The sequence below is a fragment of the Pan paniscus genome, chromosome 20 (genome assembly GCF_029289425.2).
Source record: "Pan paniscus chromosome 20, NHGRI_mPanPan1-v2.0_pri, whole genome shotgun sequence".
Classification (NCBI taxonomy): Eukaryota; Metazoa; Chordata; class Mammalia; order Primates; family Hominidae; genus Pan; species Pan paniscus.
The window spans coordinates 20,072,527-20,132,249 of NC_073269.2; the positions used below are offsets into that span (position 1 = coordinate 20,072,527).

Below are 59,723 nucleotides of genomic sequence, written 5' to 3' on the forward strand. Positions count from 1 at the left end.
AAACTGAGCCATTGTTGACCACATTTGAGCCACTAGATCAATTCTCCCCTGAAGTTGGTCCTTTTAATTTATATGAGCTAATAAACCCCTTTCTTGTTTAAGCCAGTAGACTTTTGTGTCATTTGCAACCAGGAGCACTCCAACTGACAGAATTAATGAACATTAAATCCTATCCTCCTTTCCTGAAGACACCAGTGTAAACAGAACCTTGTCTTGGAGCACAACTGGTTGCGAGAAACAGAAACCCACCGAAGCTGGCACAAGTAAAGAAGTATTTATTACATGGGTCCAAGGTTATCTCCAAAACCCAAAGGAGCATGAAGTAAAAGTGAAATTCATGCAGAACCACGATCAGATACTTAGAAAGCAATTAATAAATACCTGTTGATCTCAATGGAATGAACACTCAATTAACTGGAATTGATAACTGCACTGGGAGCCGAGATAACCCCCCCAGCCCTCAAGGAGCCATTTGAGCTCTCATTTCTGATTCTCCCTGAATATTAGCTTCATTCTTCTGCCCTGTTTGCTTGTCTCTTTGCCCACCACCTCGAATTGGCCACTGATATTTCTAAATCTGATTGTGACCTTAAGAGCTCCACCAACTGACAACTTTCTTAGCCTCTCCATTAAAGAAAGTTCTCGAGCAAAAGAATCTGATTGGCTCAGCTTAAGTCAGGTGACAACCACTAATCCAATCGGTAGTCATCTGCCAAAAGAGGAAGCATAAGTAGACTGGCAAGTCAAATGTATTTACCCCAAGATGGGAGCTCAAGTTAGCCCTGGGTGGGGGAGATAGAAGTCCCGCTGCCACCACTCCCCACCTTACCTAGACACAGACCAACAACACTGAGTGTTAACTATTCCTTTATTAGGTGGTGAGGGGAGTGGGGGGCTGTACAATGCAGGGCTTGGGAATTCAGCTACACAGGGATTTTGACCAGAAGCCATATTACAAAAATAGCCTAAAAATACCTCTATTCTGCCATGAGGCTGGGCCAGAGGATTACCAGGAAGAGGAAGTACCACTCAGGCATCTCCTCTTCTTGTAGTCCCGCATTTACAGGGACACAAAGGAATGCATACATCTGCCCTGGCTCCCATTTCCCACCAGCAGCCCCCTAGTTCCCAAAGGGAGATGGCCAAGGGTGGGGCTGGGGCAGAGGGAGTTGGCAGTGGGCCCTTCCCCAGCAAGGCTATGGAACATGTCCCATCTGGAATGCAGTGAAGTGAGGGAGGTGGGGTGGGGAGGAGGCTCCCAACACTCCCCCGACCCCTGGCCCCAGTGGGTGCGCCCAAGGGTGCCTACTTGGTACATACCTGGGTCGTGTACTCAGTACACGGGATCCCAGTCATGCCTGTGTACTAGGTACACAGAATCCAGCTTGGCCGAATGGGCCCACAGACTCAGCCCCACAGGGGCACTGGGGGGTTCACAGGGGGAGGGAGCATCTCCATATATATATTTTGTAAAAAATAATAATAATAAGTTTGTTTAAATGAATTTGTTTCTATACAAAATGTAAAAAAAAAAAGAAAAAGAAAAATAATAATAATTCATTCATGTCAGAGTGTAAGGAAATGAGAGGCCAGAAGGAGAGAGAAAGGAATGAGGGAAGAGAGAAGTGGGGAAGAAGGAGGTCCCAGACTCTTCACAAGACTGAGAGGGTGGGTGGTAGCCCCCACCCATTATAAATAAAGGAAGACTGAAGCCCTGGGCTGATGACCTATCTCGGTCACACTGCAAGGCAAGGATGAAGGAGGGTTGGTGGAAAGAGAAGAGGATGAAAAAGACTAAAAGGAAGGAAGAGACAGAGAAAGAAAGGAGGCAGGACAGGGGTCTCTTTAGGCCCCCAAGATCTAAGAACTGACGAGCATCTCAGGCCAACACTTGCCTCTTGGGGGTAACTTCTGGCTGGGGCCCCAGCTGGGTCTGGGCCTGAGCAAGGGAGCTGGGAACAGACAAGGGAAGTGGCTGGGCAGGCAGTGCCCCAGTGGTGGTGGCCATGGCCCCGGTGGCAGTGGCTGGGCTGGGCGTGGATTCGGACCAGTCTGAGAGGGAGGGAGGCGAGGGGCTGGCCCAGTGCTCAGGGGATTCGGGGGATGGGGTCAGGTAAGGGTGCTCACTGGGAACCCGCAGGAAGCGGGCCTTTGGGGGGCTGCTGTGTGCCCCAGCCGCCGGGTACTCCTCGCCATGTCCTGGGACTGCCAGGTAAGGCGGGGGCCGCTCCTGCGGGGAGACGGGGGTCCCTGGGTTGAGCAGCTGGGGTCCCGGCGCCAGTGGCAGCAGGAACGAGGGGCCTGGAGGGGCAGGTGGGGGCAGCCGGGCCCAATCGAGGGGGACAGCCACAGGGTTCAGCAGGCCCAGGCTGAGTACACATCCTCCAGGGGGCTGGCGCCCTAGACCCGCCCGGCCTGGGCCACCAAGCTGTGCCAGAGACACTGCAGTGGCAGTGGCAGCTGCATAGGGCCCCTCAAGGGGGAAGCCACCAGGGGAAGCAGGGGGCCCACCGAAAGGCCGCGGGGAGTCCAGCGAGTCCACGGGCGACAGCGTGACCGAGCTGTCAGCCAGGGGGCCCGGGCAGGCCAGCGTCAGCTTCTTGCCCCGCCCCCGGGGCCCCTGCGGCCCCAGCCCCGCCTTCCCGGGGGGCCTCCTGCTCTTCTTGGACCCCGACTGTGCCGCTTTGAGGCCAGGGAGGAAGGCCCCTGGAGGACAGAGCAGAGGCCCCAGGCCGTGGGGACCGGGGGAGCTGCGGGGCCCACTGGGTTGATCCAGCAAGCGCACGATGTCCTGGTGCAGTCTCTCCTGGGCTACGTCCCGCGGCAGCCTGTCCAGGTGGTCGGTGATCTCACGGTTGGCAAAGTGGTCCAACAGCAGCTTGGCAGCCTCATAGCTGCCCTCGCGGGCGGCCAGGAACAGGGGGGTCTCCTCCTGGGGGGCCAGAACCCACAGAGGTCGGCGAAACCCCAGCTAACAGTAGCAAAGTCTTCCAGCCTCTTGGGGGAGCCCGAGAGCTATGAGTTTGTACACTGGAGCTTGACAGACCTGGGTTAAATCCCGGCTGCGCTGGGGGAGCCTGGACAAGTTCTTTCCTCTAAACCACATTCGTCCATCACCTACTAAGTGCCAGAGGTCAAGGCCAGGACTAGGGTGAGTTAAGCGAGGTACTCACCTTAGGCATAACTTTTTTTTTCTTGTCTTTTTTTTTTTTTTTTGACAGAGTCTCGCTGTGTCGCCCAGGCTGGAGGGCAGTGGCGCCATTTCAGTTCACTGCAACCTCAGCCTTCCGGGTTCAAGCGATTCTCCTGCCTCAGCCTCCCGAGCAGCTGGGATTACAGGTGTGCACCACTACGCCCAGCTAATTTTTGTATTTTTAATAAAGACAGGGTTTTACTACGTTGGCCAGGCTGGTCTCAAACTCCTGACCTCAAGTAATCCACCCATCTCGACCTCCCAAAGTGCTGGGATTACAGACATGAACCACCACACCCAGCCATTAGGCACAAAATTTAAGGGGCCCCCAAAAACTTTAGTCACCAAAGTAAATTATATTTTAATCCAATGTTTGGGGTTTTGTTTTTTGAGACAGAGTCTCACTCTGTTGCCCAGGCTGGATTGCAATGGCGCTGTGCCACTGCTGACCCCCAGTGGACCAAGGGCTGGGGCTCACCTTGCTATCCTGCATGTCCTTATTGGCTCCATTTTTGAGCAGGGCCAAAGTGGCTTCCACGTTGTTCACAGCCGCAGCCCAGTGTAAGGCTGATTTCCCTGGAGGGTGAAGGGGAGAGAGGTCAGGACCAGGCACCTGTCCTGGGGTCCCCATGTCAGGGAGGCAGAAATTGTCTAGAATGTGGCCTAGGGGTAGAGGAGGCAGGCCTGCCGTGAATATCCAAGTACTTGTGTCTGGATCCATGTGCGTGCAAATCTGCAAAATGACTCTGTGCAATGGGGAAGCACTCTGTGTCTCTGTGTGTGTGTGTGTGTGTGTGTGTGTGCGCGTGCATGTGCATGACTGTCTATACACGGGGTGCTGTGTGGACCTCCTTCAGTTGAACCTAGGGTTGTGACATCCAATACAGTGGTCAGTCACATGTGGTTTTTATTTATCCATTTATTTATTTTTGAGGTAGTGTCTTGTTCTGTCACCCAGGCTGGAGTCCATCGGCACAATCTCAATTCACTGCAACCTCTACCTCCTGGGCTCAGGCGATTTTCCTGCCTCAGCCTCCCTAGTAGCTGGGACTACAGGCATGTACCACCACGCCCAGCTGATTTTTTGTATTTTTGATAGAGATAGAGTTCCACTATGTTGCCCAAACTGGTCTCAAACTCCTGAGCTCAAGTGATCCACCAGCCTTGGCCTCCCAAAGTGTTGGGATTACAGGCATGAGCCACCGTGCCCAACCTACATGTGGTTCTTTAGATTTAAATTTAATAAAATAGGAAATAGGTGCCAGGACCATTCAACGGGGAAAGAATGGTCTTCTCAACTAATGGTGCTGGAACAACTGAATATTCACATTCAAAGAATGAAGTTGGACCCCTACCTCACACTTTATACAAACATTAACTCAAAATGGATCAGAAACCTAAATATAAGAGCTCCAACTATAGAACTAAACATCTAGAAGAAAACATAAGAGTAAATCTTCATGACCTTGAATTAGGCCAAGATTCTTAGATGTGACACCAAAACCACAAATAACAATAACAACTACAAAACAGATAAATTGGACATGATCAAAATTGAAACTTTTGGCCAGGCACAGTGGCTCACGCCTATAATCTCAACACTTTGGGAGGCCAAGGTGGGAGTATTGCTTAAGGCCAGGAGTTTGAGATCAGCCTGGGCAACAAAGTGAGACCCCATTTCCACAAAAAATTTAAGAATTACCCAGGTGTGCTGGCACACACCTGTAATACCAGCTATTCAGGAGGGTGGGATGGGAGGATCACTTGAGCCTGGGAGTTTGAGGCTGCAGCGAGCCGTAATCATGCCACTGCACTCCAGCCTGAGTGACAGAGTGATACCCTATGTCTAAAAATAAAAGAAAAAAAAAGTGGCCCATCGATACAATGGATTATTATTCAGCTGAACTATGCTACAACATGGGTGAACCTTGAGAACATAATGCTAACTGAAAAAAAGGCAGACAAAAAAGACCACATATCATATGATTACATTTATATGAAATGTCCAGAACAGGCAAATCCATGGAGACAAAAAGCAAATCAGTGGTTGCACAGGGCTGGACAGATGAGGGGCTTGGCAGATGATGACCAAGTGGTGAGAATTTCTTTTTCAGGTGATGAAATGTTCTAAAATTGATTGTGGTAATAGTTGTATGACTCTGATTATACTAAGAGCCATTGAATTGTATACTTTAAATGGGTGAATTGTATGGCATGTTAATTATATCTCAATAAAGCAGTTTTTTGTTTTTTGTTTTTTGCTTTTAAAAAAAAGGATGGACTCAGTGGCTCATGCCTATAACCCCAGCACTTTGGGAGGCCAAGGCACGTGGATCACCTGAGGTCAGGAGTTCGAGGCCAGCCTGGCCAACATTGCAAAACCCCGTCTCTACTAAAAATACAAAAAAATAGCCGGGCATGGTGGCGGGCACCTCTAGTCCCAGACACTCGGGAGGCTGAGACAGGAGAATCACTGGAAACCGGGTAGTGGAGGTTGCAGTGAGCCAAGATCACACCATTGCACTCCAGTCTGGGCGACAAGAGCGAGACTCTGTCTCAAAAAAAAAAAAAAGAAAAAGGCAACATAAGGAGAAAAAAAATTAAATGAACTAAAACATTTACTTCTTCATTTGCCCCAGTCACATTTCAAGTCACCACATGTGGCCAGTGGCTACTATATCGGACAGTGCAGAGAATAATTCCATCATCACAGAAAGTCCTATTGGCCAGCCCTGCCCTAGAACTGTGGCTCTCAACTAGGAGAAACTCCCTGCCCCCAGCCCCCAGAGCATTTGGCAACGTCTGGAGACTGTTTTTTTTTTTTGAGATGGAGTCTGTCCCCCAGGTTGGAGTGCAGGGGCACAATCACGGCTCACAGACTCAACCTCCTGGGCTCAAACGACCCTCCCACCTCAGTTTCTCGAGTAGCTAGGGCCACAGGTATGCACCACCGCACATGGCTAATCTTTCAAAAAACTTTTGTAGAACCCACTATGTTGCCCAGTCTGGTCTCAAACTCCTGGCCTCAAGTCATCCTCCTGCCTCAGCCTCCCAAAGTGTTGGGATCACAGGCATGAGCCACCACACATGGCCTGATGTGTACATTTATTATAATAACTTCCAGCAGGTGGAAGTAGAGTGTGTCCGTCTAACAAAGCAGGTGGAAATGAAGTATCTAGGGGAAAGGCACCTTTTTCTAAATCCCTGAGGCACCCTAAGGACTAGTGGTGACCCTGCATGACCCTGCAGGCTTCATGAAGCCTGGTTATGTGTGTGTGAGCTTCAGTGATTGGGTCTCAACATGGGTATGAATTTGCACCAACATGACCCTCAGGGCCCAGGTGACACTAACCCAGCTTAGACTTGATTCCTCTGCCAACCTACCAAGCTCATCCACAGCATTGACATCAGCATGGCTGGCAATGAGCTCTTCCACCATGCCCTCTACTGCCAGACGGGCCGCCAGGATCAGTGCCGTTGAGCCATCTGCCATGCGGGCATCCAAGTCTGTAGAGCGGTTTCGGATGAGAATCTAGGACAGAGAGTGGATGCAGCAGGAGGGGTCATGGCAGGAACAGAGGAATCAGGAGCACCCCTAAGTCCCATGAAGTCCCCAACCCCCATACCCCAACCCCTGAAATTGGTGAGGTTCAGGGAGCAGCTGCTTGACAGATACTGTATTCCCATATATCCCCATTTTCCAAATGAGAAAAAATGAGTCTGAAAGGCAGAACTGGGGCTGAAACCCAGGTAAGTCTAATGCCTGCCCCAGCTCTGAGGTCCAAAGTGTGTGCCTATCTCACCTGGAAGACACCCTGGGCATCAGCTGTGACAGCTGTGTGCAGGGGAGTGCGGCCTGAGTGGTCCTGGGCATTGGTGTCTGCCCCAGCATCCAGCAGCCGCTTGGCTGCATCAGCACGGGCATAACGGGCAGCCAGGTGCAAAGCAGTCTCGCCAGTACGGTCAGTCCGTGCCCCAAGCTGAGCCCCCTGGCAGATCAGGTCGGAGATGATGCTAGCTGATGTGTCATCTGCCTCATCCTCTTCAGTTGGCATTGGCTCCAGAGCCCCCCCACAGAAGGAAGCCAGCATTAGCGGGGTGAAGCCATCTGCAGGGACAGGAGTGTGTCAGCAGGAAGGTAAACACAGGGCCTTTTCCAGGAAATGTTATCAAGGGTACCCCATTAGGAGCTAATGGGACACATGGAAAAACGAGGATTAGCAGATCCTCCTATCTGCACACCCACACCCAGGATGAGGATTGGTGGGCATGTGATTTGTCACAGAACTACTCCTAGGGCACAGGGAACACAGGACAAGGGACTCTGGGAGTCAAGCAAGTGTGCAACCTCCAGTAAATTCCCAAAGGGTTATTCCACCTTGATCCTCCAAAGGGACTCTGGAACATGTGTTGTACCCCAGAGTTCTAATCCAACTCAAGGCAAAGAAACCATCCCCTTCATACTCCTGCACCCACTGGTTAGGAGCTGCCCCTTTCTGCCAATTCATTTGAGTATTTTAAAAGGGGGGAAAAAAAGAGAGCTGCCCCCAGGGACATAAAATCCCAGGCACTTCAGGCCCCAGCAGCCAGAAGGACTTCAAAAGAGAGCCATAAGTACAGGCCATTTGGAGCAAAAGCAAAATGAAGCTAAGGCAGGAATGCCCTGAAACATAACAAAGATGGATCTAAGAGGATCAAACAACATAGTCTGCTACACTGCACACACTGTACACAAGCACTTGTCCTCATTTTTCTTAGGGAGCCACTTGCATCCGGTTCTCCATTCTCAAGCCCTTGGTAGAGACCGACCTCCCCGCTCCACCACCAGACCCGATCCCCACCAGCTCAAAGACAGGTATGTGAATCAGGCTTGGTCAATTTGCATATTCCAGCCCCCTGGTCGTACTGATTGACTCAAGGATGAGCACGTGACCCTAGTCTGTCCAATCAGAATGCATCCTGAGACTTTTGCTGGAGCATTAAGAAGGTTTTGTAAGATTGGAGTCAAAGGGTAGAGAGGGGAAAACTGAGTCCTGGATCCAAATGTGCCACTTTTAGTTAAATGAGTTGATAAATCCCTTGTTTTACTTAAGCTAGTCTGAGTTGGACCTTTGTCACTTCCAACCAAGAGTGTTGCTGAATACACACACCCTTCACAGAAGCTTAGAGACTCCCCCAGTTCTCCCCAAAACACAGAGTCAGAAATAACCTCTCACAGGTAGGATGGGTGAGGGGCATCCCTTTGGGAGGGGCACTGTCACTGACCTGGGCCACGCACATTGACATCCATGCCATCAGCATCTGCGTCGCCCTGTGGTGGTGTCAGTGCCATGGCTGGTGCCACGCGGATGTCAGCAGCAACCAGATGGTGTTGAGTCCACTGACGGCAATCCACAGCCTCCTCAGCCCCCATGCCTGGCTCCTCTACCTGGAGGGGCAGGCACCCTGGATCTCAGATCTCACCCTTTGGTGCTGGGGAGAGCCACTGCCAGGGATGGGGCTGGGCATTCCTACAGGTTTCTCTTTAGGAGATACACACAGAGCCCTGGGAAATCATTTACCATCTGTTTGGTGTTTTATTTGTTTGTTTTTGAGACAGAGTCTCGCTCTGTCGCCCAGGCTGGAGTGCAGTGGCATGATCTCAGCTCACTGCAACCCCCGCCTCCCGGGTTCAAGTGATTCTCCTGCCTCAGCCTCTGGAGTAGCTGGGATTACAGGCACATGCCACGGTGTCCAGCTAATTTTTTGTATTTTTAGTAGAGAAGGGGTTTCACCATGTTGGCCAGGCTGGTCTCGAACTCCTGACCTCAGGTGATCAGCCCCTCTCAGCCTCCCAAAGTGCTGGGATTAACAGGAAATCAATGTGTGCCATAGCCCAAGGAGCTAATAAAAGGAAGACACAAGGTTTCTTTCTTTTTTTTTTTTTTTTTTTTTTTGGTCTTTTTGAGTAATAAATGGCTTTAATTATTTATGTATATATTTTTTAGAGACTGAGTCTCACTGTATCACTCAGGCTGGAGTGCAGTGGTGCAATCATACCTCACTGCAGCCTCAACTTCCTGGGCTCAAATGATCCTCCCACCTCAGCGGCCCAAGTAGCTGGGACTATAAGCACACAGTATAAGCAGATTGGGATAGCATCTGATCCAGGTTCAAGTTCCAACCCCGCCCCTTAGTAGCTGGAAGGCTCTGGGCAAATCACTTTGAAGCTCTGAGCTTCTCATTGGCAAAATCAGGATGATGCAGCCATTCCACCATGCTAAGATACCACCACAATTACATTGGGCCACCCCTTTAATACCTCTAATACCTACTTTGGGATGGGAAGGCAGAAGGAAAAGTCTGGGTTGAGCAGGTTTTTTTATCTGTCCACTGTAATAGATGACTCCATTTCACAACATTAAAATATGGACAGAGGAAGGGAGTTTGTAAATTGAAGTATATGTCAATAGCTACTTTACAGCGTCCTCAGAGAGATGAAATAAGATGTTTTATGTGCATTAGAGACATTCAGCGGGTGCCTCAGTAATGCTAGCAGGATCTGTATGGACTCAATTGTGCCCCCTCTAAAAATCATACAATGGCCGGGCACGGTGGCTCACGTCTGTAATCCCAGCACTTTGGGATGCCGAGGCGGGTGGATCACTTGAGGTCTGCAGCTTGAGACCAGCCTGGCCAACATGGTGAAACCCCATCTCTACTAAAAATACAAAAATTAGCCGGGCATGGTAGCACATGCCTATAATCCCAGCTACTTGGGAGGCTGAGGCAGGGGAATCACTTGAACCTGGGAGGGAGGTGGAGGCTGCAATGAGCCAAGATCACGCCACTGCACTCCAGCTTGGGCAACAGAGTGAGACCTGGTCTCAAAAAATAAATAAATAAATAAACAGAAATCATACACTAAAACCCTAAATAATATATAAAATTTCCATGTGCCTGCATTTGAAGATAGGACTTTATTTTTAGACAGGGTCTTGCTCTGTTACCCAGGCTGGAGTGAAGTGATGCAGTCATAGCTCACTGCAGGCTCCAACTCCTGGACTCAAGCGATCCTCCTGCCTCAGCCTCCCAAGTAGCTGAAATTACAGGTGCAAGCCACCAAGCCTGGTGAGATAGGGCCTTTAAGGAGGTAATTAAGGTTAAATGAGGTTATAAATGTGGGACCCTAATCCAATAGGACTGGTATCCTTACAAGAAGAGGATGGGATGCCAAGTCTCTCTCTCTCTCTCTTTCTCTATCCTCTGTGTACACAGAGGAAAGGCCATGTGAGGCTACAGTGAGAAAGCGGCCATCTGCACACCAGGAAGAGAGCCCTTACCAGGAACCAGCCCTGACAGCACCTTGGGCTTGGACTTCCAACCTCCAGAACCGTGAAAAAATTAATTTCTGTTGTTTAGGTCACCCATGCTGCGGGACTTTTTTTTTTTTTTTGAGACGGAGTTTCACTCTTGTTGCCCAGTCTGGAGTGCCGGGTTCAAGGGATTCTCCTGCCTCAGCCTCCCGAGTAGCTGGGATTACAGGTGCCCGCCACCATGCCCAGCTAATCTTTTGTATTTTTAGTACAGACGGGGTTTCACCATGTTGGTCAGGCTGGTCTCGAACTCCTGACCTCAGGTGATCCACCTCTGTGGGATTTTTTAATGGCAGCCAAAGCTGACTCATACTGAACCCAGGGGCATGACTCCATGAGCTCAGAACCAGCTCAGAGCACTTTCAGGCTAAGTCCATGCTGGACAAAATAGGAACTGACAGAGATAAGGCAGACTCGCTCTCTGGGCTGGGGGGACACCTCCAGGAAGAGTGCAGGCTGGCCAGGAAGCAGGATCCTGGCTGGGGAGGGGAAGGATGGAGGGGAGGATTTTCCACCTGCCCGGAGGGACCCTGGGGCCCCAGTGGTAAATCTTCCTCCCTCTGAGGTCACAGAACCACACTGAGAAGAAAGGGTTGCAAAGCTGGGACTATTCTCTGGAGTTAGGGAGGTGGGGACAGCGGTGCCATCCCCTGATCACGCCCATCATCCACTGGGGACCCCACCCAGTACCCTGAGAGGAGGGGTCAGAGGAGGGGGCAAAGGTCAGAGGAGGGGGCAGTACCTTTAGCCGCTTGGCCTCTGGGCACTCTGTGTCCATCCAGTCTGTGGCCACCTCCCCCATCAGGCTCTCACCCTTGGCCATGTTCCTGGCAGACAATGGGAAGAGGGGATGTGAGGGGGACACTAGAGGTGTCCAGCTGGGAAGGAGGATTTGGGGTGGGGTCAGAGGTCTGAGTCAGGTCAAGGCGGGGTCCAGGGTTCACAAGGTCCCCGTAGTCAGGGACAGGGAGCGAGCAGGGTTCTCACTTCATGCCCAGCGCGTCCTGGCCCACGGGTTCCCGCCGGCCCTTGTGACCAGAGGCCACGTCCTTGTGCAGTGAGAAGCCCTCAGGGAACCAGAGGGTGCTGTGCTCGCGCTTGCGCCGGGCCACCATGACACCCAGCACGAGAATGACCAGCAGCAAGACAGCGCCCGCCACTAGCAGCGGCAGCAGCGGGACGCTGGGTTCTGGAGGCTCCAGCGGCTCCCCTAAGAGCAGGAAGCAGAGGGCGGGGCTTCAGTCGAGGGCGGGGCTTTGGCCTCAGGCGGGGCTTCGGCCGCCCCCAGCTCCGTCCCCGCCACCCCCTCCCCAAGGCAGGGCCGCACCCCGCACGTCCCGCAGTGGGTACGGGAAGTCCAGGCGCTCCACCGCTGACAACGCTCCCAGGTAGTCAGCGGCGCTTTGGGCATCGGGGAAGCAGTGATCATTCTCAGGCGACTGCAGGCAGAGCCGGTTGTCAATCTCCAGCATTACTACCGAGCTGCAGGGACAGCAGGGAGGGACCAGAGAGCTCACAAATTGCCCGATGCACCCCCTGGCACCAAGCCCCACTTTCCCTCCCCAGCGCCCTCTCCACCCACAGGTCTCCATGGCCCACCTGTATCCAACCCCACTGCACCCCTAAAACGTGTCTTGCTGTGGTCAGCAGTCCCCCCAGAACCGTGAATCCAATGGATATTATTTTTTGATCTTGCACCGAGTCTGGAGTGCAGTGGCGCGATCTCGGCTCACTGCAACTTCCCCTCCTGGGTTCAAGCGATTCTCCTGCCTCAGCCTCCCAAGTAGCTGGGATTACAGGCGTGTGCCACCACGCCCAGCTAATTTTTTTGTATTTTTAGTAGAGACGGGGTTTCACCACGTTGGCCAGGCTGGTCTTGAACTCCTGACCTCAAGTGATCCTCCTGCCTTGGCCTCCCAAAGTGCTGGGATTACAGGCGTGAGCCGCCACTGTGCCCGGCCTGTTTTTTTTGTTGTTTGTTCTGTTTTGTTTTGTTTTGTTTTTTGAGACAGTTTCACTCTGTCGCCCAGGCTAGAGCACAGTGGCGAAATCAGAGCTCACTGTAGCCTTGACCTCCCGCCTTCAAGCAATCTTTCCACCTCATTCTCCCAAAGAGCTGGGACCACAGACATGTGCCACCACACCTGGCTAATTTTTTGGGGGGGTTGGGGGTGGAGGCATAGAGATTAGGTGTCACTATGTTGCCCAGGCTAGTCTTGAACTCCAGGGCTCAAGCAATCCTCCCACCTCAGCCTCCCAATGTGCTGGGTTTACAGGCCTGGGCCACTACGCCCAGCCAATGGACATTGTTTGTTTTTTGTTTTTGAGATGAAGTCTTGCTCTGTTGACAGGCTGGAGTGCAGTGGTGCGATCTCAGCTCACTGCAACCTCCGACTCCCTGGTTCAAGTGATTCTCTGCCTCAGCCTCCTGAGTAGCTGGGATTACAGGCACGTGCTACCATGCCCAGGTAATTTTTGTATTTTTAGTAGAGATGGGGTTTCACCGTGTTGGCCAGGACATTGTGTTTGTTTGTTTGTTTGCTTGCTTGTTTTGAGACAGAGTTTCACTCTTGTTGCCCAGGCTGGAGTGCAATGGTGCTATCTCAGCTCGCCACAACCTCCACCTCCAGGGTTCAGGCAATTCTCCTGCCTCAGCCTCCTGAGTAGCTGGGATTACAGGCATGCGCCACCACGCCCCGGTAATTTTGTATTTTTAGTATACACAGGGTTTCTCCATGTTGGTCAGGCTGGTCTCGAACTCCCGACCTCAGGTGATCCACCCGCCTCAACCTCCCAAAGTGCTGGGATCACAGTTGTGAGCCATCACACCTGGCCTCTTTCTCTTTTTTGAGCCAATTCCATTCATCCAATCCTTAGGTCTCCGTGTCCCCAGATTAATTCTTCTGTTCCTTCTCTCCCCACTCCTTTGAGTCCCTCTCATGGCTTCAATGATCATCAACACTTTTATATCTTTCTTGTTTGTGTCTTTAGCCCCCAGGTATCTCCTTGGAGGCCTTCCCAATACTTCCAGGTCCCTCAGACTCTGCAAGCTCCAAAATGACCTGTTTTTCACTTTGTGGCCCTATCACTCAGTTAGCTTAGCCAGGGGCTGGTACATCAACCACTCTCCTTCATCCCTCTACCCCTCCCCTTCCACCACCCACATCCCAATATCTGTAAAACCCAACCCTCCTCTCTGTATCAGAGACCCACCCCTCTTAGGTCTCTGCCTTCTCCTCAACAATAGCTACACCTCCCTTCTGGTACCTCTACCAGGCCACTAGCAGGATACTTCTATATTTTTTCTTTTTCTTTTTTCTTTTTTTTTTTTTTTGAGACAGAGTCTGGCTCTGTTGCCCCGGCTGGAGTGCAGTAGCACAATCTTGGCTCACTGCAACCTTCACTTCCTGAGTTCAAGTGATTCTCATGCCTCAGCCTCCTGAGTAGCTGGGACTAAAGGCATACACCACCACGCCTGGCTAATTTTTTGTATTTTTAGTAGAGACAGGGTTTTGCCATGTTGCCCAGGCTGGTCTCAAACTCCTGACATCAAATGATCTGCCTTCCAAAGTGCTGGGATTACAGGCGTGAGCCACCGAGCCCCTCCTATTTCTTTCTTCTTCTTCCTCTTCCTCCTCCTCCTCCTCCCCCTCTTCCTCTTCCTCTTCCTCTTCTTCTTTCTTCTTCTTCTTCTTCTTTTTTTTTTTTAAAGAGATCGGAGGCCGGGCATGGTGGCTCACGCCTGTAATCCCAGCACTTTGGGAGGCCGAGGCAGGTGGATCACGAAGTCAGGAGATCCAGATCATCCTGGCTAACATACTGAAACCCCGTCTCTTACTAAAAATACAAAAAATTAGCCAGGCATGGTGGCGGCCTCCTGTAGTCCCAGCTACTCGGGAGGCTGAGGCAGGAGAATGGCATGAACCCGAGAGGCGGAGCTTGCAGAAAGCCGAGATCGCGCCTCTGCACTCTAGCCTGGGCGACAGAGCGAGACTCCATCTCAAAAAAAAAAAAAAAAAAAAAAAGAGAGAGAGAGATGGGAGTCTTCCTATGTTGCCCAGGCTAGATTTGAATTCCTGGGCTCAAGTGATCCTCCAAGTAGCTGGGACTACAAGAATACATTGTGCCCAGCTTTATCTTCTATGTCTTTAAGAAGAAGAAAATTAGCCCGGTGTGGTGGTGGATGCCTGTAATCCCAGCTACTCTGGAGGCTGAGGCAGAGAATTGCTTGAACCCAGGAGGCAGAGGTTGCAGTGAGCTGAGATCGCGCCACTGCACTCCAGCCTGGGCGACAGAGAGAGACTCCGTCTCAAAAAAAAAAAAAAGAAGAAGAAGAAGAAGACGACGAAGAAAAAAACCCTACACATGTATTTAACCACTCTGCCAAGCCACTTAGCAACCTGCCTCCCCACAAGCCAGCACTAGACCTGGGCAATTCTACCCCAGAAGCACTAGCTCCATCTGGAGGCATTTTTTGCTTGTCACAGCCAGGAGGCGGTGCTCCTGACATCTGGTGGGTAAAGGCATTAAGTGAAATGAAACACACAAGACCTGGATCAACAGCATCTCTCCTCTCCCCAGCCACCACGGCTCTTCCAGGTGGGGTCACTCACCCGATCACCTCGGGGGCCAGCTCCCGACGGGCCCGGGGTTCGGAGCCAGGACTAGGCCGGTGGTAAGGGAAGACCATGGCCTGGCCGTGCGCGTCCAGGCGGAAGCGCAGCGAGGTGCGCAGGATGGCGCTGAGCCGCTGCAGAAAGTCGGCGCTGGAACGCAGTAGCTCCTCCGGCGGCAGCAGCACTGTGAGCACCAGCACGCCGCGGGCCAGCAGGGCCGGCACCTCGCTGGCACAATCCAGCCCATCCCAGCCGCACTCCTCCGTGTTGCAGCCCTGGTCGCAGCGGCCGTCGGCAAAGTGGTCGGCGCAGTACTTCTCGTACACCGGGCTGGTGGGGAAGGGTGAGGCAGAGAGGGGCGGAGTCAGGGGTCAGAGGAGACAATCCCCTTCCATGCATTCACACCGTAGAGTACAGAGACTCCAGACAAGGCTTGCACAGGGGACTGGAATGTACGGACCCATGCCAGGCTTTCTGCAAATCTTGCCATTCACTGGATAATTTTTTTTTTTTTTTTTTTTTTTTTTTTTTTTTTTGAGACGGAGTCTTGCTCTGTCGCCCAGGCCGGAATGCAGTAGCATGATCTCTCAGCTCACTGCAGCCTCCACCTCCCCGGTTCCAGCGATTCTCCCGCCTCAGCCCCCCAGTAGCTGGGATTACAGGCATGCACCACCACGCCCGTCTAATTTTTGTATTTTTAGCAGAGACGGGGTTTTACTATGTTGGCCAGGCTGCTGTTGAACTCCTGACCTCAGGTGATCCACCTGCCTCGGCCTCCCAAAGTGCTGGGATTACAGGCATAAGTCACCGCACCCAGCCCTTGATAATATTTTTTTTAATTGATTGATTGAAATGGGGTCTTGCTCTGTTGCCCACGCCGGAGTGCAGTGGTGCAATCATAGCTCTCTGCAATCTCAAACTCCTGGACTCAAATTATCCTCCCTCTTCAGCCTCCCAAGTAGCTAGGACTACAAACCCACACCACACTCCCGGCCTCACTGGCTAACTATTAATCAGTAATTAATAGTTAGCCCAACTGACTACCATGTGTTGGGCACTGCTGCAGGCACAAGGATAAGGCCCGGCCACAATTCCTGGTCCACGTGCAGCTGGCATTCCACTGGGTGAAGACAGATAGTAAGGGAGATACATGAGCCAAATATACAGCATCTCCATTACTCATCAATAAAATCAAAATACAGGCTGGGTGCGGTGGCTCATGCCTCTAATCCCAGCACTTTGGGAGGCCAAGGTGTACGGATCACCTGAGGTCAGGAGTTCTAGGCCAGCCTGGCCAAAATGGTGAAACCCCCGTCTCTACTAAAAATACAAAAATTAGTCAGGCATGGTGGCGGGCGCCTGTAATCCCAGCTACTTGGGAAGCTGAGGCAGGAGAATAGCTTGAACCCAGGAGGTGGAGGTTGCAGTGAGCCAAGATCACACCACTGCACTCCAGCCTGGGCAATGGGAGAGAAATCCTGTCTAAAAAAAAAATATATATATATATATGTATACACACACACACACACACACACACATGCACACATATAGTGCTGGATGGAATTAAATGCTAAGCAGAAAAATAAAGCAGAGGAAGGGCTGGGGGTGACCAGGGAGGTGCTCACTGAGAAGGTACCACCATTTCAGCAAAGCCTTGAAGGAGGTGAGGGAGGAGCCATGTGGGGGAAGGGAACAGCCAGGCAGTAGGAACAGCTTGTGCAAAGGCCCTGATATGGGATCAAGCCTGGGGTATCTGGGAAACAACAGAGAGGCCAGGGTGGCTGGAACAGAGTGAGGGGAAAGCAGAGAAGATGAGGATGTGGAGATTAAGGGGGTGGAGGGTTCCAAGCAGACAGAGAGGTACGCAGAGGACAGAAGGGGCAGGGTGTAGGGATGGACAGATGGACTGCCTAGGACAGACAGAGAGAGGGGCAGAAGAGGGGCAGAGATAGTCAGGGGCACCCACAGATAGCCATATAGAGGAGCAAAAAGAGTGCATGGATGGACAGATTCGGCCCAAGGATGGACAAACAGGAGTGGAGGAAGACAGTTGGGTACACAGAGGAACAAAAGCAATTTTTTTTTTTTTTTTTTTTTTTGGTGAGACAGAGATTTACTCTTGCTGCCCAGGCTGGAGTGCAATGGCACGATCTCAGCTCACCTCATCCTCCACCTCCCAGGTTCAAGCAATTCTCCTGCCTCAGCCTCCCAAGTAGCTGGGATTACAGCCATGTGCCACCACACCCGGCTAATTTTGTATTTTTAGTAGAGACGGAGTTTCACCATGTTGCCCAAGCTCGAACTCCTGACCTCAGGTGATCTGCCCTCCTCTGCCTCCCAAAGTACTGGGATTACAGGCGTGAGCCACTGTGCCCGGCCAATAAAAGGAATTTTTAGGCTAGATGTGGTGGCTCAGGCCCACAATCCCAGCACTTTGAGAGGCTAAGCTGGGTGGATTGCTTTGAGCTCAGGTGTTCAAGACTAGCCTGGACAACATGGCGAAACCCCATCTCTAAGAAAAAGCACAAAAGTTACCCGGGCGCGGTGGCTCACACCTGTGGTCCCAGCTCCTAGGGAGGCTGAGGTGTGAGGGTTACTTGAGCCCAGGAGGTAGAGATTGCACTGAGCCAAGATCACACCACTGCACTCCAGCCTGGGCCACAGAGAGCAAGACCCTGTCTAAAAAAAAAAAAAAAAAAAAAAAGGAGCCAGGTGCGGTGGCTCACGCCTGTAATCCCAGCACTTTGGGAGGCCAAGGCGGGCGGATCACAAGGTCAGGAGTTCGCGAGCAGCCTGGCCAATATGGTGAAACCCTGTCTCTACTAAAAATACAAAAAAAAAGCCAGGCGTGGTGGCAGGTACCTGTAGTCCCAGCTACTCGGAAGGCTGAGGCAGGAGAATCGCTTGAACCCGGGAGGCGGAGGTTGCAGTGAGCCGAGATGGAGCCATTGCACTCCAGTCTGGGCAAGAGAGCGAGACTCCGTCTTAAAAAAAAAAAAGGAATTCGGCTGGGCACGGTGGCTCACACCTGTAATCCCAGCTACTCCAGAGGCAGGAGAACTGCTTAAACCCGGGAGGCAGAGGTCGCAGTGAGCCGAGATCGCGCCACTGCACTCTAGCCTGGGCCACAGAGCAAGACTCCATCTCGGGAAAAAAAAAAAAGGAATTATTGGATGGAGAAAAGGGCAGACAAACGGGGCAGAGAAGTGCATAGGCAGATAGAAACAAGAACAAGATAGGCAGAGCACATGGATGAACAGACACACGGACAGACACGTGGGACACACCGATGGGCAGATAGGGTGCACAGAGAAACAGACGGGGCAAGTGGATGGGCAGGTGGAAAGAGAGGCAGGGCCCATGGACAAACAGACTGGGATGGATGCATAGACAGACGGATCGATCGGGTGGATGGGCTCACTTGCAAGTGCGCTCGCGGCCACCAGCGTGGCAGTCGAAGTTGTCGTAGAGGCAGGCGGGCGAGCTGCAGGCGGGGTCGCAGCGGCTGTTGTTGAAGAGGCGCCAGCACTGCAGCGCCTCGCATTGCCGCCAGGGGTCGCCCACGCTCAGCGAGCAGTCGCCGCCGTCCCAGCCGCAGCCTGGGCTGTTGCACTCGCGGTCGCAGCGCTGGTCCCCGCGCTTGGCCTGGCAGGCGGCGCGCGGGCACCGCGGCTCCTCCGAGACCTCGGGTGCCGCGGCGGGCGCCTCGCAGCGCGGCCCGGTCCAGCCCTGCGCGCAAGCGCAGCGGAAGAAGGGCGCGAGCGGCGCGGGGCGGCAGGAGCCCCCGTGAAGACAGGGGGCGGCCGCGCAGCTGGCGTTGCTGGCCCCCGGCGGCGACCCCGGGAAGCTGCGGCAGGAGGGTCCCGACAACCCTGGGGGGCAGGCGCAGCGCGGCCCGCGGGGCGTCTGCTGGCATGGGACGCCCACCGGGCACTGCAGCTCCCGGCAGGAGCGCGCCACCCGCTCGCAACGCGGACCCCAGAACGGCTGGGGGTCGGGTTTGGGGAGGGAGGGATAAAAATGAGGGTGGGGAGTGGAGGGAAGGAGGAGAAGAAATGGAGGAGTGGGGAAAAGAAGAGTCAAGGGGAGAGAGGGGGAAGAGAAGAGGTCAAGACTAAGGAAGGTTGAGACCCCCTCAACCTCCCCATGTCCCACCCAACCGCTCCCCTTTCCACAGTGGAGACCCCACCTGGCAGATAAGCCCTGCCATCCCAGGAGGCCACGCCCCCCAATCACCATCCTCACCCTTTTCCCTTCAAACCTCCAGGAAATGTCGGGGCAGGGGGTTGTTTCTTTGTTTTTTGAGACGGAGTGTCACTCAGTCGCCAGGCTGGAGTGCAATGGTGTGATGGCTCACTGCAACCTCCGCCTCCCGAGTTCAAGTGATTCTCCTGCCTCAGCCTCCCGAGTAGCTGGGATTACAGGCAGCTGCCACTACGCCCGGCTAATTTTTATATTTTTAGTAGAGACGGGGGTTTCACCATGTTGCCCAGGCTGGTCTCGAACTCCTGGCCTCAAGTGATCCTCCCGCCTCGGCCTCCCAATGTGCTGGGATTACAGGTGTGAGCTACCACACCCGGCGGAAATGTCAGCATTTTCCAGAAACTCCCTTCCCTTCGATGTCTCCCCTAAAGCCACATCCTCCTCCTAGACGCCACGCCCCTACTACTCCAGAGGCCACGCCCCTACCACCTCCTCCAGAGGCCACGCCCCTACTCCTCCTCCAAAGGCCGCCACCCACACCTACCTGGGCACAGTGACAGGTGAAGGTCAGCCCACCCCCAGGACCCGGGCTAGGACGGCACTGGCCTCCATGCTGGCATGGCTGGGACTCGCAGGGAGACAGGACAGTCTGACATCGAGGACCTGAGCGAGCAGGAGCATGTAGATCAGGCACAATGGGGGAATGACAGGCGGGGTCCCAGGCCAGCCCCTTCGCCAACGCTTACCTGAGAAGCCAGCATGACAAAGGCAACGGAAACCTCCGCCTGGGTCCTGCAGGCAGTCCCGGGTGTGTGCCGCGTGGCAGGCACCTGAGCGACACTCATTGATGTCTGCCTCGCAGCGCAAACCAGTGTATCCTGGGGGACAGGTGCAGCGGAAACCGCCCACCAGGTCCACGCAGGTGCCATTGTGTAGGCACCGGGGCCCTGAGTCCAGGGGTGGGCCTGGGCCGCAGTCATCCTCATTAATCTCGCAGAGCACCCCTGGGGGAAGAAACGAGGGGTGGTCAAGAGGGAATGAAGACAGCCTCTCATCCTGTCCCCCCAACCCTGGCCCTGGCATACCCAGCGTTCCTGGGGGACAGGAGCAGAGATAGCGGGCCACGAGGTCAATGCATGAACCCCCGTGCTGGCAGGGCTGGGAGGCACACTCGTCCACGTCGTCCTCACAGTTATCACCATTGTAGCCAGGAAGACACTTCAGTGGGGTAAGAGAGGTACCCACTCAGCTTAGTGGGACACAGACCCACCTGGACATACCCATGAAGACGCAAAGAACCCCAGCACAAAAGGACACACACAGATGTTCAGTGCACTACCAGTAGGTAATCCCAGCACTTTGGGAGGCCGAGGTGGGCAGATCACCTGAGATCAGGAGTTCGAGACCAGCCTGGCCAACATGGTGAAACCCTGTCACTATGAAAAATACAAAAATTAGCTGGGCGTGGTGGTGGGTGCCTGTACTCCCAGCTATAATGAGAGGCTGAAGCAGAAGAATCACCTGAACCCAGGAGGCAAAGGTTGCAGTGAGCCGAGATCGCACCACTGCACTCGTCTGGGTGACAGAGTGAGAACCTGTCTCAAAAAAACAAACAAATAAAAAAACACCCCAGATCTACCCAGAGTGACACCCACAGATACACCAAGAGTCACAAAAGCAAAAACTCAGACATATCTAGAGACATACCCATACCAAGCCACACAGAAATGTGTGCCCAGACGCACCCAAGCATGCCCACCTCCTCTTCCCTCTCCTGGGGAGCGCCCCCTTACCTCACACATGTAGCCCCCCATATAGCCACGGCAGGTCCCCCCATGCTGGCAGGGCTGGGCCAAGCAGGGGTCCACCTCCTGCTCACAGTGGCTACCAGTACGGCCCTCTGGGCACACGCAGTAGTGGGAGCTGTCTTCATCCACACACTGCCCACCCACGTGACACAGCTGCTCCAGCCGCACCCCTGCAAAGAGGAGAGTGGCACAGGAACAGAGGTAACCCCATACATCCCCCTTCTGCCTCCATCACACAGATCATTCAACATCCTTGGTGGAATGAGTCCCCAGGATCGCACCCACACTCCATCAGGTTGTCACACATCCCCCCAGCAGGCAAGGTCTCATCACTGACATACACACACATGCCTTCAACGCTCACAGCAGCTCGGTCACACCCTGTAGCACACACACCATCCCTGCTGTCTCACAGTGACAGACACACACCATCCCGGCCAGTTGTCACATGCTCCCACACCCACACCACTCAGCCACACACCCCATCATGCCCCATAGGCTCTGTGGCACCCCCATTCGGCTCACACTAGCAGGAGGTACGTGCATGAGCCCCTTCCCGAGGCCCCACACGCCCGCCCACATGCTCCCACTCACCGATCTGGGCTGCGGCCTCCCTGCAGGGCAAGCTTCGGATGTCACAGAGGCGTCCGCTCCATCCAGGGGGACAAAGGCAATAGGCCCCAGTCTGGACGCAGCGACCCCCGTTTTGACAAGGCTGGCGGCTGCACCAATCCACCAGCGTCTGGAGGGGAAGCACTCAGAGTCAGTACTGGGGGGTGGGGGGTAGTCTGGGAGAAACTGTGCCCCGACTTGGCTTCTCCCTCCTAGGATCCCAGGCAGGCTCCTCCCCCAGGTCCCCAGTAACTCCACCCACCTGGCACTGAGGGCCCGTGAAGCTCTCGAGGCAGGTGCAGCGGAAGCCAGGGTGGGCGGCGCTGCAGACGCCCCCGTGTAGGCAGGGCCGTGAGAGGCAGGGGTCTGCCTCATGTTGGCAGTGGGCTCCTGTGTAGCCGGGACGGCACAGGCAGCTGAACGAGTTCACGCCGTCCACACAGGTCCCGCCATTGAAGCAGGAGCTGGAGCGGAAGGAGTGGGAGGGAGGATCAGGCTCCGCCCCCTCACAGGCCCTGCCCTCCTTCCTGAGTCCCGCTGTTAGCGCTGGGGACGTCCCACTCCCTGACCCTTATCTCCGCAAGAAGCTGCAGCCCCAGCAGAAGCCAATCAGGTCCCTTAGCTCCAATTCACCAGGGACTTCAGCCCTAAGGTGAGAGCCACCTGGAAGCCATGCCCTCTCAGGCACCAGAGACTCCAAGGTGAGCTCCAAACAGACGCCCTGCTCCTTCCCTGGCCCTGCCCCATTAGTCATCAGAGTCCGCAGTGGGTACCAAGCTGAGGACTCCCCCAAGTCGTTGCTGTCCCCACTTCGTCCCAGGTCCCAGGCCCCATCCCAAGCCAGAGTCCCTGCTCTCCAAGCAGAGGCCCCGCCCACCTGGGGCTGCAGTCGGGCAGGTCCTGTTCGCAGTGGAAGCCTCCGTAGCCCGGCGGGCAGGTGCAGGTGAAGGAGGCCACGTGGTCGGTACAGGTGCCCGGGCCGCAGGGGTTGCTCAGGCACTCATCCACATCGCGGGCGCATCGTGGGCCGGCGAAACCAGGGAGGCAGGAGCAGGAAAAGGAGCCCACGCCGTCTTGGCACGAGCCACCGTTCAGGCATGGGTCTGCGGACAGGAGGAAGGCGGTCTGGTCACCTACCTTGCCCCCATTAGCCCAGTCTGACTGGGATATGCCTTGGATTGAGAAGAATTCAGGAGGAAACCAGGTTCAACTGGGATGGGGTGCATTTGGTCAGAGCAATCTAAATCCATCCCCTTCTGTGGCCTCGTCCCCTCCTTTATCTGGAAACCTCACCTATGTGGCAAGGGCAGGATGCTGGGAAAACCAAAAGGTCCCTTTAAGCTGCCAAGCAAACGCTGCTAATTGTGCCTGATCTAATTCCTGTGCTTGGAACAGGACAAGGACAGTGGCCATTAGCCACATGTGGCTACTGAGTCCTTGAAATTGTGACTAAATGGAGATGTGCTATAAATGTAAATACTGGGTTTCAGATTTTGAAGACTTGGTATGAAAAAAAAAATAGGCTGGGCGTGGTGGCACACACTTGTAATCCCAGCACTTTGGGAGGCCGAGGTGGGCAGATCACTTGAGCTCAGGAGTTCGAGACCAATCTGGGCAACATGGCAAGACCCCATTTCTATAAAAAATACAAAAATTAGCTGGGCATGATGGTGCACACCTGTAGTCCCAGCTAGTGGGGAGGCTGAGATGGGAGGATCACTTGAGCCTGGGAGGTCAAGGCTGCAGTGAGTCATGATCGCACCACTGCACTCCAGTCTGGGCGACAGAGTGAGAATTTGTCTCAAAAAAAAAAAGGAAACAATGTAAAATATCTCATTAATAATTTTATACTGGTTACATGTTGAAATGATATGTTAATATAGTGGGTTAAATAGATTATATACATTTATTTATTTATTTATTTATTTATTTATTTATTTACTTTTATTTTTATTTTTATTTTTTTTGAGATGGAGTTTTGCTCTTGTTGCCCAGGCTGGAGTGCAATGGCACGATCTCAGCTCACCACAACCTCCGCCTCCCGGGTTCAAGTGATTCTCCTACCTCAGCCTCCTGAGTAGCTGGGATTACAGGCATGTGCCACCACGCCCAGCTAATTTTGTGTTTTTAGTAGAGACGGGGCTTCTCCATGTTGGTCAGGCTGGTCTCAAACTTCTGACCTCAGGTGATCCACCTGCCTCAGCCTCCCAAAGTGCTGGGATTACCGGTGTGAGCCACTGCGCCCAGCCGATTATATACATTCAATAAATTAAATTTAAATATATTAAATTTGGTCAGGCACAGTGGCAGCAGTCTGAGAGTCCAAGGCAGGAGGATGGCTTGAGGCCAGGAGTTTGAGACCAGCCTAGACAACGCAGTGAGACCCCATCTCTACAAAATTAAAATAAAAATATTAGCTAGGCATGTAGTGAGTGCCTGTAATCCTAGCTACTCAGGAGGTTAAGACAGGAGGAATGCCTCAGCCCAGGAGTTCGAGACTGCACTGAGCCAAGATCGCACCACTGCACTCCAGCCTGGGTGACAGAGCCTCACTCTGAATACATAATAAATAAATAAATATAAAATATTAAATTTAATATCTCCCATTTCTGTTTTTTAATGTGGCTACTAGAAAATTTAAAATTGCATATGTGGCTTGTGTTATTTATCTGTTTGGCAGCGCCCCTTTTTGTTTGTTTGTTTGTTTGTTTGTTTGTTTGTTTGTTTTTGAGACGGAGTTACGCCTTGTTGCCCAGGCTGCAGTACAATGACACAATCTCGGCTCACCGTAACCTCCACCTCCAAGGTTCAAGTGATTCTCCTGCCTCAGCCTCCCAAGTAGCTGGGATTACAGGCATGCGCCACCATGCCCTGCTAATTTTGTATTTTTAGTAGAGATGGGGTTTCTCCATGTTGGCCAGGCTGGTCTCAAACTCCTGACCTCAGGTGATCCGCCCACCTTGGCCTCCCAAAGTGCTGAGATTACAGGTGTGAGCCACCTCGCCCGGCCTCTGGGGGGCCTTTTATCTCATACTTTGCACACGATATTAACTCGATTGCTCTCAAAGACAGTGCACTTAGGCCGGGTGTGGTTGCTCACGCCTGTAATCCCAGCACTTTGGGAGGTGGAGACAGGTAGATTGCTTGAGCCCAGGAATTGGAGACCACCGTGGGCAACATGGCGAAACTCCGTCTCTACAAAAAACACAAAATATTAGCTGGGCGCTGTGGTGTGCACCTATAGTCGCAGCCACTGGGGAGGCTGAGGTGCTTGAGCCCAGAAGGCAGAGGTTGCAGTGAGCGATGATTGCAACACTGCACTCCAGCGACAGAGCTAAGACTCTGTCTCAAAAAAAAAAAAAAAAAAAAAAAAAGAGGCAGCACACAGACTCCAAGGTTCTAAGCCCAGCTCATTCCCTAACTCGTTCCATGGGCTTGCACAAGAAGTCACTCAACCTCCTCGGGCCTCAGTTTCCATATAAATAAAATGGGAAAAGTAAGATAACTGTGAAGATGAAATGACAGCACAGTGCCAGGCACACAGTTCAAGCTTAATGACTGTGTTCCCCAGAGCAGCACCCCCAAGAGCTCCCCTGCACTCACTGGGGTCACAGTCATTGATGTCCTGATCGCAGGAAGGGCCAGTGTACCCTCCATGGCAGGTGCAGCTGAAACTCCCTGCCAGGTTGGTGCAGATACCATGAGGGCCACAGGGTGCGGGGCCAGCACACTCGTCCACATCCTGCTGGCATCGTGGGCCTGGGGGTAGGGAGCAAGGTTACACCTGGGGTTACAGGGTACAGAGCAGGGTCCCAGGGACCTGGGGCTCAGGAAGAACCTGCAGGCCGAGATGGGTGAAGGCAAAATAAGCCGTGCTGTCATACGTGTCTGGGCATTTTGCATATGCAGTTTCAGAATGGCCGTCTCCCTGTCTCAGTAGGTGGCAAATACCTAATATGAGGTCTGCTCCTCCAGGAAGCTGTACCCCAAACCCCGCCCTAAGTCCCAGCATCTCTAGCCCCATAACCCTTCCTCTTCCAAGGGCTGACCCACACAGGCTGCATATCAGTGTCCAGCTCTGTCCTTCCCAGAAGGAAGCCCCTCTCAAAGGCAGGGCTGGGGATGGGTCCCTCTCTGGATCCCCAGCATCATCCCTGATAGGGTAGGGGGCAGAGGAGATGGAGAGGAGGAGGGAAGAGAAGCAGGTGGCATACCTTGCCAGCCCTGGGGGCAGGAGCAGACAGGCAGCTGGCCAGGGGCAGACTCGCAGCGGCCCCCATGCTCACAGGGGTTCGGGGTGCAGGGGGAGAGGAGTTCACACTGACGTCCTGTGGGGGGTGGAAGAGAGGGAAGCAGAGATAGCCTTGAGGGACTCCCTGATCCGATCTCCCCCCACCTCCCCCAACCCCAGGGTCCCCACCTCGATACCCACCTCCCAAGCTCCTGGAGGGAAATGATTGAAAGCAAAAAAGAAGCTAACATAGCGGGAGGAGAGAGTAGAGGAGAAGAGAGATGAGAAGGCCCATGGTGTTGGTGGGGCTGCAGAGGGAAGGTGAGGTACACACCCTGGACACCAGGGGGGCAGGTGCAGTGGAAACCCATTCCATCGCTGATGCACGTCCCACCGGCCCTGCAGGGCTGGGACTCACAGGCGTCTCGGGCCAGGCTCTGGCTGCAGCGGGGGCCACTCCAGCCAGGCTCACACACACAGCGGAACCTGGCAGGGGAAGGTAGTCAGGCCAGGGAGGTGGGCCAGGGAGAGGGGGCAGGGTCTGAGGTTGAGAAGGGCCCTCACCCGCCAGGTGCATCATAGCAGATGCCGTGACTGCAGGGCTCATGGGCACAGGGATGGCTCGGGGGGAGGCAGAGTGGGGGCAAGGAGCCAGGCGGGCAGAGGCATCGGAAGCCGTTTTCCCCATCCACGCAGGAACCTCCCTCGCCGCACGGGCTGGAAGCACACTCATTGATCTCCACGTTACAAAGGGGCCCTGGGGAGTACACAAGCAATCTCATCTCAGAACAAAGTCAGCAGGGACAACCAGGGAGGGACGACCTGACCCCACTTAGCACACCCACGCCCCCGAGCAATGACCTCTTTTTCATAATGCATCAGCTCTTGTGCACATCAGGACACCCGCCTCCTCAACCAAGAGCTGACTTGCCCCAGATCATTCTGGTCCCCAAACTTCCATGAAGTCCCTTTCTTTTTCTTTTCTTCTTCTTCTTATTTTTTGAGATGGGGTCTCACTCTGTCACCCAGGCTGGACTGCAGTGGCATGATCATAGCTCACCACAGCCTCCACCTCCTGGGCTCAAGCGATTCTCCCACCTCAGCCTCCCGAGTGGCTGGGACTACAGTTGCACACCACCACGTCTGGCTAATTGTGTGTGCGTGTGTGTGTGTGTTTATCTACTTATTGACTAATCTGGCCTGGGGAGTGTGTTTATTTTTTGTAGAGACAGGGTTTCATTATGTTGCCGAGGCTAGTCTCGAACTCCTGGGCTCAAGTGATCCTCATGTCTCAGCCTCCCAAAGTGCTGGGGGATTACAGACATGAGCCAACACACCTAGCAAAGTCACATTCATTTCCACTAAGGATTAGTTTAGACCCATTCAGAAATAACCTAGTCACTGAGTTTGGACACTTTCATCTATTTTCCAGAATAATCCGTTTGTGTGTGTGTGTGTGTGTGTGTGTGTGTGTTTGAAATGAAGTCTCACTCTGTCGCCCAGACTGGAGTACAGTGGCACAATCTTGGCTCACTGCCGCCTCCGCCTCCTGAGTTCAAGCAATTCTCCTGCCTCAGCCTCCCGAGTAGCTGGGACTACAGGCGCCCACCACCACACCTGGCTAATTTTTGTATTTTTAGTAGAGACGGGGCTTTGCGATGTTGGCCACACTGGTCTCGAACTCCTGACCTCAAGTGATCCACTTGCCTTGGCCTCCCAGAGCGCTGGGATTACAGGCGTGAGCCACCGCGCCCAGCCTCCAGAATAATCTCGAAACAACCTTATGCCAATGAGACAGCACAGACTCAGAGCAAAGCACAGACAACCTCGTTGGACAAGAGTCTGCAAAGATACGGGCAAGACAGGCCCACAGAGACGAGTGACTTCACCCTCGATCTAAGGACCCCCTCTCATGGCAGCCACTTGCCCACCTGTGAAGCCAGGTTGGCAGACACAGTCGTAGCGGTTGATACCATCACGGCAGACTCCAAAGGTGCAGGGGTTGCTGGCACAGTCGTCAATGTTCACTTCGCAGTTCACACCTAGGGGCCAGGAACATGGCATGGAGTGGCCACCACTGTGCCCCACTAGATGCACCATTCCCAAACCCTCTGTGCCCCTCCAGGTGTGCTGTTTCTGCCCCAGCCCCCGGTCCCACCTGTGGTCCCAGAAGGGCAGCGGCAGAGGTACTTGTCCACCAGGTCTAGGCATTTGCCGCCATGGCGGCAGGGCTGGCTGCGGCATTCGTCCACCTGGCTCTCGCAGCGTGTGCCCGTGTAGCCAGGAGCACAGGCACATGAGAAGCTGGCGATGCCATCCATGCAGCGACCATGGTGGCATGGGTCAGGGGAGCAGTCATCCACGTTGCGCTCACACAGCGTGCCCTCAAAGCCTGTGGGGCCAAGAGGGTCAGGCTCCGCCCACTTGCCAGGGGCCTGCCCACAAGTGAGGCCTCGGACCAATCCTGGTTCAGCTCTATCTGAGGCCCTGCCCATCAAGCTGTCAGGAGGTGGGCTCAATACAGGCCCCACCCCCGCACCCCCCACTTAACTTCCACTCCACCCCACTACAAGCTCCAGAATTTGTCCCTAGCCAAGACTCTCCCACAGTTAAATCCCACCCCCAGCTGTGGCCCCACCTCCAGCCCTGTTTCTGCCCCACCCTCCACTGGAGATGGGAGCACATGGCAGGTGCCAGGGGAAGGTATTGGGCCCTCCCCATTCAGTTACAGGCACCCTGTGCCCAGCCCAACACTTTGGCTCCACACGTAGCCTTATGTCAGTCTATATGCATTATCGGCTCCACCCCACAACTCTGTCACTGGGTCCTGCCTTGCTACAACCCTGCCCCCAAGCTCTCCCCAAGTCTGTTATTGGCCCTGTCGCCCACAAGCCCCGCCTCCTGATTCTTGTCGGACTGTCATTGGCCCGCCTCACCCTCGGCACAGCGGCACTCGTAGCCATCGGGCTGGTCCACGCACTTGGCGCCATTCCTGCAGGGCGTGCTGGCGCATTCGTCCACGTCCAGCTGACACGTGGAGCCGCTGAAGCCTGGGGTGGGGAGTGGGATGAGCAGAGGCCCAGAAAGGGTGAGAGCAGTACACCCCTCTCCAGCCCCGCCTTGTTTGGGTGGAAAAACCCATTTACTTGGATTTAAATTAACTTCAATGTTTCATAACATATGGTTTCTATTGTAAGTTATCCGCTAACGTGGTTTTATAGGTTCCCACCCTGGAGTTTTTGCCCCTTCCCAGACATGTCTTTTCGGGCTCCCTCTCCTGAGGTCCTCACCCGAGGGGCAGGTGCAGCTGAAGCCATTGACTCGGTCCTTGCAGACCCCACCGTTGACACAGGGGCTACTCTGACACTCGTCAATGTCCACCTCGCAATAGGTTCCTGTGAAGCCTGGGGCAGGGAATAGGGCTTAGGAAAGCGGGGGCTACCCTATGGTGTGAACGGGGTGCAAGGAAGGAGGTACTTCCCTTCCTACTCATCGATAAATCCCCCGAGCCTTCGTCCCCACCTCCACACTCCCAGCCCAACCTTAATTTTCAGCCACAGGCTGGACTGTCACCCAGCCGTGGTCCCAACTGGCCCAAGGCTCATGGGTGTCCGCAGAGGCCTTGCCTTCAAACCCCTCCTCCTCTCCCCAGTCCTCAGACTAAGCCCTTTCCCCAGTCCCCAGCCCCCAGCCCCAGGGCCCCCCATAGCCTTTGCCCAGGCTTACTGCAAGCTTGTCTGCAGGCTTCACCTTGACCTCACAGCAGCCCCGACTCTGCCTCTCTATCCCCAACCCCTTCCCGAGTGGGTCCTAAGGCCAAGAATACTCCCAGCCCACCTGAGGTTCTACTGACTCCATTTGACCAAGCCGCCAGAATCACATAGTATTCCCTTCTGGCCCTGACCCCACCTCCTTCCAGACTTCAGTCTCTAAGGGTCCCACTCCAAACCCACTTACACCCCATTCTGCTCAGCTCCCCATCCGCGGGCTTCTCTGTCCCCGCCCCCTGCCTCAGGACCCGCCCAGGCCACGCCCACCACCCACCTGCCATACAGATACAGGTGAACTGGCCTATGCGGTCGAGGCACGTGGCCTGGTTTCGGCAGGGCCCCGACAGACACTCGTTGACGTCGGTCTCACAGCGAGGTCCAGTGTAGCCACGGCCGCACTGGCACAGGAAGGAGCCCTGCGTGTTCACGCACCTGCCCAAGTGCTCGCAGGGGTTGGCGCCTGCCGGATGGAGTGCGATCGGTGTGGGCGTGGCTGGCCGGGACCCCCTCCTCTCCCCTCTTTCCCAGCCCATTCACAGACGATGGAGCTCCCCTCACCGATAGAGCACTCGTCCACATCCTGGTCACATGCCCCACCCGTGAAGCCGGGAGGACAGGTGCAAATGGCCCGGCCGTTCACCGGATTTGTGTCACAGATAGCATCCTCATGGCAGGGGTTGCTGACACAGGCGTCATCCAGGTGACACAGGAGGCCTGGGAAGTGGTAAGCAGAAGTCATAGGCAGATCTTCGTGCTCTGCCCAAAAGGCCCACACCCCTTGAGTATTGTTTTGTTGTTGTTGTTGTTTTGTTTTGTTTTTTGAGACGAAGTTTCGCTCTTGTTGCCCAAGCTGGAGTACAATAGCGCGATCTTGGCTCACTGTAACCTCCACCTCCCGGGTTCAAGCGATTCTCCTGCTCAGCCTCCCGAGTAGCTGGGATTACAGGCATGTGCCACCACGCCCGGCTAATTTTTTGTATTTTTAGTAGAAACGAGGTTTCACCAAGTTAGCCAGGTTGGTCTCAAACTCCTGACCTCAGGTGATCTGCCTGCCTCAGCCTCCCAAAGTGCTGGGATTACAGGCGTGAGCCACCGCGCCCGGCCTGTTGTTTTTATTAAACCTAAACAGTATTTAATAGCTGCTTTTTTAATCCATTTATTATCAGAACTATCAAACATACAGAAAAGTTGACCATTCATATACCCACCACCTAGATTCAACTATTGTTAGCTTAATCTACCAATCTTCTTTTCTAAACCATTTAAAAATAAATTGCAGACCGGGCACAGTGGCTCACGTCTATAATCCTAGCACTTTGGGAGGCCAAGGTGAGTGCATCGCTTGAGTTCAAGAGTTCAAGACCAGCCTGGGCAATATAGTGAGACCCGTCTCTACAAAAAATACAAAGCTTAGCCGAGCATGGTGACACACGCCTGTAATCCCAGCTACTTGGGGGACTGAGGTGGGAGGATCACTTGAGCCCAGGAAGTTGAGGCTGCAGTGAGCTGAGATCATGCCACTGTACTCCAGCCTGGGTGACAAAGTGAGACTCTGTCTCAAAAATAAAATAAAATAAATTGCAAACATCCACATATTGTTTTAAAACCTTTTGACTCTTCTGATTACAAAAGGGTCCTACACTCCAGCCTTTGCTTCTGTAATACCCTCTGCCATGTATGCCCTCTTTCTATATCCACGTTCCCCTCCTAAACATGTTCTCTGATCTTTGCCACTTCCAAAGGTAACTCCCAGGAGTTCCCCATTCCAATGGCTTCTGCCCTGAGCCATGCATCAGTGCAATGTCAGCCTCCTCCCAAGCCTCTCCCAGGCTTACACTTCCCCACTAAAGCTGCCTCCAGCATAATCTTTTTTTCTCTCTCTTTTTTTTTATACACGGTCTTACACTGTCTCCCAGGCTGGAATGCAGTGGCTCAATCTCAGCTCACTGCAACCTCCACCTTCTGGGCTCAAGCCATCCTTCAACCTTAGCATCCAGAGTAGCTGGGACTACAGGCATGCGCTACCATGCCCAGCTAATTTTTTGTATTTTTGGTAGAGATAGGGTTTTGCCATGTTGCCCAGGCTGGTCTCAAACTGCTGAGCTCAAGCAATCTACCCGCCTGGGCCTCCCAATGTGTTGAGGTTACAGGCGTGAGCCACCACACCCAGCCTACCAAGTTTTTGTAGAGATGAGGTCTCCCTATGTTGTCCAGGCTGGTCTCAAAGTCCTGGGCCCAAGCAATCCTCCCATCTTGGCCTCCCAAAGTGCTGGGATTACAGGCATGAGCCACTGTGCCCAGCCTAGCATAATCTTTTTTTTTTTTTTTTTAATTTGAGAAGGAGTCTCACTCTGTCACCCAGGCTAGAGTGCAGTGGTGCAATCTTGGCTCACTGCAATCTCCACCTCCTGGGTTCAAGCTACTCTCGTGCCTTAGCCTCCTGAGAAACTTGGATTACAGGTGTGCACCACCACGTGCAGCTAATTTTTGTGTTTTTAGTAGAGATGGGGTTTCACCATATTGACCAGGCTGGTCTCAAACTCCTGACCCAATGATCCGCCTGCCTGGGCCTCCCAAAGTGCTATGATTACAGACATGAGCCACTGTGCCCAGCCTAGCATAATCTTTCTAACACTCAAGTCAGACTTCTTATTTGCCCTCACTAAAAACCATCCATGGCTCCCTGCAGAGAAAACGGCCACTCACCAGTCTTGCCCATGGGGCAGGCACAGTAGAAAGAAGCCACGCGGTCATGGCAGGTGGCCCCATGGAAGCACACGGCTGTGGCACAGTCATCGATATTCTGACTGCAGCTCTCGCCTGTCCAGCCATTGACACACACGCAGCTGTGGCCACCCAGCGTGTTGAAGCAGGTACCCCCATTGTGGCAGGCGTTGGGCTGCAGCTGACACTCATCCACGTCCTCCGTGCAGAACTGGCCTGTGGCACACAGATGCAGCAGTCCAGCCACCTGGCGCATGTCCACCCGAGGCCTGCCTCCCCGCTCCCTCTGGCCGCAGTGCCTACCTGTCCACTCAGGAGGGCACTGGCAGTTATAGGTGTTGACGCCATCCACGCATGTCCCCCCATTGAGACATCGGTGTCCTGGACAGTCGTCCACATTCACTTCACAATTCTGACCCTCAAACCCTAGCAGGGAAGGGGGCAAGGATGGTCACTGCCAGGCTGGCCTGCTGTCCCCACGCCCACCCCTCTGACTCGCCTGAGTAGGGCTCACTCACCAGGAAGACAGGCACAGTCATAAGTGAGGTCGCCACTCTGCCTGCAGGTGCCCCCGTTACGGCATGGTGAGGGCGCACAGGGCACCGCGGGGTTCTCACATAGTGGCCCTGTGTAGCCAGCTGGACACTGGCAGCGGAAGGAGCCAGGTGTGTTGAGGCAGGTGCCACCATGGCGGCAGGGCTCACCCACCCGGCACTCATCCACGTCGCTTCGGCAGCTGCGGCCCTGGTAGCCAGGTGGGCAGGAGCAGAGGAAGCGTCCATCGGGCCCCACTGAGCAGCGGGCACCGTGGGCACAAGGGCTGCTGAGGCAGGGATCTGGCAGGGAGCAGTCAGGGCCTGGAGGGACCAGGACAGGGTGAGTTTAGGACTGACCACACCCCCGCCTACCTCCCCTCCAGACTCTTCCCCTCTCACCTCGGAAGCCACGGGGGCACCGGCATGAGAATCGGGCGGTGCCAGCCACCACTGAACTCTGGCAGACACCACGGCCAGCACAGGGGCCTGAGTGACAGGGGTCCTCCAGCTGACACCGCTCACCCACCCAGCCAGGCGGGCACCTGTGGGCAGAGATGGCTTGGTTGGGCAGCACAGGGCAGGATGGCCCCAGACACAAAGATACACACAAGACAGGCAAGAAACACACAGGGAAACAGAGCAGCAAACACACATTTGCTGGGTGCACTGGCTCACGCCTGTAATCCCAGAACTTTGGGAGGCTGCGGCGGGCAGATCACTTGGGGTCAGGAGTTCAAGACCAGCCTAGCCAACATGGTGTAACCCCGTCTCTACTAAAAGTACAAAACTTTGCTGGGCATAGTGGTGCATGCCTGTAGTCCCAGCTACTCAAGAGGCTGAGGCAGGAGAATCGCTTGAACTCGGGAGGTGGAGGTTGCAGTGAGCCAAGATCGCGCCACTGCACTGCAGCCTGGGTGACAGAGTAAGACTCGGTCTCAAAAAAACAAAACAAAACAAAACACACATTCATTCATGCAACGAATATTTACTGAGTACCTACTACGTTCTGAGCAATACAAATACAGCAACAAACACAATGAAAGGGGTCCCTATCCCTCTGGATCCTTGCAGCCAGGTCCAGGCAAGGAGAACATATACAAATAACAAATTAATATACAACATGCTGGCAAGGGGCGGTGAAAGCCATCAGAACCATGAAGGATGTAGTCAGTTGGGTCACAGCCCCTGAAAAGATGACATCCATGTCCCAGAACCTGTGACTAGGACCTTACTTTTTTTTTAAATGGCTCTTTGCAGATGTAATTTTTTTTTTTTAAGAGATGGAGTCTTGCTCTGTCACCCAGGCTGCAGTGCAGTGGCGCGATCTTGGCTCACTGCAACCTCCACCTCCCGGGGTTCAAGCAATTCTTTGTCTCAGCCTCCTGCGTAGCTGGGAGTACAGGCACACGCCACCAGGCCTGGCTATGCAGATGTAATTAAATGAGAGATGTCAAGATGAGATTATTCTGAATTATCCACCTGGGCCCTAAATTCAGTGACAAGTGTTCATACAAGAGAATGGCTCACAACTGTAATCCCAACACTTTGGGAGGTCAAGACAGGATAATCACTTCAAGCCAGAAGTTCAAGATCAGCTTGAGCAACATAGGGAGACCTTTTTTCCACAAAAAAAATTTAAAAATTATAACCGGGCATGGTGGCAGGAGCCTGTAATCCCAGCTACTCTGGAGGCTGAGGCAGGAGAATCGCTTGAACCCAGGAGGCGGAGGTTGCAGTGAGCCGAAATTGCACCACTGCACTACAGCCTGGTTGACAGAGGGAGACTCCATCTCAAAAAAAAAACAAAACAAAACAAAAAAACAGGCCAGGCACAGTGGCTCACGCCTGTAATCCCAGCACTCTGGGAGACTGAGGTGGGCGGATCACGAGGTCAGGATTTCAAGACCAGCCTGGCCAACATGGTGAAACCTCGTCGCTACTAAAAATACAAAAATTAGCCGGGCGTGGTGGTGCACTCGTGTAGTCCCCGCTACTCAGGAGGCTGAGACAGAAGAATTGCTTGAACCTGGGAGGCGGAGGTTGCAGTAAGCCGAGATCATGCCACTGCACTCCAGCCTAGGTGACAGAGAGAGACTCCACCTAAAAAATAAAAATAAAAGATTAGCTGGTGTGGTGGCTCACACCTGTAGTCCCAGCTTCTTGGGAGGCTGAGGTGGGAGGATCGCTTCAGCCTGGGAGTTGAAGGCTGCAGTGAACTAAGATTGCACCACTGCACTCCAGCCTGGGTGACAGAGCAAGACTCTGTCTCAAAAAAAGAGAGAGGCAGCCAAAAGGAGATTTGGGTGGGAGAAGGAAGAGAAGAAGACAGAGACAGGGACTGGAGTGAGACAGCCACTAGCTGAGAAACGTCTGGAGCCACCAGAAGCTGCAAGAGTCAGTTCTCCCCTGGGTCCCCATGGAGAGGCTCAGCCCTGCCGATTCTTGATTTCAGACTTCCAACCTCCAGAACTTCAAGAGAATAAATTACTATTGTTCAAGCTGCCCAGTTTATGGTAATTTGTTAGAGCAGCCGTAGGAAGCTAAACCACAGGGTTAAGGGGGATAGAATCATGGGGTCAAGGAGATGGAATTCTATTTTCGCAGACATATGAAGGTAAGGAGGGGGCCATGGGGCTTTCTGGGGAACAGCATTCCAGGCAGAGAGAACAGCAAATGAAAAGTCTCAGGCCCATGTCCAGGCGCAGTGGCTCACGCCTGTAATCCCAACACTTTGGGAGACCGAGGCAGGTGGATCACCTGACATCAAGAGTTCGAGACCAGCCTGACCAACATGAAGAAACCCCGTCTCTACTAAAAACACAAAAAATCAGCCGAGTGTGGTGGCACATGCCTGTAATCCCAGCTACTCGGGAGGCTGAGGCAGGAAAATCGCTTGAACCCAGGAGGTAGAGGCTGCAGTGAGCCAAGATCAAGCCACTGCACTCCAGCCTGGGCAACAAGAGCGATACTCGATCGCAAAAAAAAAAAAAAAAAAGAAAGAAAAAGGAAAAAAAGAAGTCTCAGACCCCAGGACACAACCACCCAGGCACACACAGACAGGCCCAGAAACCACAGCTACACACACAGAGGGACACACCAATTGGACGCCATGGCCTGGCCAGCACTCAAGACACCAACCCACAGCATCCCACGCGGAAATGAGCAACTCTCACTCACAGGGACAGACAGCAGGGCTCCCACAAACCCTCAAGTCCCTTCTCTGGGACTTATATAGCCTCTTATGAAGGGATGGGAGGGTGGAGGGTTGGGGTACTGACACCACTGTTGGTACCCTCATCTTGGGGGGGTGGTCCTTCAACCTGCAGCCCCCTCCCCAAGCCCACCAAGGAGTGTGAGGAATTGGAACTGGGAGGGGTTGGTCTTAAGACTGGAAATCTCCAAGGGGCACTAGCGGGGTCAGAGGGAGGGGCTTAGAGAAGCCAGAGAGTCTAAGCTCCGCCCCCCGACGCTGCCAACCCTCACCCCCCTCTATCCCCCCACCCTCCGCCCCTGGCGCGGTTGTCCTCCCTCCGGCTTGTCCCAGACGCCTGAGACTGAACTCAACAAGCGGCTGACTCAGTCCTTAGCGTCACCCGCAAGATCCCCCCCACCCCGGCCCCCAGCGAAACAGGTCGGGGCACGGCCGAGCAAGCAAGGGTGCGGGTGGCGTTGGGAGGGGAGGGCACAGCTCCCGTCCCCTCCTCCAAGGCCCGCAGGGCGACCACTGCGGCCCCGACCGCGCGTCGGGAGGGGGCGCGCTGCGCTGGGCGCCGAGGATAGCTGGTCCCACCGCCAGGCAGGGCGCGACCCGCGCGGGCCCCCTCCCGACGCCCCGGGCGGGTTCCCACGCTCTGCGTCCCGCGCCCCCGCCGACCGGTCGGGCCGGTTCCAGCCCCAACCCGCGCCCCGCCCCACGGCCTAAGCTTTGGGGGAGACGGAGGGGGGAGCGCAGACCTAGTTGGGGGGGGCACGGCGGGTGAGGCGAGGACTAGGAGATGGGGACGAGGTCTATGGAAACGTCTGCGGCCGGTGGGGGGGTCTTGGGGGATCCATGGGTGGGGTGACAGCTTGGGGCATCCTTGAAAGGACTTGAGTATTTGAGACCGTGAAAGAGACTCGTGGGGGGTGGAGGGCGTGTAGGGAGTGGTTCCCACAGCCCAGCTCGAAGGACTGAGCCCGCTCCACTCCGGACGATCCGGGCTCCGGGCGCCGCGCGCGCCGGTGATTCACCTGTCGAAGGGCGGGGCAGCCGCGGGCTCATTCACCTGTCGGCAGTATTCCAGGCGCGGAGCTCCACTGCGCAGGCGCCCGGCCCCACCGCTCGCCCTCCCAAGTGTGTGGCTCCAGGTAAGGTCACACTTTTCCCCATCCCGCCCCACCTTCGCAGACCCCCCAGCCCCAGGAAACCCTCTCAGTCAGGCTCAGCCCTCCACAAAGGTGAGCCCGAGTGGGAGATCCAGCCAAAATAAATGTAGGTGTAACTTCAAAGCGGCTCTTCTTGGTCTAAAATCACCCCAGACCCACCCAGCTTGGGCCTGACCCAGTACTTGGCACACATGATGCTGAATAAATGAATACATTAATGAGTCAATTAATGGCTACTGCGTGAACTGCTGTTATTAATGATAGCATGAAAGGAGCCAAGCATTTCCTCATAACCTTGAGAGACTTCTCCTTAGAGCACCTGTTTCCTGCCTCCCTACCATTATTATTTATTATAATGCCTATGTTGGAGCACATACTATATTCTGAGCACTTAATGTATGTTGAGTGCATACAGGAGTTATTATTGCCCCATTTTCCAGATGCAAAAACTGAGGCTCAAAAAGCTTGAATGCTCAAGGTGTCCCAGACCCCAGAATTTAAGCTGAGCTCTTTCTGTCTCTGCTCAGCTCCTTCCCAGCCTCTGCTCTGCTCCCCGCAATCTCTTGCCTTTCCTTGTGATATCTAACAACTAAATTGTTAAGTCCCTTCACAGTCGCCAGAGTGAAGCATTCCCTATTTCACAGGTGCAATGATGATCAGAGAGGGAAAGTGACTAGCCCAAAATCACACTGCAAGTAAGTGGCAGTGTGGGACTGTATTATAGGCCTCCTATGTCCCCCGCCACTAAACGTTGAGAGATGGGAGGGGTGTGGAGGGTGTGAGCCACTGCCATTGGTCCCTGATCGTTTGTTGATTGAATAATACCTACCTCATGGGGGGCTTTACATGTGACCTCAGGTGGCCAAGAACTGTGAAGCTGGGATTACTGGGCCCATTTTGCAGACCATGACACTGAGACGTAAAGAGTTTAATTCCTAGCCGGTCAGCAACATGATGTGGGACTTGAACCCATGCCAAGAAGAGTGCAGAGCCCCTGCTCAGTTTCCAATGAGGAAACACGAGAGGTTGCCCAAGCCACACACATGTAGGAAGTGGTAGAGACATCTATGGTGAACACAGAGGCAGAGGGAGAAGACAAATCGCCCCTCCCCCCCGCCCCCACACACAAGGCCCACTGGTGGCTCTGAGCCAGGCACTCACAGGCAGGCAGCCTCCCGGGAGGGCAGCTGGGTGCAACGACCTCCATTTGCACACGGGCTTCCATCCAGGCAAGGGGGGGCTGTGTGGGGGTGAAGGAAGGTGGAGGATCAGCCAGGTGCCCAGGAACCCCAGGCCCAAGTGACAAACCCCCTCCCTCCCTCCACCAGGCAACAGCTGCATGGGGATGGGGGCGTCTCTGTGGGTGCAGGGAGTCCCCCCATACACAGTTCCCACGCCCCCCCCCCGCCCCAGCCCCAGCTGTTGAGGCTGCAGCTGTCCCTGCCAGCTCGAGCCCTGGGAACCACAAAGCAGGGAAGGGCAGGAGGAGGGGCTGTCTTGTGCCAGATGTGGGGGCTCGGGAAGCTGCCAGAGCTAAGATGTGCAGAATGGGGTGTGCTGAGACAGGAAGTAAGGGTGCTGAGTGTTACAGGGAGGTCTGGGGCTTCATGCCCAGGTTCAGGGGTAATAGAAGGGGAAGGGGCAGGGGATCCTAGGGCCACGGGTCTTCCTTTCCCTGATGGGCATCTACTCCAGCCAGGCAGGCCTGCGTGGTGCTCTTGGGAGAGGGACCAAGGCATGTACCCACGAGTGAGCACAGCATCTCCAGAAGCAGCCAGCGCTGGGCGTTGCTGGAATAGGGTGTGTGTTGAAGGGAGGGGCAACTGGCACAAGGCATGTGCTGCCCTGTCCAACATCGCCATCCCTAAGGGCTGTGTCCCTCTAGGGTGTGGCAGAGTCTAACTGTCCTGCCAGAAGGGCCCAGGGTGCGGCTGGGTCTGAGCTAGTGGAGAACTGTGTACATGCGATCAGGTGTGGGGACACAGTGCGTGTGTCCATGCATGCTCTTGTCAGAGAGAGGGTGATGGAGAGAGGAAGGAAGATCGAGAAAAACACAAAGACGTAAGAATGAACTAGAAGCAGATAGACCAGGAGAAGACAGAGAAGGACAGAAAGAAATAGAAAGCGGCCAGGCATGGTGGCTCACGCCTGTAATCCCAACACTTTGGGAGGCCGAGGCTGGTGGATCACCTGAGGTCAGGAGTTCGAGACCAGCCTGGCCAACACAGTGAAACCCAGTCTGTTCTAAAAATATAAAACTTAGCTGGGCATGGTAGCAGGTGCCTGTAATCCTAGCTACTCAGGAGGCTGAGGCAGGAGAATCGCTTGAACCCAGGAGCCAGAGGTTCCAGTGAGCCGAGATCACGCCATTGCACTCCACCCTGGGCAACAAGAGCCAAACTCCATCTCAAAAAAAAAAAAAAAAAAAATTAGCTGGGTGTGGTGGCGCACGCCTGTAGTCCCAGCTACTCGGGAGGCTGAGGCAGGAGAATCGCTTGAACCCGGGAAGCGGAGGTTGCAGTGACCCGAGATTGCGCCACTGCACGCCAGCCTGGCAACAGAGTGAGACCGTCTCAAAAAAAAAAAAAAGAGAGAGAGAAGGACAGAAAGAAATAGAAAACAAGAGGGTGAGTTACAGAATCTGTCGAGCTGAACCTGAGCATGGGCCTACATAATATATGCCCCTTCCTCACAGGACAAGCCGATTGGACACTATCACCCACACCAGGACCTGTGGGTGTTCGTGAACTCACACTGTGGGTCCCATAACATGGGCTATGGGCCACCCTGAGCTGTAGGCAATGTGAGCCACATGTGTGTGCGTGCACGGGCTTGTGTGTCAGTCTGTATGTGGATTTGGGCATGCATCTATTGTGTCCCAGTTGCAGCTACATGTGAGTCTACCTGTACATGCATGTCAGCGTGGGTGTGCCTGTGTGTGTATGAGCTGCACAGCCATACGGGAATGCACAGATGTGTGTGCTGTCTGTATGCAGGTTGTGTCTGTTGTGGGTCTATGTATGTGAACCGTGTAAATGGGTGTACAGCTGTGTGTTGGTGTGACCTGTGTGTGCACCGGTGTGTCTGTGTATGGGTTGGCTGTGTCTGTCCATCTGCATGTGTGAGCTGGGTGTAAGCATGTCCTTGAGTCATCTATGTGCTGAGTGTGTGCAGGCAGCGTGTGTGCCACACCTGTGTGATCGTATTTGTGTGTGTATGTATGTCAATGTGTGAGCTGTGTGCGTGCAGCTGGGTGTGTCTTTCCTGAGCCAGGTGTGCATGTCTGCGAGTGTGCTGTGTGTGTGCAGGTTTGCATCTCTGTTACGTGACCTAGAGCTGTATGTGCCAGCGAGTGTGTCACAGGCCATGTGTGTGCGCCGCTGGTCCGGCGGAGGCGGCGGCTCCTGCCTGGTCCTGCCCCGTCCGGGCCCCAGGGCTGGGCTGGGGAGGCCGTTCACTCCCGAAACCCCCACCCCGCCCAGCGCCAAGCCCCACAGTGGCGTCTGGGACCCCTGGCCAGGGGCCTTGGCCCGCGCCCATCCCCCGCCCACCAGGCCTCCCGTAGCGGTGAGGGGGGTGCCCCCGCAGCCCCCTCCCCGGCCCAGCCGCGGGTCCCGCTTTGTCTGGCAAAGAAAGCGCGAGGCCGGCCGGAGGGAGGGGGTGTCTAGACGGCGCGGCCATTGTCCCGAGCGGGGGAGGGGAGGGAGGAGAGGAGGAGGGGCGGGGGGCCCCTGGCCGCCTGGGGAGGGGCTCTGGCCGCGGGGAGGGGGCGCTGGAGCCGAAGGGGAGCACGTGGGCCCTCGCCCCTTCCCCTCCCCGCGCAGGGGCGGGGTCCCAGGGCCTCCGGGTCCCCGCGGCCAGAGGAGAGAGCGGGGCTGCGGGCGGGGGAGGGGGCCCGCGCGCCGCCGAGGCTCCGGCTCCGAATCCGGCTCCGGGTCTTGCTGCGCGCCGGCCTGGGAAGTTTTCTCCGAGTTCAGAGCTCCCAGAACTTCGCGCCCCCTCCTCACCCCCCGCCTGGCCCAGCCCGCCCGGGGTGTCGGGGGCGGGGTGGGGGGGCTTTTGTGCGAGAGGTCCCCGGCCTAGAAGTACCTGGGCCCCCAATCATAACCTAACCAGGACTCCAGGCGTGAGTTGGATGGGGACGAGTCCCGAACTCTGTACGCACCCCCCCACCTCGAGTCCCTGATCCCCGCACCTCGAGCTCCCAGTCTCGGACTCCTGGGTCCCTTCATCTTCAGCTCTGATCGCTCAAGGGTCCCTGTTCCTTGGGCCTCTGGGGTCCTCCCCATTCTGAATCTCTGGGTCCTCCAGCACTGGCATGAAGCCCGGGGCTCCTGCGCCCCTTCCCCGACCCTGGTTCCTTCCTCCCATGAACACCCCCCAGCCCCGGCCTTGGGGTTCTTGCACTCCCCCTCTGCCGCCCTCGTCCCATCCGCCAGGTCCCGGCCCCTCACCTGCAGCCCCCGGCCCCGCTAGCAGCAGCAGCAGGGGCAGCGCCCGCACGGGTGGCGGTGGCGGTGGCGGCGACATCGGGCGACGGCGGCGGCGGCGGCCACGGGCCCCCGGCCCCATGGCGGTCGGCCGCGACCCTCCCCTCCTCCCTCCTTCCCTGGGCTCCGGGCGCGTCCCGGGCCAGCCTCCGCGCCGCCAACTTCGCCGAAGTGAGGCGGCCGGGCCGCCCCGCCCCCAGCCCTCGAAGGCTCGCCCCGCCCCGGGGCCGGCCCAGCGCGCCCCCGCCCCCCGCCCGGCCTCCCGGGGTCCCTGCCCACCCTCCACCCGCACAGCCTGGGACGCGCGGACCCTCGGAAACCCAGGCCGAGCATGCAGTGAGACGCGGGCAGAACCCGGAGTGGCGGGCACACCCAACCTCGTGAACGCCCACGCACCCCATTCCCATCCCCCAGTACACACCCAGAGCCGGACACCTCTGGAGCCGGGACAAAAAACACAGCCTCCCAGAAACCCTGGAAACTGAGGCCAGTCACGTCCTGAGAGGCTCATGGACCCACAGCCACGGACGCACACATGCAAGTCCATGCACCAAGCTTCCCCAGGACTCTGATCTAAAACATTCACAAACCTAAAAGTCGGACCGGGCGCGGTGGCTCCGGCCTGTAATCCCAGCACTTTGAGAGGCAGAGGTGGATGGATCACTTGAGGTCAAGAGTTGGAGACCAGCCTGGCCAACATGGTGAAACCCGGACTCTACTGAAAATACAAAAATTAGCTGAGCGTGGTGGCGCACGCCTGTAGTCCCAGCTATTCGAGAGGCTGAGGCAGGAAAATCGCTTCAACCCAGGAGGCTGAGGTTGCACTTAGCCGAAATCATACCACTGCACTCCAGCCTGGGCAACAGAGTAAGACCCTGTCTCAAACAAAACAAACAAACAAAAAACCGCTAAAACTCACTCAGCCAGGCCAGGAGCCTAGGACTACATTTGCAGCCTCAGACCTCAGACACGTACTAGGAGTCACATGCATGTGTGTGTTCACACATGCACACACAAACCCTTCTTACTCTCAGCCCTCCCAGAAAGCAACCCACTTCCTCTGTGACTCTCAAAGGGTCACCCCAGCCCCCTAGTCCCACCCCCATACCCCACACAGCTTTGGGCCTCAGCCTATCTGGCTCAATTTGATTAATTCTCTTTTCTTTTTTTTTTTTTTTTGAGACAGGTTGTCGCTCTGTCACCCAGGCTGGAGTGCAGTGTCCCTATCTTGGCTCACTGCAAGCTCTACCTCCCAGGTTCAAGCGATTCTCCTGCCTCAGCCCCCACCCCCCAAATCTGCCAAGTAGCTGGGATTAGAGGTGTGTGCCACCATACGTGGCTAATTTTTTCTGGTTTTTTGTTTACTTGTTTGTTTGTTTGTTTTTGAGACGGAGTCTCGCTCTGTTGCCCAGGCTGAAGTGCAGTGGCATGATCTCCGCTCACTGCAAGTTCCGCCTCCTGGGTTCACACCATTCTCCTGCCTCAGCCGCCCGAGTAGCTGGGACTACAGGCACCTGGCACCATGCTCTGCTAATTTTTTTTTTGTATTTTTAGTAGAGACGGGGTTTCACCGTGTCAGCCAGGATGGTCTCGATCTCCTGACCTCGTGATCTGCCTGCCTCAGCCTCCCAAAGTGTTGGGATTACAGGCGTGAGCCACCGCGCCCAGCTTCTATTTTTTTAGTAGAGACTGGGTTTTGCCATGTTGGCCAGGCTGGTCTCGAACTCCTGACTTCAAGTGATCCGCCCGCCTCAGCCTCCCAAAGTGCTGAGATTACAGGCATGAGCCACCACGCCCAGCCTTGATCAATTGCCTTTTCCCAAATCAGTCATGCTGCACAGGCTTCCTGCAGCTCCCTCTGTTCCTGTGGAAAGAATGGGGACCCTGAGAGGCCTGGAGCCCAGCCCTGGAGGAACTTCCAGTCTGGGGAAGAAAAAGCTAGACGCACACACACCCAGTGTGGAGGGCTCAGGGCTGGGCCAGAGAAAGGCATGGAATCTGGGAAGGGCCTGGGGTACACGGGTGGTGGGTGAGGACTTTGCCTGGGAGGGTTATTTATTTGTTCATTCATGTATTCAACAAGTATGGCTAAGGCTCCAGCCCTATATCACACTCTGTTCTATGGACTGGGGGTGCACCCTGGAGGGCGTCCAAGAGGACGTCCAGTGGGGCTTGGCCCTGAAAATTGAGCTGGAGGGAAGTCATCCCAGCAGAGGGACTGGCCCATGCCAACAGGAAGGGACAGAGTTGGAAGGGAACGTGTACAGGCCAGAGGTTAAGAGGAGAAAGGAGCCATGCTTACTCCTTGGTATCTGGCTTGGCGATAAGGATGCTGGAAGAAGGAATGGGTTGGGTGGAGGAGAGGTGCTGGGTTTGAGGGGGTCACCTACAAGGCAGGTATGGCTGAGCATGGGAGAACCATTCTGGTAGGAGATAGTCACATGGGTATCCCAGAAATCTTCAGACAATTTTTTTTTGAGACAAAGTCTCCCTCTGTCACCCAGACTGGAGTGCAGTGGCACGCGATCTCGGCTCACTGCAACCTCTGCCTCCCGGGTTCAACTGATTCTCCTGCCTCAGCCTCCCAAGTAGCTGGGATTACAGGCACACACCACCATGCCTGGCTTTGTATTTTTAGTAGAGACAGGGTTTCACCATGTAGGCTAGGCTAGTCTCAAACTCTTGAACTCAGGTGATCTACCCTCCTCTGCCTCCCAAAGTGCTGGGATTACAGGTATGAGCCACCACGCCGGGCCAATTTTTTTTTTTTTTTTTTTTTTTTTGAGATGGAGTTTTGCTCTTGTTGCCCAGGCTGGAGTATAATGGCGCAATCTCGGCTCACCACAACCTCTGCCTCCTGGGTTCAAGTGCTTCTCCTGCCTCAGCTTCCCGAGTAACTGGGATTACAGGCATGTGCCACCATGCCTGGCTAATTTTGTGTTTTTAGTAGAGACAGAGTTTCTCCATGTTGGTCAGGCTGGTCTCCAATTCCCGACCTCAGGTGATCCACCTGCCTCAGCCTCCCAAAGTGCTGGGATTACAGGCATGAGCCACCACTTCCGGACTCTTTTTTTTTAAGACCAAGTCTCGGTCTGTGGCCCAGGCTGGAGTGCAGTGGTGCCATCTCGGCTCACTACAACCTCCATTCCTGAGTTCAAGCGATTCTCCTGCCTCAGTTCCCCCCGCCCCCCGCCACCCCAAGTAGGTGGAACTACAGGCCCACACCACCATGCCCGGCTAATTTTTGTGTTTTTGGTAGAGACAGGGTTTCACCATGTTGTCCAGGCTGGTCTCGAACTCCTGACCTCAAGTGATCTACCCACCTCAGCCTCCCAAAGTGCTGGAATTACAGGCGTGAGCCACCATGCCTGGCCACAATTTTTTTAACTTTTTATTTGAAAATAATTTAAGCCGGGCGCGGTGGCTCATGCCTGTAATCCCAGCTCTCAGGGAGGCAAGAGGCGGGAGGATAGCTTGAGCCCAGGAGTTCAAGACCTGCCTGGGCAATATAGTGAGACCCCGTTCTCCACAAAAAGGAAAAAAAAAAAAGACGAAAATAATTTAAAACACACAAAGTTGCATGCTGGGCATGGTGGCTCATGTCTGTAATCCCAGCACTTTGGGAGGCTGAGGCAGGAGGATCGTTTGAGGCCAGGAGTTCAAAATCAGTCTGGGCAACATAGCAAGACCTCCAACTCTATAAAAAATTAAAAGAAAATTAAGAGGGTGTAGTGGTGAGCGCCTGTAGTCCCAGCTACTTGGGAGGCTGAAGTGGGAAGATCACTTGAGCCTGGATGTCACTGCACTTCAGCCTGGGCAACAGAGCAAGAACCCACTTCAAAACAAAAACAAAAACAACTGAGAGTTACAGAATAGCATGAACAACTTGTATAAGCCCTTTGTCCAGATTCACCAACCACCCACATTTTGCCACATTTGACATATATGTGTACATATACGTTATACACATATGCATATATGCATTTTTTGGCTAAATGATTTGAGAGTAAGTTGTAGATATGATGTTCCTTTGCCTTCAAATACTTTGCTGTGTGTTTCCTGAGAACAAGGGTATCCTCTTTCATAAACATACTACAGTTTTTGCCCCGGTCTGTATTCAAAGTTTGCTAGTTGCCCAAATAATATCCTTTATTGGGCCAGGTACAGTGGCTCACACCTGTAATCCCAACACTTTGAGAGGCCAAGGAGGGAGGATTGGTTGAGGCCAAGAGTTCAAGGCCAGCCTGGGCAACATAGTAAGACCCCTGACTCTACAAAACTAGAAAAAATTAGCAGCATATGGTGGCGCGTACCTGTAGTCCCAGCTACTCAGGAGGCTGAGGTGAGAGTGTTGCTTGAGCCCAGGAGGTCGAGGCTGCCGTGAGCTGTGATCATCCTGCTACACTCCAGTCTGGATAACAGAGCAAGACCCTGTGGGGAAAAAATAAAAAAATTAGTGGCCGGGCGCGGTGGTTCACACCTGTAATTCCAGCACTTTGGGAGGCTGAGGCCGGCTGATCACCTGAGGTCAGGAGTTCAAGACCAGCCTGGCCAACATGGTGAAACCCCTTTTCTACTAAAAATACAAAAATTAACTGGGCATGGTGGTGAGTGCCTGTAATCCCAGCTACTCGGGAGGCTGAGGCACGAGAATCGCTTGAACCCAGGAGGCGGAGGTTGCAGTGAGCCGAGATTGCGACACTGTACTCCAGACTGGGCGAAAGAGCATGATTCAGTCTCAAGAAAAAAAAGAAAAGAAAAGAAAAAAAAATTAAATCCTTTATTGCAATGTTTCTTTGCTGGCCCAGGATCTATCTAATGCTGCATCATGAGTTGCATCCAATCCTTTTGTTTTGAGACAGAGTCTCGCTCTGTCACCCAGGCTGGAGTGCAGTGGCATGATCTTGACTCACTGTAACCTCCACCTCCCAGGTTCAACTGATTCTCCTGCCTCAGCCTCCCAAGTAGCTAGGATTCTCTTGCCTCAGCCTCCCAAGTAGCTAGGATTCTCCTGCCTCAGCCTCCCAAGTAGCTAGCCACCACACCCGGCTAATTCTAATCCTTATATCTCTTGGTCTCTTTTAATCTGAATTGGTTCCTCAGTCTTTCTTTGTCTTTCATGACACTGACGTTTTTGGAGAGCTGAGGTCAGTTGTGCAGAATGGCCAGCAGTTGTGCAGGAATGGCTGGCCTGCCATTTCCTCGTGATCAGGTTCAGGCTGTGCATCTTCGGCAGAAACCACAGGAGCATTGCTGGGTCCTCCTGGGTGCATCGTATCGGGAGGTTCCTGACATCAGTTCCCAGCATTAGTGATGTTCAGCTGTCATCACCGGGGCAAAGTTGGTCAAGTTTCCCTGCTATAAGGGTGCCATTTTCCTCCCTTTCCATCCTCCCCCTTTGTAAGGGGAATGAAAGTTGAATGACTGACCAGGGGCTAGCATCACAGAACAGTTACCCTATAGGGAGATACACTGAGACCGTGTGAATATCCTACTGCCCAATAAGCTTTCCCCCATAGATTTTAGCATCTTTTGATTATTTCTCCTGATCATTGTTTTGCTTTCTTTTTTGTTTGTTTGTTTTTGTTGTTTTTGTTTTTGTTGTTGTTGTTGTTGTTTTCTTTTCTTTTTTTTTTTTTTTTTTTTTTTGAGACAGTGTCTTGCTCTGTTTCCCAGGCAGGGTTCCAGTGGCACAATCATAGTTCACTGCAGCCTCGAACTCCTGGGCCCAAGTGACCCTCCTTCCTCAGCCTCCCGAGTAGCTGGGACTACAGACACGCCCCACAACTCCTGGCCTTCTCTGGTGCTTTTTGTTTTAATTGAGGTAAAATTCACATAACGTAAAATTAAACATTGACCATTTTAAAGTGTGTTCATACTGTGTGACCATCACCTCTAGTTACAGATCATTTCCATCCCTGCACACGGAAACCTCCCCATTCTCCCTCCTCCAGGCCCTCGAACCCACTAATCCACTTTCTGTCTCTATGAATTTATCCATTCTGGGCGTTTCGTGTCAATGGAATCATACACTATGTAGCCTTTTGTGTCTGGCTTCTCAACATCATGTTTTTGGGGTTGTTCTATGTTTTAGCATGGATCCAGGCTTCCTTCCTTTTAATTTTATTTTATTAGTTATTATTATTATTATTATTATTATTATTATTTTTCGAGACAGGGTCTCACTCTGTTGCACCCAGGCTGGAGTGCAGTGGCACGATCTCAGCTGACTGCAACCTCCGTCTCCCGGGTTCAAGCGATTCTCCTGCCTCAGCCTCCTGAATAGCTGTGACTACAGGTACTTGCCACCACACCCAGCTAATTTTTGTATTTTTAGTCGTTAATAATCCTAGTTATTTTGTAAAAATACAAAAATTTATGTTTTTAATAGAGCCTCACCATGTTGGCCAGGCTGATCTCAGCCTCCCAAAGTGCTGGGATTACAGGCATGAGCCACTGTGGCCGGCCTTCCTTCCTTTTTATAGCTAAGTAATATTCATTGAATGGCTATACCACACATTACTTATCCAGTGGTCCATTAATACTTTGGATGGATGATTTTTTTTTTTTTTTGAGACGGAGTCTCACTCTGTCACCCAGGCTGGAGTGCAGTGGTGTGATCTCAGCTCACTGCAACCTCCGCCTCCTGGATGCAATCAATTCTCTGCCTCAGCTCTCAAGTAACTGGGATTACAGGGACTCGCCACCATGCCTGACTAATTTTTGTATTTTAGTAGAAACGAGGGTTTCACTATCTTGGCCAGGCTGGTCTCAAACTCCTGACCTTGTGATCCACCCGCCACGGCCTCCCAAAATGCTGGGATTACAGGCATGAACCACTGTGCCTGGATGGATGGATTTTTTTTTTTTTTTTTTTTTTTTTTTTACGGAGTCTTGCTCTGTTCCCTAGGCCGGAGTGCAGTGGCACAATCTCGGCTCACTGCAACCTCTGCCTCCCAGGTTCAAGAGATTCTCCTGCCTTAGCCTCCTGAGTAGCTGGGGTTACAGGTGCACCACCATGCCCAGATAACTTTGTGTATTTTTAGTAGGGACAGGGTTTCACCATACTGGCCAGGCTGGTCTCAAACTCCTGACCTTGTGATCCGCCCGCCTCAGCCTCCCAAAGCGCTGGATTACAGGCGTGAGCCACCACGCCTGGCTGGATGGATGATTTTTAAAGGCTGAAAGAGAAAGAAGCAAAGGAGACAGAGAAGGATTGTCAAAGAGAGACAGCCGGGCATGGAGGCTCACGCCTGTAATCACACTTTAGGAGGCAGACGCAGAAGAATTGCTTGAGCTCAGGAGTTCCAGATAAGCCTGGGCAACATAGTGAAATCCCATCTCTATAAAAAATTTTAAAATTGCCGGGTGCGGTGGCTCACCCCTGTAATCCCACCATTTGGGAGGCCAAGGCGGGAGGATCACAAGATCAGGAGATCGAGACCATCCTGGCTAACACGGTGAAACCCCATCCCTACTAAAAAATACGAAAAATTAGCCAGGCATGGTGGCATGTGCCTGTAGTCCCAGCTACTCAGAGGCTGAGGCAAGAGAATCGCTTGAACCCAGGAGGCGGAAGTTGCAGTGAGCCGAGATTGTGCCACTGCACTCCAGCCTGGGCGACAGAGTGAGACTCCATCACAAAAAAAAAAAAAAATTAATTATCTGGGCATGGGCACACACTGGTAGTCCCAGCTACTTAAGAGTCTGAGGGGCTGGGCGCGGTGGCTCACATCTGTAATCCCAGTACTTTGGGAGGCCGAGGCAGGCGGATCATGAGGTCAGGAGATCGAGACCATCCTGGCTAACACGGTGAAACCCTGTCTCTATTAAAAAAATACAAAAAATTAGCCAGGCGTAGTGATGGGCGCCTGTAGTCCCAGCTACTAGGGAGGTTGAGGCAGGAGAATGGTGTGAACCTGGGAGACAGAGCTTTCAGTGAGCCGAGATCGTGCCACTGCACTCCAGCCTGGGCGACACAGTGAGACTCTATCTCAAAAAAAAAAAAAAAAAAAAAAAAGAGGCTGAGGCGGAAGGATCGCTTGAGCCCAGGAGTTCCAGGCTGCAGTGAGCTATGATCACACCACTGCACTCCAACCTGGGTGACAGAGCTGTCTCAAAAAGAGAGAGAGTGCTAAGGATGAAAGTTGAGGCCCGGGCACAGTGGCTCATGCCTGTAATCCCAACACTTTGGGAGGCCGAGGCGGGCAGATCACAAGGTCAGGAGTTCCAGACCAGCCTGACCAACATGGTGAAAACCTGTCTCTATTAAAAATACAAAAATTAGCCGGGCATGGTGGCATGTGCCTGTAATCCCAGCTACTCAGGAGGCTAAGGCAGGACAATCACTTGAACTCAGGAAGTGGAGGTTGCAGTGAGCCAAGATCGCGCCACTGCACTCCAGCCTGGGTGACAAAGCGAGACTCTGTCTCAAAAAAAAAAAAAGAGAAGAAAGTTGAATGACTGACGAGCGGTTAGCATCACTGACAACCCCTGGTCTTGCCCTGGCTTCGCAGAGGGCAGGAGGTGAAGATGTTCAATCATTTCCATCTTACAGGTACAGCCATATAACTTAGAGAAGACAGGCCAGGCGCGGTGGCTCACGCCTGGAATCCCAGCACTTTGGGAGGCTGAGGTGGGTGGATCACCTGAGGTCAGGAGTTTGAGACCAGCCTGGCCAACATGGTGAAGCCCCGTCTCTACTAAAATACAAAACTTAGCCAGGCATGGTGGCGGGTGGCTGTAATCCCAGCTACTCAGGAGGCTGATGCAGGAGAATCACTTGAACCTGGAAGGCGGAGGTTGCAGTGAGCCGAGATCACACCACTGCACTCCAGCCTGGGCAACAATAGTGAAACTCCATCTCAAAAAAAACAAAAAACAAAAAAAACAGTGACTCACTGCAGCCTTTCTGGAAGAAAAGTTGAGGTTTGAAGCTAAGTCTCAAGCCAGGTGTAGCGGTGCACACCTATAGTCCCAGCTACTCGGGACACTGAGGCAGGAGGATCGCTTGAGCCCAGGAGTTCCAGGCTGCACTGAACTATGATCATGACACTGCATTCCAGCCTTGGAGCAAGACTGTCTCAAAAGAAAAAAAAAAAAACTGGCTGGGCACAGTGTAGCACACCTGTAATCTCAGAACTTTGGGAGGCTGAGGCAGAAGGATCACTTGAGCTCAGAGTTTGAGACCAGACTGGGCCACATAGTGAGACTCTGTCTCTACAAAAAAAAGAAAAGAAATAATTAGCTGGGTGTGGTGGTGTACACCTGTTGTCCCAGCTACTCAGGAGGCTAAGGCAGGAGGATCACTTGAGCCTAGAGTTCGAGACCAGCCTGGGTAGCACAGTGAGACCCCATACACCTGTAGTCCCAGCTATGTGGGCGTCTGAGGCAGGAGGATCACCTGAGCCTAGGAGTTCCAGACTGCAGGGAGCCATGGTCGCACCACTGCACTGCAGCCTGGCCAACAGAGTGACCTTATTAAAAAAAAAAAAAAAAGGAAGAAAAAGAAAAAAAATGAACCTGGGTCTCAGTGACTCCCGGCCACATGGAGTACAGGGGCGGGGTAGGGGTTAGGCAGAGGAATAACAAAAGTTGCCTAAGAAGGGGCACACACTGACTCACGGTGACTGTGCTGAGTCAACAGGCCCATGGGGACAGGCACAGATCTAGTCCTGCGTCATGCCTACCACCCAGGAAGGAAATCCAAGACCCTCAGTCCTGCTTTCAGGCCCCTTGGGCCGGGACTGACCCTCTCCTTCCTAACCCTCCCCACCAAACCCCCAGCAAAAACAAACAAACAAAAAACCATTGTCACACCATGTCAAACCCCAGATGCACCCAGCAGGCCTTGTGCTCCCATGGTCTTTGCCTGGGTGCTTCCCTCTGCCTGAGACACCCAGCTGCACAGAAACACCCTTTTGCTTCCTCCCCAAGCAGGAACTCACAGCCAGTGTGACCTCTTCAAAAATTCATTTTCTTCCAGCTACAGGGAATGTTCTGCTGTTTCTCACACAGTTCTCACACAGGCCACCCCTTTGCCCATGCCGCTGTCTTTATTTTTTTCTTTTCTTTTCTTTTCTTTTTTTTTGAGACAGAGTTTCGCTCTTGTCACCCAGGCTGGAGTGCAGTGGTGTGATCTCGGCTCACTGCAGCCTGCACCTCCCAGGTTCAAGTGATTCTCCGTCCTCAGCCTCCCATGGAATTACAGGGGCGGGCCACCACGCCTGGCTAATTTTTGTATTTTTAGTAGAGATGGGGTTTCACCATGTTGGCCAGGCTGGTCTCGAACTCCTGACCTCAAGTGATCCGCCCGCCTCGGCCTTCCAAAGTGCTGGGATTACAGGCGTGAGCCACCACGTCTGGCCTGCTCTCTTTCTTTCTTTCTATTTATTTATTTACTTATTTTTAATAGAGACAGGGTCTCGTTCTATAGTCCAGGCTGGAGTGCAGTGGCATGAACACAGCTCACTGCAGCCTTGACCTCCCAGGCTTAAGTGATCCTCCCACCTTGGCCTCCCGAGTAGTTGGAATTACAGGTGCTCGCCACCACACCCTGCTTATTTTTGTATTTTTTGTAGCGATGAGGGTCTCGCTATGTTGCCCAGGCTGGTCTCAAACTCCTGAGCTTGAGCGATCCTCCTGTTCTTGGCCTCCCAAAGTGCTGGGATTCCAGGCCTGAGCCACCGTGCCTGGCCCCTTATTTCTATTTCTGGTTACCTCCTATCCATTCTTCGGGGATACCACTCCGGGAAGTCCTCCCTGTCCCTCAGTCTGCGCTGCTCTCTCCCCGACACCCCCGCTCTCCCGGTGCCCTTTTTCTCCATGGCTCAGCCTTGTTCACAAGGGGTTGGGGGTGTCTGTACCCTGGTTTGTCCCCTATTTAAAGACTAAGGGCTGGCTGGGCACAGGGGCTCACGCCTGTCATCCCAACACTTTGGGAGGACGACGGGGGCGGGTCACCTGAGGACAGGCATTTCAGACCAGCCTGGGTAACATGGTAAAACCCTGTGTCTACAAAAAACACAAAAATTAGCTGGGCATGCTGGTGCATACCTGTAGTCCCAGCAATTCAGAAGACTGAGGTGGGAGGATCGCTTGAGCCTGGGAGGTGGAGGTTGCAGTGAGCTGAGATCGTGCCCCTGCACTCCAGCCTGGGTGACAGACTGAGACCCTGTCTCAAAACAAAAACAAAAAACAAACAAACAAAGGACTGAGGGCCTCTTGGGGGTTAGACAGAGGATGAGGCTTCTTGAGGGTCCCAGCATCCCCCAGCATGGAGTGAGCAAAAAGCAGGTGACGTGGGACGGTTTGGTGACTCAGGAAGGGGCTGAAGGAGCTGGGAAGCCCAGCCCAGAAGAGCCACTTCAGGGCCGGGCGAGGTGGCTCACGCCTGTAATCCCAGCACTTTGGGAGGCCAAGGTGGGCGGATCATGAGGTCAGGAGATCGAGACCATTCTGGCTAACATGGTGAAACCCCATCTCTACTAAAAATACAAAAAATTAGCCGGGCGTGGTGGCAGGTGCCTGTAGTCCCAGCTACTCGGGAGGCTGAGGCAGGAGAATCACTTGAACCCGGAAGGTGGAGGTTGCAGTGAGCCAAGATCGCACCACTGCACTCCAGCCTGGTGACAGAGTGAGACCCCGTCCCCTGCAAAAAAAAGCCACTTAGCCACTTCAGGGGCCTCAAACCACTCTGTTCAGTATAATTTTGCAGGCGGGGGTGGTCTATGGTTCCACAGAAGGGTCTAGGGATTGAGGGGCAAAGTTAGGGCCCTCAAGGAAAGGCCAGCTCCTCCCTTGGCCCATCTGAGAAGGGGCCTTCTTTCTTTTTTTTCTTTATTTTATTTATTTATTTATTTATTTTTGAGACAGAATGTCATTCTGTCACCCAGGCTAGGGTGCAGTGGCTCGATCTCGGCTCACTGAAACCTCCGTCTCCGGTGTTCAAGCGATTGAGAAAGGGCTTTCTGCTGGAATGGATGCTGTAGGAGGTGCTGAGCTCCTCATCACTAGGAGCAACCAAGGACCCTGGACACACATTTCACTAGGCAGGAAGTTCAGAGTCTGTGACTGCTGATACAGCACACCCTGATCTGTGGGAGAGGGGGCAGTAACGGTGAAAACACAGGCAGAGGACTTCACGGGGGAATACAGACTAAAAGAAGAAAGACCCGGCCAGGAGCAGTGGCTCATGCCTGTAATCCCAGCACTTGGGGAGGCTGAGACGTGCGGATCACTTGAGGTCAAGAGTTCGAGACCAGCCTGGCCAATATGGTGAAACCCCATCTCTACTAAAAATACAAAAATTAGTCAGGCTTGGTGGCAGACGCCTGTAATCCCAGCTACTTGGGAGGCTGAGACAGGAGAATCACTTGAGGCAGGAGAATCACTCCTGCAACCCAGGAGGCAGAGGTTGCAGTGAGCCGAGATCGCACCACTGCACTCCAGCCTGGGCAACAGAACAAGACTCTATCTCAAGAAAAAAAGAAAAAGACCCCGCCGGGTGCAGTGGCTCAAGCCTGTAATCTCAGCACTTTGGGAGGCCGAGGTAGGCGGATCACGAGGTCAGGAGATTGAGACCATCCTGGTTAACATGGTGAAACCCCGACTCTACTAAAAATACAAAAGAAATTAGCCGGGTGTGGTGACGGGCGCCTGTAGTCTCAGCTACTTGGGAGGCTGAGGCAGGAGAATGGCGTGAACCTGGGAGGCGGAGCTTGCAGTGAGCAGAGATTGTGCCACTGCACTCCAGCCTGGGAGACAGAGCGAGACTCCATCTCAAAAAAAAAAAAAAAAAAAGAAGAAGAAAGACCCATCTACAAAGCACCCGCTCAGCCGAAGATGGGGTCTCAGCTGCGGGTTCCTGCCACTGCCCTCCAGCCACGGTGGTGGGACCCACCCAAGGTGTCCAGATCCCTAGGGGACTGGGCAGTCGGAGCAACCCTTCCCATGGCCTTGCAGCCTGCGGCCGCACAGTTCCCAACATGGTGGGGGTGGGCTTGAGCCCCCTCCCCGGCCCCTGCTGGCTGCCTTGGCTGGGGACTGCATTTCTCCTCCATGAGCTCAGTCCCTGGGGACGCGGGACCTGGGGCCAGGCCAAGACACAGCTGCCGGCCTGCTGACCGGGAACCTGAGAATGTGCCCTTGGCTTCTCCTTTTGGGACTACAGTCCCGCCCTCTGCGCGGAAGCTGGGGCCAGGTTCTCGAGCCAGGCAGTGGGCTGTGAGAGCCTAGTGAGAACCAGCAGGAGTGAGGGCAATTGAGTGTGGGCCTTCAGCAAGTGTGGGGAGGCTAGACCCAGCCATGTCCCCTGGACACTGCTTCCCTGGGACACTCCGATGCTTGAAACTTCCATGGCTCCCCATTGCCTGAAGTGACACAATTCCTCCCCACCTCATCAGCTTCATCTCCCTGCCTCTCAGCCTTGCCAGCCTTTGCATGCAGAGTTCCCACTGGTAGGAAAATGCTTCTCATACTACAAAGGCTCCTTTCCCCTGGCTGCTCACTCTGAACCTCCAGCTCTTCTCACCTTCATTCCGTCATTCAACAAACATTTACTGGACACCTACTTGGTGCCAGGCCTTATTGTAGACAGAGGTGACCCAAGACAGAGCCAGTTCCTGCCCTGAGAAGGGAAACAGACAAGAAACAAATAGGCAAACAAGAACCATCAAAGTTGAGTGCAGTGGCTCACGCCTGTAATCCCAGCACTTTGGGAGGCCAAGGAAGGAGGATCACTTGAGTCCAGGAGTTCAGAACCAGCTTGGTCAACATAGGGAGACCCCACCTGTCTCTTCAGAAGAAAAAAAAAATTTTTTTTTTGAGATAGAGTCTCGCTCTGTCACTAGGCTAGAGTACAGTGGCACCATCTCCGCTCACTGCAACCTCCATCTCCCGGATCCAAGTGATTCTCCTGCCTCAGCCTCCTGAGTAGCTGGGATTACAGGCATGCGCTACCACATCTGGCTAGTTTTTTTTTTTTTTTTGTATTTTTAGTAGAGACAGGGTTTCACCATGTTGGTCACTCTGGTCTCGAACTCCTGAGCTTGTGATCCACCTGCCTCGGCCTCCCAAACTGCTGGGATTACAGGCATGAGCCACCATGCCTGGCCTAAGAAAATTTTTTAAATTAGCCAGGCGTAGGTGGTGCATGCCTGTAGACCCATCTACTCCCGAGGCTAAGGCAGGAGGATCACTTGAGCCCAGAGTTTGAGGCTGCAGAGAGCTATGATTGTGCCATTGCACTTCAGCCTGGGCAAAAGAGCAAGACCCTGTCTTAAAAAAAAAATAATAAAGAGGCTGGGTGTGATGGCTCATGCCTGTAATCCCAGCACTTTGGGAGGCTGAGGTGGGTGGATCACCTGAGGTCAGGAATTCGAGACCAGTCTGGGTCAACATGGTGAAACCTCATCTCTACTAAAAATACAAAAATTAGCCGAGCATGGTGGCAGGCGCCTGTAATCCCAGCTACTCAGGAGGCTGAGGCAGGAGAATTGCTTGAACCCGGGAGGCGGAGGTTGTCATGAGCTGAGATTGCACCACTGCACTCCAGCCTGGGTGACGGAGGGAGATTCCATCTCAAAAAAAAAAAGAAAAGAAACTAAAACAGAGCCATTGAGACAAGATGGTTAAATGTGAGGGAGAGAGGGGGAAGTCACCTAAAGAAGGAGAGGAGCCTGCAAGGCAAACATCCAGGGCTAGGGTGTTCCAGACAGAGTGAACAGCAAGTGCAAAGGCCCAGAGGAGGAAGGAGAGGGTGGACGAGAGGAACAGCGAGGAAGCCTGGGTGCCTGGTGCAGAATGAGCAAAGGTGAGGAGGTCAGGGAAGCAGGTGGGGCTGACTCCCAAGGGGCCAGAGGGTCTGGGATTCTAGCCCAAGCACAGTGAAGCCACTGGAGGGTTTTAGCACAAGAAGCTGATCTGATTTAGTTTGCAAGCAATCACTTTGGGTTTTTTTGTTTTTTGGAGACAGAGTCTCACTCTGTCGCCCAGGCTGTAGTGCAGTGGTATGATCTCACCTCACTGCAACCTCTGCCTCCCGGGTTCAAGTGATTCTCGTGCCTCAGCCTCCCGAGTAGCTGGGACTACAGGTGCACACCGCCATGCCCAGGTAATTTTTTTGTTTCTTTGAGACAGAATTTCACTCTTGTCACCCAGGCTGGAGTGCAACGGCGTGATCTCGACTCACTGCAACCTCCGCCTCCCGGGTTCAAGCTATTCTCCTGCCTCAGCCTCCCAAGTAGCTGGGATTACAGGCATGCACCACCACGCCCAGCTAATTTTGTATTTTTAGTAGAGATAGGGTTTCTCCATGTTGGTCAGGATAGTCTTGAACTCCCGACCTCAGGTGATCCACCCGCCTCGGCCTCATAAAGTGCTTGGGATTACAGGCGTGAGCCACTGCACCCGCCATTTTTATTTATTTATTTTTATTTTTTCACGGAGTCTCACTCTGTTGCCCAAGCTGGAGTGCAATGGTGCCATCTCAGCTAACTGCAGCTTCCACCTCCTGGGTTCAAGCAATTCTCATGCCTCAGCCTCCCAAGTAGCTGGAATTACAGGCACCAGCCATCATGCCCAGCTAATTTTTTTATTTTTGTAAAGAACGGGTTTTACCATGTTGGTCGGGCTGGTCTTGGACTTCTGACCTCAGGTGATCAGCCCACCTCTGCCTCTCAAAGTGTTGGGATTACAGGTGTGAGTCACCGCCTCAGTCTTTTTTTTGTTTGTTTTTTTGGAGTTAGAGACAGGTTCTCTCTTTGTCACCCAGGTGGAGTGCAGTGGTGCAATTGTAGCTCACTGTAACCTCAAACTCCTGGGCTCAAGCGATCCTCCCCTCAGCCTCCTAAGAAGCTAGGACCTACAGACATGCACCACCACGCCCGGCTAATTTTTTTTTTCTTTGTCTTTTTTTTTTTTTTTTTTTTTGAGACGGATTCTCGCTGTCGCCAGGCTGGAGTGCAGTGGCATGATCTCAGCTCACTGCAACCTCCGCCTCTCAGATTCAAGCGATTCTCCTGCCTCAGCCTCCCCAGTAGCTGGGACTACAGATGCGCGCCACCACGCTTAGCTAATTTTTGTATTTTTAGTAGAGACGGGGTTTCACCATATTGGCCAGGATGGTCTTGATCTCTCGACCTCGTGATCTGCCCGCCTTGGCCTCCCAAAGTGCTGGGATTACAGGCGTGAGCCACTGCGCCCACACTTTTTTTTTTTTTTTTTTTTTTTCTGTAGAGATAGGGTCTTGAACTCTTGGCCTCAAGCAATCCTCCTGCCTCAGCCTCCTGAAGTGCGGGAATTACAGGCATGAGCCACCATGCCCAGCCTGGAATTCACTTCGATGGAGCATCTGCAGCTCTGTGGCTCTGGGAAAGGGTAGAGGGGAGGCCATTCTCAACCCCTTCTGGGGGTGCTGGTTTCCCCACCCCAAAGCTTCCATTGGGTCTGACGCCCTGTTCTCTGTCCTGTCTTCTCAGGCCCTGGGCTCCGGACCACAGCAACCTTCCATGCCCATGGCCTCACCCTGGATCTTATCTCCTCTTGCTCACCTCTGAACTGTGATATTCTGATGTCCCCTAACTCGGTGGCCTCCAACCTCTTTGGCACCAGGGACTGGTTTTGTGAAAGACAATTTTTCCACGGACCGGGGTAGGGGGTGGTTTCGGGATGATTCACGTGCATTACTTTTTTTATTTTTTACTTTTTTGAGGCGGAGTTTCGCTCTTGTTGCTCAGGCTGGAGTGCAGTGGCGTGATCTCGGCTCACCGCAACCTCCGCCTCCCGGGTTCAAGCGATTATCCTGCCTCAGCCTGCCGAGTAGCTGGGATTACAGGCATGTGCCACCATGCCTGGCTAATTTTGTATTTTTAGTAGAGATGAGGTTTCTCCATGTTGGTCGGGCTGGTCTCAAACTCCTGACCTCAGGTTATCCTCCCACCTCGGCCTCCCAAAGTGCTGAGATTACAGGTGTGAGCCACCGTGCCTGGACACTGGACACTGGACACTTTCTTTTTTTCTTTCTTTCTTTTTTTTTTTTGAGATGGAGTCTCACTTTGTTGCCCAGGCTGAAGGGTAGCGGCACAATCTCGGCTGACTGCAACATCTGCCTCCCGAGTTCAAGCATTTCTCCTGCCTCAGCCTCCCGAGTAGCTGGGATTATATATGTGCACCACCACACCCAGCTAATTTTTGTATTTTTAGTAGAGACAGAGTTTCACCATGTTGGCCAGGCTGGTCTTGAGCCCCTGACCTCAGGTGATTTGCCCGCCTTGGCCTCCCAAAGTGCTGGGATTACAGGCGTAAGCCACTGTGCCCGGCCTACATTTTAATTTTTATTTATGTATTTGAGACAGAGTCTCGCTCTGTCACCCAGGCTGGAATGCAGTGGTGTGATCTCGGCTCACTGCAACCTCTGCCTCTTGGGTTCAAGTGATTCTTATGCCTCAGCCTCCTGATTAGCTGGGATTACAGGTGTGCGCCACTACACCCACCTAGTTTTTGTATTTTCAGTAGACAGGGTTTCATCACGTTGGCCAGGCTGGTCTCTAACACATGGTCTCAAGTGATCCATCCACCTTAGCCTCCCAAAGTCGTGGGATTACAGGCATGAGCCACCGCGACCAGCCTCAAACGCATAAGATTTATTGTGCACTTTATTTCTATTATTATTACATTGTACTATATGATGAAATAATGATACAACCGTAATGTAGCATCAGTGGGAGCCCTGAGCTTGTTTTCCTGCAACTAGACGGTCCCATCTGAGGGTTATGTGAGAGAGTGACAGATCATCAGGCATTAGATACTCATAAAGAGCAT

The 59,723-nt window shown here is 53.7% G+C and overlaps 1 protein-coding gene across 2 annotated transcripts; it reads right to left on the reverse strand.

The window, feature by feature from the left end:
* Positions 1-850: 850 nt before the first annotated feature.
* Positions 851-42,075, reverse strand: NOTCH3 (notch receptor 3). Of its 2 annotated transcripts, XM_034944587.4 has the most exons (33): positions 41,868-42,075; positions 38,575-38,653; positions 33,448-33,590; positions 33,031-33,369; positions 32,816-32,938; positions 32,495-32,728; positions 30,347-30,502; positions 30,063-30,248; positions 29,309-29,422; positions 28,955-29,068; positions 28,177-28,410; positions 27,950-28,060; positions 26,583-26,775; positions 26,353-26,504; positions 26,002-26,115; positions 25,391-25,546; positions 22,665-22,890; positions 22,050-22,251; positions 21,770-21,917; positions 21,161-21,345; positions 20,453-20,585; positions 20,114-20,371; positions 19,912-20,030; positions 18,586-19,151; positions 15,162-15,494; positions 11,876-12,030; positions 11,536-11,758; positions 11,291-11,375; positions 8,459-8,621; positions 6,997-7,301; positions 6,578-6,725; positions 3,672-3,769; positions 851-2,932 (listed from the first exon to the last, which is right to left on the reverse strand). In XM_034944587.4, the coding sequence occupies exons 1-33, from the start codon at positions 41,983-41,985 to the stop codon at positions 1,880-1,882; spliced, it is 6,966 nt and encodes a 2,321-aa protein (XP_034800478.3). In that variant the 5' UTR covers positions 41,986-42,075; the 3' UTR covers positions 851-1,879. The 2 variants fall into 2 exon arrangements, with proteins under 2 accessions (XP_034800478.3, XP_054958949.2); XM_055102974.2 differs by lacking the exon at positions 25,391-25,546 and having other exon boundaries at positions 41,868-42,049.
* Positions 42,076-59,723: the final 17,648 nt, after the last annotated feature.

Coding starts and splice junctions, on each gene's coding strand:
- NOTCH3 (XM_034944587.4), bottom strand. CDS start 41,985: ATGGGGCCGGGGGCCCGTGGCCGCCGCCGCCGCCGTCGCCCGATGTCG. Junction 29,423..30,062: donor CACCTGTATCTGTATGGCAG/GTGGGTGGTGGG, acceptor TCCCTGCCCCAG/GCTTCACAGGAACCTATTGC. Junction 7,302..8,458: donor TGTCAATGTGCGTGGCCCAG/GTCAGTGACAGT, acceptor CTGTCCCTGCAG/ATGGCTTCACCCCGCTAATG.